Genomic DNA, 72,089 nt, shown 5'->3' with positions numbered 1-72,089 from the left:
AACCAAATTGTGTGGATTCATTTGTGATTTACTTAAGGGGTCGAGTGACAAACAGAACCGGGAACTTGAGTTGTTTTGGTCTTAAAACATTGTCTATAACGTTTGCCTATAGCTCATGCTCATGTGTGATTACATTTTGTATTGTATTGTATCGTATATAAACCTGTGCGCCACGGAGTTAAGTGGCAGTCTCTTTTGAACCTCGTTGTACTGACGACTTCTAAGACCACTGTACTAGCTGCAGCTAATAAATACCATCTTCTTCGCCAGACGAAGAGTCCGTGTCTCTGTTTTGACAAGGCAGGTGAATCCCGGGGATTTCAGGCGTACCCTGCACCGCCGGGCCTTAAGGCTGCGGTTCTTCAACTGGCGCCCAACGTGGGGTGACTTCAGCGGGAGCAGTTGAGCCCGAGGGTCGTGAGGAGCCCCACAAGGAAATTCCAGAGGAAGCGCACCACGTGATCGAACCCTGTATGTCGGAAGTGGACCGAAGGTCTTTGACAGCGCGGCTACTCCTCTCCGACGACTGCTGACGACTGCTGCCCTGACTGTCGCCCTGCCTTGGACCTTACTGATGACGTTTGGTAAAGCGAGACGATAGACGGACCTTCACTGGTGTAGAGGACGATCCTTAGTTAAGTATTTGGTGGGTCGCTCCCACAGACCTTTGTTTTGTTTTATTTTTGGTTTTTTTATTCAGGTATTGCAAAAGCTGAATCCAAGGGGTAAGTCCAATTGTACTATTTTACTGATCTATACCCCTTGTTGATTGTGATCAGTCTAGAGAAGTGACGATGCCTGGGCTGAGTAAGTTTAAAAAATGTTGTTGTTTAGGTTGTACGAGGGATTCCCAGTTGGAGGAATCAGCTAATAAATACCATCTTCTACGCCAGACGAAGAGTCAGTGTCTCTGTTTTGACAAGGCTGGTGAATCCCGGGGATTTCATGCGTACCCTGCGCATCCGGGCCTTAAGGCTGCGGTTCTCCAGGATGTGGCGCGCTGGAAGGCGCCTCCACTCTCACTTCTGGGTTGGGCGATGCTTTTTAAGATGATGGCCCTTCCCTGTTTTTTATACGCTCTCCAGAACGCAATGGACTCGGTACTCGCATCCTTCTGTAGGGAGATAGAGGCCCTCCAGAGGCAGCTTCTCTGGGACGGCAGGCTCTGCATAGCGTTCTATAAACTCACTTTTGACTAGTATGACGGGGATAGGCCTGCCGGACTTATGAAAATATTACTGGGCCTCCCAGCTGGCTGGGATGAACCATGCTTTATACGGCCCCCCCCGGGGACCCGGGGTATGCTATGGACCGTTGGCAGGTTCCGGGCGGCGACTTCACTAGAGCGCTTTATGTTGGACCTCGTTGGTTTCCCCTCAAGGGACCAACGGCACATGCCGTTCAGGTGTGGCATGCGGCAAATAAACACCTCAAGCGGGAGGGGAGGCTCACACTAGCCACCCCCTTATGGAGCTCGGAGAAGTTGGGGAGCCTATGGAAATCTAAGGGGTTTGACAAGTGGGACCTCTTCGGGATTACACAGATCAAAGATGTCTGGGGAAAGGCACAGTCCACACATTCAGTTCACTTAAGCAACAATACCATCTTCACAATCACGAACATTACCGTTACCTTCAGATCAGACATGCCCTACTTGTGAACATCCCCAAGGACACTTCGCTTCCCGACGCCTCCCCTCTCGAAGACCGAGTGCTGGACGGCCACATCCCTGAGAAGATTATTTCATTATTATATAAGAAGCTTCTTAATCATATGGAGGATCTGCTGGTACTTTTAAAAACGCACTGGGGTGAGGATGGGATAGAGTTGGATGATGAGGACTGGCGGGAGGCGGTCTCCTCTCCACAGGTGGTAGTGATACAGATGAGGCTTTGGTTAGTACAACTAAAGATTCTTTATAGGTCGTGTGTTACGGGGCCCCGTCTGGTCCGATTGGGTCGCTCGGAGGGCGGGGAGTGTAGGAGGGGGTGCAGGGAGCTCGGAACGTTCAAGCATATATTGTGGCATTGTTCTGGGGTGCAGGCGTACTGGGAGAAGAATCACGATATGCTACGAGACGTCCTGGGTGTGAAGATATGGCCAGAGGCACGCAGGTGTATTTTGAACGTTTGGAAACCCACGGATCTGACTGCATATAGGAAGGAATGGGTAACGTTGGCCTGCATGATAGCTAAGCAGAATATTGCCCAGATATGGGGTACCAGCCAGCCGCCCAGATCGAAAAGTGGGAGGAGGACCTAGATTGGTGCATGTTCAGGGAGAGGTCGGTATATGTGGCTAGGGGGTGTCCGGCGAAATGGGGGAGGGTCTGGGAGGCTTGGAATCACTACCGCTGAGATGTTAGTGTGCCCCCGATGTGTTCCGAGGAAGTGGAGGCGCAAGTGTCCCCTTGATCCATTACCTACATTTTGTATCTATTATTTTGAATGTATGGAAATGTAACTATGTAACTTGCAAGAGCTGCTAATGTCACCTGATGTTTTTCTTTGTCGTTTTTATTAATAAAAAGAATTTTTAAAAAAAGAGTTTTTCACTACCAGGACATGTAAAGCTTAAAAGTATGTGTACAACTTTTTAAATACACTGCACTCTGTCCTATGGCTGTTTAGAGCCTACCCTAGGGGTGATGTATATGTATTTAAAAGGAAGGGTTTGGCCAGGCAAAAGGTTTATTTTGCCAGGTCGAAATGTCAGTATAAAACTGCACACAGAGGATGCAATGGCAGGCCTGAAACATGTTTAAAGGGATACTTAAGGGGCTGTCACAATAAGTACTGCAGGCCCACTAGTAGCATTGAATGTACAAACCCTGGGTACATTTAGTGCCACTTTACTAGGGACTTAAGTAAATTAAATGTGCCAATTGGGTGTAAGCCAATTTCATCATGTTTAAATGAGAGAGGACAAGAACTTTAGCACTGTTTAGCAGTAGTAAAGTGTGCAGATTCCTAGAAATCCAAAAAAACGAGTTTAGAAAATAGGAGGGTGAAGGCAAAAAGTTTGGGGATGACCCTGCTGAAAGAGTTCCTTACAGACCTCCCTGAAATGCATCCAATCAAAGGGACATCTTGCTGAACACAAGTCTTTTTTTTTTATAAAGCAGCACGTTCCTTTAACGGACATGGACTAATTTAAAAAATACAATGTTTCTTGTTTGGGAATGCAGTCCTTGAAGGCCACCCTGCAATGCATCCAAACACAGGTGGTCACAGATTGTAACCTGGCTAATTAATATTTATTAGGCAAGTTGTCTTGTGAGTGCCATTTTTTGATGCAATACATTGCTATATAGGTCTCATGAAAAAAGACAGGTCACAACATATCAGTATAAAAATATTTGCACCTCCTCTTTGTGATCCACCTGTGAAAAAGCAGCTTTGAGTACCAAGACTTTCGATGCCGCTTGGTGCAAACCACCTCTAATTCACATAAGAATAGCGATCAAAATAACGAGGCAGGCGCTGGCATTGGAAGGCGAAGAACAAGTTTATTTCTCCGTAGGAGAACACATCACATCAGACACCGGGGCTATCGTCAGGAGGTGCTCTAACTGCATCTCATTTTGGCTCTTCCTTTTGTACAGATTTTACACAACGCATTGTTGTCATGTCAGCCCACCTTTGTTATATCAACATGTTTATACAAGATTTGAGTCCCCGCTCCGAGCGTGTTGTCATACATGCCCCACTGTTATTCTCCTCCCACACGGGTCAAACAGACAATATTATGGTATAACAGGGCCTTGCTTCATGGTCTAAAACATGTGAGACCGGCCAGATCTAAGAGTCTGTTCCGTTGATAAAACAGGTCCCATTGTTGGTGAAAACAAGTCTTGCTGTATGCGGTGCAATAAACCATGTCTGCAAGGGTCATCTTAGTATCTAAAATCTTTGGTTAGTACACAAGTGTGGGGAGGGGAGAAGAATGCAAAAGTTCATAAGTTCATTAGTTATCGAGGACAGGAAGAGGTGGTGGTTTAGCCAAAGGGCGCTAAGGGTTGTTGTGGCAATAGAATGTCTCTGAAGATACCATCAAAGGCATGCCTGTTGGTTATGGCCTCAGTACACATACCAGGTTTGGTCAGAGGGTCAGATGGGTGCTAGTGAGGGCAGGGTAAGAAAAAGATTACCATCAGAATACAAAATGGCTGTGGTTGATCAAAATGACTGCGGCTTATGTGAACAATCTTTTCGCAGCGATAATAATAGTGATCATGTAATAATTGTCCTGTCTCCATGATTCTGTTTTGTTCTGTGATTTTCCCAAATCCTATTCTTTTCCATCATCTACTACTTTCCCATCCCTTTCTCACCCACAATGTTTACTTTCCGACACCTTACAGGCCATATTATTACAGAATATAACACACAGGGTCAGCTTTAGGGTAGTGCGACCGGTGCAGCCACACCTGGTGCTGAGCTTGGGAGTGCTGGGGGGAGAGGCAAGGGGGGAGAGCTGTTTTTAGAAATATGTAAGGGTTTAAAGGCACCTGCTGAATAATTCTTTGTGTGTCCATGTGACGGGGCGGGCCGAACGACCGAGGGACAAAACCCTGAGTCGGACTGGTGGACAGTGGCCCCGCTTTTACCTGCTTCTGTCCCTTCTCTGCAGCAGCCCGATCCATACCTCCGGGAGGACTGGCCAGAGAAAGATGACACTAACCATTGGCAGAACGAGGAGTTGGAACCTGGGGCCTTTAACTGGGAGGATACCTATGGCGAGGACCCGCCCCTAGCCCGCGTCACTACCCGAACCACGTCAAAAGGAGGAGGGACCCCGGAAGCGACGGACAGCGTTTCCCAGGAGGAGAGAGTGCTACATTGTGAAGGGAGAAGTCGGAGAAGATTGAAAGAGGAGGAGGAGAAGTGCGAGACGGACCCGAAGTGGAACACCAGAGGGGACCCCGAGAAGCCAGGAGGCCACCGACTTCATGAGTCGCCCCGCCACGCTCCCACGGGAGGAGCGTGGCTCCAACAGGTCCGGGGCAAAGTAGCGGGTTGGGTGGGACGGCGTGTCCAACCTACGGAGTAACCTGTACATAATTGTAAAGCCCCTTGTATAGTCTTGCAACCCCCTCCCTTACTTCCTCACGAGCACTAGTGAATCACACATACCGAGGGTTGAATGCACTTGCGCACTTGGTTTCCCTCACTCCCGGCCCCGAACTCTCCAGAGCCCGAAACCTTACCTAACCCAACCCTATTTCTTTCCCTTCTCTCCCGGTTGACGTGCCTGACGGAGGACGGATTTACCCATCTAAAGACATCCTTGATCCTCTACGGAAGCCCGCAACAGACCCGGCAGCCTTTGCTCGAGAGAGACTAACCAGCAGAAAAAGAAGATCCTACATAAAAATAAAGCCCTCTCTGAAATCCCTACTTAAAGTCTCCGACTCAGTCTCTTCGGCCCGACCACCCCTGTACAGTCCAGATTTCAGACAACAGTAAAAATCTTAAGATAACTCTGGTGATTAATGTTCCTGCTGGAGAGAGATACATTTTTTTCTAATTGCACTTTTGACTCATCATAAAGTAGCTTAGAGGGTTAATATGCCTGCTGCCAATAATGTGTACCCTGCAGATGACAATAGCTCAGTGAGTTATTGCTTTTATCACAGAGATCCTTTTGTTACTTGCACTTCATAATTAATAATCCTACAACAGCACAGTCACCTATGAAGTCCCATCAAAGAGCTGCACGCAAACTGCATGGTATAGGGGTCTCCAACCAGTTGAGTGTGAGCTGCGAGTAGCTCACAGGCACCTTCAGAGTAGCTCAGAGCCTTGAGTTCATTTTTAAATAAGCACATGATCATCTTTTCCATTAAAAGTTAAGTTAAGGGAAGGGTGTGTTTAATTTACATTAATATCATCAGGCTGCAGATAGCATGGCCTGATAATGACCAGAGGTCAGTCAGATTTATGACCCAGGCTTGGGTCAAATAGATATTTAACCCTTAAAGGAAAGTCCTTGTCAACTCAATATTGGAGCCTGAAGACAAAATTATGTTTCTGAATGCTTTTGAATGAGGTGAGAGAGCTGTGGCAGACTTGGATGAATACGCACAGGATTCTGGGCACTAATGCCTAGTTGCATCCTGATGCACCATTATGGCTGAGTGCTTACCTCCAAATTGGACACGAGTCTATACACAGGCTACAATGGGAGAGGGCAGAGATTCAGACGATTGGTGACCTTTATAATGCCGACGGCTCCAATAAATCCTTTGAGTCGCACTGCGCTGACCATGCTGTCCCGGCCCTCAATATCGGTTTTATATTCAATTTTGTCACTTTCTGACAGATGACCATGAATTGAACTCTGGCCTGCCCTCTAGCTCCCCAATTCAGAAATATTAGGGCAAGTCTGGCCGTGTGATCACTAAGTATACCAAATTTTCATTGACATTCATTACTCTGTGCTACCTGAGTAGAAACGAAGACATACTGGCAGACTGCGCTAGCCTTGCAATACACAGATGAGGGCTGGGCTACTGTCATGAAGGCAACTTGACAGTACTCTTTGGGAAGCAAGACTTAAACTCGGCTACTTTGAAATATTGGATAACTGGCACTGGTCTCCCTACAAGTTGAAAAAAGCCAGGCTGGCACTGGATGATCTTTGCTGGTGATTTGTAATTCTGAAATGCTGCCTGGTGCACATTCTTTGGCCCTGCCCTCATATGCACGTCTACTGGCAGAACGCTTGGTGCACAGTCCCTTTCATTTTGGGGAATCAGCCAATTGGCTCTTCTGCATGAAATATCTGGCACAGATGACACATCCGCGCACTGGTGCAGGTGATTCACAACAGCTCCTATAGTGGTGACATTTTTTATCCTCAAGCATTGGAGGCCACCTGCCATGGCTACATATGAGGAATGGATGGCAGAACTTTTCAGTCTAGCCACATGCGTGAAGCACAGCTATAAACTTCACGATCACTTACTAGTGTTTGATGTACAACGCCCCCAGATGGTGATTGAAGTCCAACGGGGGTGGACAGGATAAATAGCATTGATACGTGAGGAACGAGTCGCTCCAATGGTGATACACCCCCCTATATCAATATATCCTCGATTCCTGAAGCGAGATTTCCTAACTGAATCTTTGTTATACTTGTCTGCCTGTATGGCAACACTGGTGGGTGATATCCCAATCCCTATTCTGACTATTAACTATAAGGCTGACTGGTGTTGGCTTGGAGGGTATGCAGGGTGTTACCTGGAAGTAATTGTATTTGTACTTGCGAACTTTGTTAGAGGTGATAACGGAGGGGGCTAATGAGAGAGGAGGATTATGTCCGGTTGTAAACTGTTACTATTGTTACAAACATGTACATCATGCTATGTCCTGAGTGTAGGGCTGCATTATGGGATGTTCATTCTCATCTGTGCGGGTTTGTTGCCTGGCCCTATACAGAGGTGCTATGTATGTTATGGGTGCTGGAACTCAATAAAGTTTTATAAAAAAAACAACGAAAATATATTGAAAATCCTGGTGTCTGCTGCCGACCCCTTCCCTGACTGAGATCACAAATTGTTCATATGATTACAAATGGGTACCTCATTTTCCTAAGTATGTGACTATCACCTCCTTGCAATAGAAGTTCAAGCTCCCACTTGAAAACCAGCTTACAAATATTAGGACAATTTTCAATCTAAACATTATGAGAAAACTTACGGAAAGTATTGTCTGCAGTCTCCTTTTGAGGAATTTGAACCTCTAACCTCCAGGATACTAGTCACAGACAGTAAGAAAACCACTCTGGTAGAAGTCAGAGAAAACTCTTTAACAGCAGCTGGCATTCTTGCTGCTCTAGAATGAGACACAGGCCTTTGACTTTTGGCGGATATCTGTATAGTCTGACTGGACTATTGTAGGAGTGGATAGACTTAGTGGTATCCTTCATGAAACATCTCAACGTTATATCATTTTGTTCCAAAGAGATAATGCTTGATTGTGGTTTCTCACAAGGCTTCACCATCTCCTATCTTCTCTTTAATATCCACCTGGGACCTCTGGCTGGGCTCACAACAGTGCAAATGTTCAGATACATGGAATCAACACCCAACCGAGGTAATTCTGTCTGAGATGAAGGTAGATCAGTCACTTGGGCAGGGGTCCGCCACCCTTTCTGACAATTACTTTTACATGGAGGATCAGATAGAGGAACTGGATAAGTTGCCACTGCTCAAATAACGATTTGTCAGACACAAAACTGACTTCTATCCAACCAACAGGGATTTATGGAACAATCATATTTTTTGTCGCTGATGGATGAGTATTACCCTCTTCTAAATGACACACATGAACCATTTCAAATGTATATGTTCATCAACTATGTTTTATTTGAGATTTTCATTGAATCCTTGTAAAACATTTCCTACATTATCATAAAATTAATATTACTTGTGTTATTGTTCTTACAAAATAACATGAACATTTGAATAAAAAGATAATTGACCACTTTTGCACATCTTCCTTGCTCAGCAACCCCCAAGCTAATTCCTTCACATGTAATCTCACACATTATTAGATAGATAAAAGTTCATATTTGAAATGGGTCAGGAGCAGTGCTTAATTTGAGCTGGTGGTTGCTGGTGGGTGTCAGCGGCACTTATTTTTATGGACCAGCCCTTATTTTTCCCCATCAGACATTTCTCAAGAGCAAGAGAGGGAAAAACAAACAAAATAGGAACACAGATGAAGAGAAAGAATGGAAAACTGTAACAAAGAGAGAAAGCAGGAACCTTTAAGAGTGAGATAAAGGGGCAGGAAGTGCCTGGTAGTTGTTTAAAAGGGCCAGAGGTGAATTGAAGACTACACTTTGCTATTTTATGGGCTGGCAATAATTGCACCAGCCGCAGAATTCTTAGCAGAGCTTTGGGCACCAGCACTCATTCATTTACAAATTATGTACTGGTAAGAAGGAAATGGTTGACAATTAAATTATTACCCTCAGCTTCTGCCTTTGTTTAAATAATATTTTATTATCTTAGACAAAGGATCTAATGCTGAATCAGAAATGTACTCAGACTTTCAAGCTGATTCAGCATATCGTAAATTATCACTAGAAATTCAGTAGAAAGGCATAAATAAATGCCTCCAGGGACCTGATAGTAGTATAATCTCTGTTTAATGGTAAAGGCCATCTGCTTCTAGCAACCCTAAATAATGGACAGAACAGCAAGAAGTGCATAGGTATTACAATCTTTTGCTTTCTTCATAGGTACAGTCTTAATGGTTCACTTTGCAATTCTGTTTCCTAGTACCTGCCCCTAAATTAAATACTTTCAATCTAAAACAGTCATAGAAACTTCTCAAATGAGATGAATACATGTTGTCACTATGACAAACTTCAAAGTTTGATTATTACCTCAGCCCCAAATATGGAACTCACAATTTGAACATGTGATTATTCTATACGCTTGTGTGGGATATAGCTGTGCAGCTCGGAGTTTAATATGTACTTTATAGAAAGAGAAAATTATGGATACCCATTTCAGAGGTACCAAATAATCGAAAACTCATAGAGTGGAAACACTGAAACGTGGAGAAACAATTTAGTCAAAAATAATAGAAAAATCCCAACAACAATTTGCAAAAATAATATTGTTGTACTTAAAAAAAAAAACATGAAAGTCACAGTTTTGAAAAAAAACAACCAAAGTGTGTGTCCTCTAGTGAATCCTTTCTAGGTAATATAATTTTAAAGTGATAGTGTTATCAAAAGGGAAAAGATGAGGGAGGCATGGTTGGGGAAAGGGGAAAAGGAAGACTGAGGGTCTCTAGGGGAGAGGGAGGAACCGCAGGGCTAGTTCACTTCCCCTGAAATATATGTATTATCAATGGGAACTAGCCTCAAAGGGCATAGGGACATTGTGTTTGTACGGAAGAAAGAAATATTATTTCTTTTGAAAGCCCAGTCCACCAACCTAGTTGGTGGCATGCTTCATATCCGGCATTGGGGTCGGCTTAGAAACGCCTTTTGGGTGAAGTTCGGTCCCCGCCTCAACATGGGGAACAGCGTTTACAACGCAACTTTTACAACGCAGTACCTTTACGACGCAACCGTTACAAAGAAAGTCATTACAACGACTTGCGCTGGGGGGCGCTCTAGGATAGGGAATAGTTTTAATTTACTATCCAACACCTTCCCTACTATCCACGGGGACTGGAGTTGGAATAGTAAATTAAACTATTTACTATCCAGCACCCCCCAACGCAAGTCGTTGTAACGACTTGCGTTGTAAAAGTTGCGTCGTAAAGGCATGCGTTGTAAAAGCATGCGTTGTAATGACGTACATCCCCTCAGCATCTACTTGGTATGCATCAATTCTGATGCCGGATACTCATGAAGCTTTGCTCTGATAATCTCAAGAGTACAAAGCACAGAGGGAAGCACCCTCTTATCCATATTACACCTTAGTGAGTGCAACACATATAGCGGGTCACTTACACTCAATTCCTGACCCTGCCTTTTTTTAAATCACTTCACGAGAACTTCACACATTCATAGGTCCTGAAGAAAGCCAGCTCATTACCAAGGCCTGGCTGAAACATGTTGATCACACAGGATGTGGGAGACCATAGATAACTCCACAACACATCCATTGCTTGGTTTTTAACACTGCCAAAGGCTCGCTAATAAAATTACCCAGTATAGGAATTGAGACACGAGGACAGTTTTTAATTCACACTCACATGCTATCACTGCACACTCATTCACCACGAAACCAGCTCTGCTGTAAACAGGCGTTGAAGCACACCCAGGACACATTCGGTGCCACCGGGTGGAGCCGGATGATGAAGCATGCCACCAATTAGGTTGGTGGGTGAGGGCTTTCAAAAGAAATAATATTTCTCTACGAGGATTCCCAGAACATGAGAAACAAGCATTTGCAATGCAATCGGTCTCGCATTTGGGACCTTATTTGTATTTAGCTATGCAGCACATTAGCCTGGGTGCTGAAACATCTACTGTTCTTTAACATGGAGGGAAAGTAAGCACCAAACTGCGTGACACTCCAGGTATGGGAACACATGGAGAGAAATATTGCCTTTCAGCTGGAAATGGTACAGTCAAAGCTCTGTTTTTAATATAAAATCAGGGCCTTCGGTGGCCATATCACTGAAAATCGGCACAAAAGGGGGTGGTGATGGACGGAGCATCCGAATCAATCAAACACTCACACCCAGTCAAAAGATCTGGGTCCAATCCATCACCCCTTTTGTACCGCTTTTGGCTGCCATAAGTGTGGCAGGGTATGCTCAGACGTGAGCCCATTGCTCACTTTGCCCCTGGATTCAAGCAGGCCGGGCTGTAGATGGCTGGAATGCCAGAAACTGGTCCTCGGAAGCTTGTTTCCGGTCCAGGGAAGACATGGCTTGGCAGTTCGGGCTGGACTGTTCCCATGAGGCACAGGGTCAGACTGATTTGCATATAGCCATGTCTGAACTGGGGTGGCAGAGTGGGCTAAAGAACGGTGATGGATTAAACCCAGATCTTTTGACTGGGTGTGAGTGTTTGATTGATTCAGATGCTCCGTCCATCACCACCCCCTTTTGTACCGCTTTTGGCCGCCATAAGTGTGGCAGGGTATGCTCAGACGTGAGTCCCTTGCTCACTTTGTCACTGGATTCAAGCAAGCCGGGCTGAAGACGGCTGGAATGCCAGAAACCGGTCCTCGGAAGCTTGTTTCCGGTCCAGGGAAGACATGGCTTGGCAGTTCGGGCTGGACTGTTCCCATGAGGCACAGGACCAGACTGATTTGCATATAGCCATGTCTGAACTGGGGTGGCAGAGTGTGCTAAAGAACGGTGATGGATTAAACCCAGATCTTTTGACTGGGTGTGAGTGTTTGATTAATTCAGATGCTCCGTCCATCACCACCCCCTTTTGTACCGCATATCACTGAAAATACAAGATTTGAAACAAATATTATTGTCTACGGGTGCTCGTGGAAGACAGTTTTCATGGACTGGAATCTAGAGATGCTAAAGTGATTCTGGTATTTTACTGACCTATGCTGGTCATTTTCTATCAAGACAGTTAAATAGAGGCAGTTGAGCAGAAAAAAAGTCCCTAAGCGGAAGCAGACGAGTCCTAGGGCTGATCTCCAGAGCCTACAAAGTGCATGCACATATAAGTATATGCTAAAGTATATACAAGAGGTCTTGAATGCTTGACCTAAAAAGGAGAAGCAAGGGAGCGGAGGCGGGAAACATGCTAATTATGTGAAAAAAAGATGTGTTGCAGTGCCCTTGTAGAAAAAAAGGAGGAATGAAGGGGAGGAGAAGAGGGGGAAAAAGAACGTGGGGGAAATAAGAAATGGGTAAGGGTGGTGGGCGGTAACTCATTGAGCACCTTTTTATTTTATTTTTAAAGTTAAATCCTGTCCAGTGACTGGATATGCGATCTTTAAAGTGCTTGTACAAATTCTTGAAGAGGCCACTCTTAAGTCCATTCAACGTACAGAGATAAACAGTGGGTCACTGGTCATCTCTAAATTTAATGGAGGAAAGTCTGTCAGGATGGCAGCGGTAATGTCCTCCGCTGCCCTGATGACCAGAGTATCATCTGCCAAACTCCCACTCAGTCTATTAGGGCCACACACATCAACCTAAAAACCGGTCGCAAACAGGCAGATACACTGAATCTACCCCTTTGTGACCAGTATTTTTGCATTTGGGATGCATCATCCTTAAATGCAATGCAATAACCTAAAAAAAAGTGCCTTTTCGCAAATAGGAATTGCAAATGACTGTCAATCTCAAGTTGATGGTAATTTGCGATTTCTTTGAAAAATGCACTAAAGTACATTTTTCAGACTCATGTAACACACACACATGCCCAGGGTGTCATTTTGGTACCCTTGAAATTGCATGCGCAATTTACGAGTACCTATTGGGTACTCGCAAATTGTGCATGCAATTCCCATTCATTCCTATGGGCCACCCTGACCTTATTTGACTGTGGTTCAAGAGACTGCAGAGTGGATGCCAGTCGATCAGTTTTGGAAATCTTGGAGCGCAGGGAGACCAACTTATCTTTATTCCCTAGAATTTCTGCAAAAGACGAAGTTTCAGATACACATCAGAATGCAGTTAATACTCAACTGTGATGAATTCTGCCTTTTCATATAAAAAGACTTTGGTAGGAAAATAGAAACTGACCAGACGACTCTAGTGATGACATGGTACCGTGAAGGTGTTGTCTGGTTTAAACACCTGGCAGCATACTGTTTGAATTTGTGTTTCTAACCCACTTGTCTCAGAGGGTATTTGGTGCTACAGAAAATCTAAGACTTGGAAGAAAATGTATTTAAACTGTATCAGACCCAGAACTTCGTAATGAACTCCATCTGTTTTCCTGGAGCTATGTGTACAGTTTGAACTTCACAGCTTAGTGTCCACGTGCCTTTTAAGGTACAGGGCTGTGAGCCACAGTTTCCATAGACGTTATCTTCTTTCATCCCTGTCCAAGGTATGTCTAGGTAACAATATCAGCAATCAGCACTGTCAGACAATGCCCAGCCTTCGTGCTCGCAATTATATAAACCGAAACACAAAATATTACGAAATAGAACAGTTCTCCATTTATCTTTAGGTCTCGCCTGAGCCAATGCGCTTGCGCATTGCTCCGGCGTGATTATAGTAAGAGGAAAAGAAAAGTCTACCAAAACGGCTGCGGATCGCATACAGTTCATGTGATCTATGCGCATGCACACCATCGCCAGCCACATAACACACCACCATTTGTCTGTGCCTCGGCATCAGACTTCAAAGGCTGCTGCTCCCCTGCCCCCCCGCCACAACAATGTCGAGAGCTTGTTTCTGGACGAAAGTGAAAGCCTACTGTGCTTGTTTACAGCAGCCTTTCTCCTCAAATGCTGTTGCTGTGTTGCCATCTCTCTAGGGACACTCAGCTTGAAAATACTCGACTTGCTAGCTGCAATGCTACATCTGCTATGCTTTGACTCTAGACACGTTGATCCCTCGCAGACTGTGATGACTCAGCCCCTCCTGATTCTGAAACTGACCAACACAGTCACCACGCAGTCTCTTCTCTCTGTCTTATGATGTCTGCCCTGCCACCATTTACTTCGGACGCTCACACATCCTCACCCTCACACCCCCTCACCCTCACACACCCTCGCCCTCACACACCCTCACCCCCATCACCCTCACCCTCACACCCCCTCACCCTCACACACCCTCACTCACCCTCACACCCTCACCCACCCTCACACACCCTCACTCACCCTCACAACCTCACACCCCCACACAACCTCACCCTCACACACCACATCACTGAGGAACACCACCACATCACTCAGGGACACCACCACATCACTCAGAGGCACCACTCAGGGGCACCACCACATCACTCAGGGACACCGTCACATCACTCAGGGACACCACCACATCACTCAGGAGCACCACCACATCACTCAGGGACACCACCACATCACTCGGGGACACCACCACATCACTCAGGGCCACCACCACATCACTCAAGGGCACCACCACATCACTCAGGGACACCACTACATCACTCAGGGGCACCAAACAATCACTCAGGAACACCACCACATCACTCTGGGACACCACCACATCTCTCTAATACACCACCATATCACTCTAAAACACCACCACATCACTCAGCACAACCACATCATCACTCAGCACCACCACAGCACTGTCCTTGCTTGCTATCAACAAGCATTGCCACAGCCAATAGGACTCGCATTAGGAAAGTGTAAGCTATTGGCTTTGTGAATAACAATGCTAATAATGTATATATTTTTAAAGCCAACACATATTAAAAAAAAATTTCATTTACTATACCAATAGCTCACACTTTCTTAATGCGAGACCTATTGTATTGCAAATGCTTGTTTTCTCTGTTACTGGTCGAGAACCACTTTATTTATTAATTTACTTATTTGATAGTTTTAAATATTGCTCCACCACTATGGGGTATTATTGTTATTTTCAAAAAACGTGGAAGAAGATACAAATACAACAGCAAGACATTTAATTAGCAGTTTTATACAACTGAGTAAAGCAGATGCAGGGTTCACTGGAAGAAGATACAACATGGAGATCAATCAGGAAACTATTGATGGTTTCATACAACCAAGAGTAGCTATAGAGCTGTGGAGTAGGTATTTTATGCTTTAAACAATTATCTTTTCAATTTGTTCTAATGTGATTGGACGGTTCAGCAGCTCATAATTTTGCACTTGTAATGAATTAGTCCTATCAGTGTTAGTATTGTATTCATATTACAAAATCACTCCTGTGCCTCATCCATTTACAGTATACAATTAGGAGTCCTTTGTGGTTTAGTGTAAAGTAAGTCCTGGAGTCTCTGCTCACTGAATAATAATGGGTATTTCCTTGCTCCACTACTTTTACTTCCATATTAGGCTTCTCAGGTTGGAATCTGTGCCTCTGAAAGAGACAGGGAGAGGGAGAGAGAGAGTGCAGGTGCATGCGTGTGTGTGTGTGTCTATAAGATGCACAGGTCACTGGATAGGGACTGATTATTGCATGCGCCTCATGTGACCCTGAAAGCAGTATGGTGGTTGCTTCCTACTCAGCTAAAACAACACACTGTTTGCGATGACAACTACTTTATGCACCTTACATTTTGGTTGCCATTGTACACATCTCCGAAAGGCATCATTACTGCTTCCTCCTGTACTAGTCAATAGACCTGTGATGTAGAAGTCGCTTTCAGTGTACTAGTTCTACTTAAATTGCATCATTGCAGTCCCTTCATGTGTCTAACCTTACCACATACACTCAGAGGATGCCTAATAGTTGCTTATGAGTTTCCATTACTAATCAGCTATTGACCAGTACCTAAGTGTGGCTTATGTGTGTGTGTGTGTGTGTGTGTGTGTGTGGAAATGCATACTTGCATGTATGTTTGTCAATGAATGTGATTGATTTAACATTTTAAAGTGCGAATTATGCCCGAAGGCGTCTTGGCGCTGCACATCTCCTACGAATCCTCTATACCTTGCATAGCCAGAAATGAAAATGAGAGAGTAGAAAGAAATGTTTTCAACTGTTTCAAATGTTGAGTTTGTGTGTGTCAGTTAATGAGTGTATGACTGTGTGAGTCAGTCCATAGTTGATTGAGTGTTTCAGTACATTGGCATGTGTATCAGTGCATGGTTTTGAGTAGGAATGGGAGTGCATGCATAGGTCTGTGTGTCCTCTATCTCTGTGTGTGTGTGCATGTCCCTCTATATATGTGGATATGTGTTTGTGTGTGTGTGCATCTTTTTATGAGAATTCATACTCAAAAAATGAATATAAGAGTGAGCTTAAATGCAGGTGTTTACTAAAGCAGGCCTGTTAACTTGCCATTTTTCCTGCTCATGAAGTGAAGGACGATTTGGGCAATAGATCTTAGGAGGGGGGGCCGATCAACTTTCTCAAATAATTAACACTTAGAATTCCATTCAGCCTGAAAGATCTAAAATATGCTCTGGTTCAAAATGCTTGAAACAGGCTTTGCTAAATTCAAAAGATCTCTCCTTTGCGTGCCAGTGTGATGGTAAATTTTTTAAAAACATATTCGAAGCACAAGCCGCAAATAAGAATTGAATAAAAGAACTTGATCTCAAAGTGCCACCAATATGCTTGCTGTAAGCAATTGGGTTGTTGTTTGATTAGGGTGTGAGCCCTGGTCTAGCAGCAACCACAAACTTTGTCAGCGTAGGGCACAAGCAAACCCCAAATTAACCTGTGCTCAATCCCCTGGTAGCTTGGCACAGAGAGTCAGGCTTAACTTAAGGGCAATGTGTTAAGTATTTGTGCAACACTTCAAATAGTAACAAATTGAAAAACATCACAAAAGGAGTCCATGATAGAGTTTATAAAATAGAGTATACTTTAATAAATAAAACAAGACCAAAATGCCAAAAATTCAAATCAGTAGGATCGAAGTTATGAATTTTTAATGAATAAACTGCAATATAGCAGTCAAAAGCATAAAGCACCAATCACGGCTATCTGGTTGCACTGGACCTGGTCAAAGTCAAAAGTTCAAGATGGAGAGCGGGTCAGATACAGTCCCAAATAAGTTCCACTGAAGGTTTACCTTCTAAAGTTTTGTGCCAAGAGTCCAGTTTGTGTGGAAATAGGTCACTGGGAGCAAGAAAAGGGTTGCTGACAGTGATCGGTGTGGCGCGAGGAGCAGGCCGGTCTTTGCGGACAGGCGAGCTGGGACCTCGTGTTGGTAGTCCTCCATGGCGATGGATGCTTGTGGGCATAGAGACGGGCTGGCAGTGGCTCGTGTTGATTCTTGGTGTGAGCACCCTCATTCCGGTGCAAATGGGGCTGTTCCCAGATGCAAAGATCACAAAGCTTGAATTGAAGAGCTCAAGAGCCACATCAAGGGTTCAGGACCTAAGAGGCACTCCTTGAGAGTCAGAAACAATCTGAAGACCAGTCCAGGAGCTGTGGGGGAACCTGTTATGTCCCTGAGGCTCAGATCAGGAGGCCAGCAGATTAGCCCTTTGAGTCACTGTTGGGTCCTGGGTTCAAGATGGAGCTGCAGGACCAGTTCTTCTTCCCCAGGCAAGAGAGCAGCAAACAACAGGTCAGCACAGCAGGGCAGCAGTTCCTAGAAAGCAGTACTACAGCAGAGTGGCATTCCTTGTAGCAACACAGCAGTCCTTCGTCTTGGCAGAGCATCTCTGCGTCCAGAAAAAAATTTTTAAATTGATACTTGTATAGCGCACTACTCACCCACAAGGGTCTCAAGGCGCTTGTACGAATACCGCTGTGGAACCCATCCTGGCTTTCGCTGTGAGGCGTCCACTCCTGGGCACCCCCAAGGTGGAGGCCAGGCATCCTTTGCGTTGTGGGGGCCGTTGTGGAGAATAAGCAAGCTATTGCCCAGAGTTGCAGAGTGGGACTCCAAGATTGGAATAGGCACAGAGGCGAGAATTATCAGGTCTGTGGAATTTTGAGCCCAAGACCCGCCGAGGCAGGGAATTGAACCCTGGTCCCTGGCTAGACCTCTCTGGCTGAGGGACAGTCCAAACTCCTGCAGCTCCCTTGGTTCTTCTCCTTGGCAAAGGTTTGTCTTGTTTTCCCAGAAGTGATCTAACGTCCTGGGGTCTGGGCCTCAATATTTATACTAGCAAATCCGTTGTCCTCTGAAGGCAGAGGGTCCTGTACCCAGTCCAAACCAGTTCTGTGCAATTCTGGAGCACTTTGTTTACAGGACTCCTTCTTTCTGTCAGGTTTCACCTTGCCGCGCCTGCCTAAATTGTTAAGACTACATCTTCCATGAGCCTTTGCTACAGGAAGTATAAGGGCTGGTGGAACCGGGGGAAAGTGAGCATAATTCTGAGTCCGTTGTCAGTTGTGTTGTGGAATTCCAACCGCTGTTTGCTTCAGGAGCTGCTGCTCTTGGTTCGGAGCGATGCGGTTGTAGATCCAAGGTCCGTCTAAAGGTACTGTTTCATGTATACTCTGGGAGCCATTACTCGCGTATAATCCTGCTAGTTTTGTTTCCTGTATTCCAACCAGAGGAAGTGCATCGGCTGATGTGTGCCGGTTCTGGTAATTGGATTGTTCCGCGGAACGTAGTGGCAAGTCGCTGCGCGTTGCCGTGAATGGTGTTGTGCGTTACGAAGGAGTTTTCTGTATTTTCTGAGCAGCGGAGCGTAGTGGGGTTCTACACATTACCATGTGCTAGTGGTAATAATAGATCTGGAGCAGAGTGGTGGTCGAAACTACCCGCTGCCGGATTGGTGGTTCGTTACATTTACCTCACGAAGAAGCGGAGCATAGTAGTGGTCACAACCACATGTTACCGTTTCAACCATGTATACATTAGAAACTCACAGTATAAGGAGCTTAGAGTTGGTCACAACTTCAAGTTGCCTTACAATGTTGTGGTATTGAATTCCTTCCAGTCTGGGAGTGTAGATTGGATAATACATGATTAGAGTGCTCTCAGAGACTGTTCTCTCTAACTCTACCAAGGTCGTAAATTCTTCTGGGGAAGCGGACATTCAGGGGTCTCAATAAAAGGTTAATCCACAAGGGTCATTTACGAAGTTCACCTCCACATAATATGGTGTGTACTTACAGGGGTCTTGGTCTGTGAGTGTGGTATACTGAATACTGGTTATGATACTAACCCGTATGTTTGTTTGCAGGAGAATGGACTAGGACTTTCTTATTACTGCTGGAAGAATGATTACAGCTTGATAAGGTATTTAGAGATTCTAGCGAGAATTATTGAGAGTAGTGTTGAATACTGCTTAGTATTTATATCTGTTCTGTGCTTTGTCATTTCAGATCCCTTGTCCCTGCTGACCCTTTCCCTTCCCCGGTCTTTTCTTCTCCATTTATCCCTCGCCTGATGGTTCGAACACCCTGTGTTTATATTCAGGGTAGTGGTAACATCTGGAGGTGGAGCCATTTGTTCATCAGCCGGATCCTGCGAGGGGGGCCCTGACACTTTCCTTTGTCAGGGTGGGCCAGGGTCATCAGATGCACCACAGGAGGTGGAACCAGCATTGTGGAAGGCACGTACAGCCCTATTCAGGCCCAGGTGCTACTCCTCCCACCACTCTACATGCAAATAGGTCTACTCATCCCTGTGCTGACTCACTCTGTCTCCTGGAGACTACCCAGCCCCTGTCACTCACAAACCAGACATGCAATACACAAGCTAGCTGAGGCAGGCTGGATGGTTAGGTAAGAAAATACCCACTGTCTAAAAGTGGTATTTTCAAACACAGAATGTTAAAACCAACTTTACCAAAAGATGGATTTTATCATCCTGAGTTCAGGCATACTAAATTCGAATTTCTACCATGTTTCCTGGATCAGTTAGGATTATAAGAAGTTATAATCAAACTGCCCATTCTGGCCTATGGGGACATGTAGCCTTGCAGTAGTGAAAAACAAAAATGGCTGTAATTCACTATCAGGACATGCCACACACATCAGGGCAAAACCGACCTCTTACATGCAATGCACCCTGCCCTTGGGCCTACCTTAGGGGTGTCTGATATGTAGAAAAGGGAAGGTTTAGTGGGAGCACTTACCAAGTCGACATGGCAGAACTAGACTGCACACAGGCTCTGCAGTGGCAGGCCTGAGACACACTTTACAAGCTGCTTCTGTGGGTGGCACAATCAATGCTGCAAGTCCACCAGCAGCATTTGATTTACAGGCCCTGGGCACACGTGGTGCACTGTACTAGGGTCTGACAAGTAAATCAAATAAGCCAATAATGGAGTCACTAATTCCGTACATCAATTTAACATAGAGATCATATGCACTTTAGCACTGATCAGCAGTGGTAAAGTCCCCAGAGTCATAAAACAGCCAACAACAGGTCAGAAAAAATACAGGAGGAAAGCAAAAAAGTTCAGGGATGACCCTGCAAAAAGGGCCAAGTCCAACAACAATGATGTAATCAGTAGGACCGCAAAGTGACAATTTGCAGGGAATCATAAATACTACAGTCTTGTTAATATTCATAAGGCAAGAGCCTACTTCCAATTACCTGTGAATGACTGCAAATGCAGGGATGGAGGCATAGGAAGGACAACAGACATCCGTCGCTACATCTGTATTTACTGAACCCCTTAGAGGACTGAAGCTGCTTTAATTACAGGCTTTACAACTACAAAATGATTAGTAATATCATTGCTTTAATCTTTTTTGATAATCTGATCATCCTGTCTCACAGTGTCTACTATTACAAAAAAAACCACGAAATTATTTATGAATCACTTTCGCACCTCTTTGCAAGCTATATCAAAGCACAGATGTTAATTGGCAATTCCAACTATGTCCTGAGAGTTTAATTACCCATGTTCTGCTCCCTTTATGCCTCTTTTGCATTTGCTGCCTTCAATTGTTCCCTGGTTTTTCTGGGACTGTCTCACCGGATTATTGTTTGATTTCTCTGTTCCCTAATGTTTGTGTCATTAGTTTCCCCATACCTGTGATTTCTGTTGTCTGATTTCTCTGTATGCTCTCTGTTTACTGCCATTGTTGCCTGCTTGCTCCCCGCCATTTTCTCCCTCCTGCCAGTCCCGCACACCACCCAGAAATATTGATTCTCTTGTTATTTCCTTTCTTTTTTAGGTGACCTCCAGTTTCACCTTGTGATACCCGCTAACTCTGTCCCTGAAGTTACCAGTAATTCTGTTATTGTTATCTCCAAGGAGGTGACCTTATCAGGGCCAAATTCTAAACACTCAGAATGAGCCTCCTTGGTGGACAGGTACATCTCTATGTGGGATTGAAAGGCTATTTTATAGTGATTCCAGCTATTTTTTGTAAGTGGAGAAGTAGTTGAAGGAACAGAGTTAGAAAATGGATTTGACCAATGTCTACTTTAGCCACACACGAAGGAGATCTTCATTCAATGTGAGAGGTAGAGAGGGGTTGGAGGAAGGTTTGGAAAAGTTTGTTGAGGTCTGTAATATAGACGATCCTTGTCCATTTTATACTGCGGTGGGAGAAACATCTCCTATTTGATATGATTTGTTTATTTATAGTACTGTACTGACTGATGACCTTCTGGAGTTAGTTGGAAGCCATATAATAAACAGTCCGCATGCACTGGAATACATATATATGCACTTCTAGAAAATAGATACGTTTTTAGATGTTTATGGATTACAGAAATATTGAATGCTAATTTAATATGTTCTACAAAGAAATTCCATTGTATGGTGCAAATATTCAGAAGGCATGCCCCCTTTTTTTAAGTGTTCTGCGGTTTAACTAAGGGATACTAAGAGCTGGATCGAAGGGGTCTTAGTTGGATACAGATCTAGATTTGTTTTTACTACAAATGGTGGGCTAAAGACCTGCAGGCTTTAAGCATAATGCAAATAGTCTTAACTTTGATCCGCTTGACAAGTAATGAATTACGTTTTTTGGTGGGGGTGGCGGGCGGGGGTTGAGAGGGGAATATAAAAGATAAAAAATGTACCCTATCGCCACCACCTTTCTCCAGTCTCTCCTTCACTCCAGGACTCGGCCAGAACAGGAACCAGGAACCACCCAGTCTTCCCTGACCAATCACAACGCTGCAATGCAGCGTTGTGATTGGTCTTATTGCTGTGGTTCGGCGCTCAGCCAGGGAATGGGTGTGATGCGATGGTGCCTGGGCATATTCTCAATGCAGAATGTAATGCAGCTTGCGTGGAGAACATGCAAAGTGCGCATGACTGCTCTCGGGCCGGCCAAGCAGTCATGCGCACTTGGAGTGATGAAACCACTCCTCCCCTGCTCTGAGATCAGAGCAGCCAGCCCTGCCTGCCCCAGACGCAAAGCAGCAGGAACAAATAAAGTGTTAATAGCATTCAGTTATCATTTTATTTTTCCTTTAATTACACTGCTTAAAAGCAGTGGAGTGATGCTTCTCCCCCTTAGTAGAGTAGCCGCCACTGAAAATGTTGTAGTGCTGAGGGGCAGTTAGTCATATGTTTCCCTGGAGGCACCTTGCAAAGTACGATATGAGGCGTTAGATCTATCTTATTAGTAAACATCACCTCACTTGATGAAACTTTGAGCTAAACTTATACAGGGAAAAAAACTAAACAACAAGTCCCCTAAAGCAGAGTGGTGTTGGCTAAAAAGGCAAGCTTGGCTGCAGTTGTCATTCGTGGACTGGGGCATCTTGAAAGCAGTGCGGTCACCGTCAGAATCATCTCTGAAAGGCAAGCAGATTTGGAGCCGAGCCTACCACATGTCAGTATTGTCACCGGCAGGCTGGAAATATCACCAGATGACAGGATCACCTATAAAAAGCCAGAAGGGCTTGGCAGTGGAAGGACACACAAGAAATTTGTTTTTTGAAAGGGTGGTGAGGCTGGTTGAGATTCAGACAGAAGCCCCTCAAAGGCTAGCATTGCTGGGCACAGTCAGTAATGTCAGGATCACCTCTGGCCCAGGGGCAGTAGAATCAGTCATAAAACAGTCCAGCCTCCTGCAGGGCAAAACAGATGAGGAAGAGTTAGTCACGTGTCAAGTACCAACTAAATTCGACTGACTTGGCCCCTGGTAGTGATGCATCACATGATGAAAAATTAAAATAGGTGAACATAATAAAAACATACCAGTTGTGGCTGTGGGATTCATGTCCACCCCCAAGGCTTTCTTGGCACTGCTGCCTGATAGCAAAGGTCACACAACAGAATGGTACTCATTTTTTCATTCTCAGAAAGGATGAAAGGCTGTATGGACCCCTGAGATTTGACCACGTTAGTCCATTGAAACACCAACCTACAGCTTAATGTGTTTTTTTTCAAAAGTGAACAAAAAAACTGTTACCTGATACATATAAATATACATTTGATTTATTTTGTTATTTGAGACCTCGTTCTGCCCTCCTTTCCATGGTGCGGGCCTGGTACCCATTTTTGGGTTCACCTCCATGGGGTCTTTTGCCATCCAAATGCATATCAGTCAACTTGGAATCCACTAGATGGTGATGTAACTCTGAAGAACAATTACTCAAGACATGCTCTGTCAAATTGTATAGTCCATCATAAGTATCCACTGTATTGCCCTTCACCAAGCCCTCTAGCACTTTCAATGAGGTATCTACAAAATCTGTTCAAGTTTGGTGTGAGTGCATCCCACCCCAGTTTTGGTACCAACTCCCACAATAAGGCTCCGCAGTGCTGCTTGTCTACCCCGCACATTCTCAATGACCTTTCATAGGAGGCGAACCATTTGTCAATGTTTTAGTTGTTTTTTTATGCTGCTGTGTTTTTGTGCAGTATTTTAACAATTTGATTGCTATTGCAGTTGTTCTGGTACACTCTTTTTTGATTGTTTTTCTGTGCCATGTTATGCTTTAAATATGTTGTTATGTTGGGATGTGGCCTAATGGCCAGAGACATCGACCTCGAAGCTGGGAAACTGTGTTCGAGTAGTGGCAGGGATGCTCAACATCCTGTGATTCTGGGCAAAATCATTTAATCTCCCCGTGCCTAACAAAATGAATTTGACAGTCCGTAACGCAACTGGTGCTTATGTAAAGCGCTCTGATACCTTCAGATCGAGTTCGCGCTATATAACTCCCCCCAAAAAATGGCTGTGTTATTTTGTTTTCTCTAGATATGTAAACAAGTGCAGCTAAATTTTCAGCCAAAAGCGGCACATGCCTTAAACGTTCCAGTGAAAAGTAAACATCACAACTGTGAAGGGAGGGAAAATAATGCTACTACAGCTGTTAAACTACTGAAGATACCACTTACCCAAAACCACTGCAGCAACAGAGTCTAAATTTGGTGCTCACTTTATATGATGCAGCCCCAATACTTTATTTGTTCAAATGGTTCTCTTAAATATAATCAGAACCACTGGAGTTATGTGTTAGGGGAGCACCAAAGTATGTGGCAGGGTTGACTAAATTATGCTGCATTAAAGAGTAAATTATGTGGCATAATGCAGCACTTTTTTGGTAGTATTACTTCATTATTTTTGTAATTTGTTTGCATGGTAATACTGTCTAGGTAAGGATTTCACCTCATTAGTGAATGTTTAACAACCAAAAACGGAAATAAGAAACTTAAAGATGACCAGTTAACCTTTGCTAAGGGCCTTCCACTGCATGCGAACACATGCTACGACGTTTTTAGTAATTTTTCATTTGTTTTTCGATAGGATACAATTTGTTGGTTAAAATCTGCAGATTATGCAGCAGATGATGGATTACGCGGTAAATGCGGCAAATCCGTAATGATGCGAACAAAGCCGCGCCGTCATTCCACTGGTCCTGAAAAAAGTCGCCAAATTCTAATGATACTACCATTGATATTTGGTTTAGTTTTATATAGAGCTTAGTCACCCACAATATTGGCGGGCTTTACATGAGCATTAGTTACATTTCACAACGTCATCTTAATTTTTTTTTAGGGACGGGGAAATTAAATGAGTTGCCCAGAATCACAGAATGTCGAGCGGACGCCGAGATTCAAACCTGGTTTCTCTGTTCCAAAATCGTCAGCTCTGGCCGCAACGTCACATCCTCTCCCCAAGTTTTATTTTGGAACTGAACTAATTATAGCACACAGGTAAGTTACTTGTCCAGTTCTCGTATTTTTTTTATTTTGGCAGAATGCTGCACACTTTAAGGTGGCTCATACAGCGCCTTGATGCCTACGGGTTAAGTTGCGCTTTATAAATCCCTATTATTAATAATAATAATAATAATAATAATAATAATACTTCCACTCTTTTTAAATGGTATCACCAATTGAATGCCATTGTGCTATGAGAAGGTATACAGATAACGAGGTGATGGTGGGGTCCTGCACGGGATGGGTTTGGTTATAACTAAACCATAGAATAAACACTAGCAAAATTATTAAGTTAACTAAGAAGGAGGAATAACTTAACAAACAGTGAAATTGTTTTAAAACTCTAGTATTGATTATCTCTGTTACTTGAAAGCTGGTATGCATCAAGAGTTTAATTTTTAAAAAAGCATTCCAAATCTGCATAAAAATAAGTGAAAATCTACAGGATTTTCACCTAAAATGGGGAGAAAATATTCTGTTGCTAAAAAGTAAACATGTACTGAAATATAACAAAAAAAAATAAACAAGAAGAAACGACCTACGTTCAAGTGCAATTGCTGTGTTTACTGCATTTGATGAAATAGCCGAATATTTGGAAAGTCGGGTAGCTACGAATATTTGTCGACAACTCTTGTCAGCCTTCTTTTTGTGATCTTAAGAGCACCATTGCTCCTTCACGAAACCCAGGCGGTGTAAAACATTCCACTCTAGACTAGAGTTAAAGAGGACAATGATGAATTGACTACCTTAGGGCTGAATATTGCTCCCTTGGATATGGTAACTAAATAACCAACATATATTGACAGAAATGTGCGTTCAAATATCCTGTACAAACATAGCGCCTTAATAATATTCTGCCACATAACTGATAGGTTATGTTGATAGATTCAACTGCAACCCTCCCTATGTGGCCAAAGCCAAACCTTACTTTCTGATTATTCTCTATGCATTACTGCATGCTTACCATCTACCTGATACTGAATTAAGGCAGAGAGTGGAAATATGTGGGTGACTGCAAAAAAAGTGTGTAAATCAAAGGAGAGAGTAAGGGAGATTGCACAGACTATGTGTAGTGGGAACTCCTGGTCCCCAGGGATAGATTTTTACAACAATGGAGGAGTACCCCCTAGACGCAAAATATACAATGAAGGAATTTCCTCTGTATCTGGAGCTTAAGGCTCAGGTTAGCATTAGTTGCCCCAACCCTTAACCGGACAGTAGTTGTCCCTTTGAGAAGACCCCTCACTCACCAACCTGGTTGGTGATATGCTTCATCATTGGGGTCCCACCCCATAGGCCGAGTGCCCATAGGGTGTGCTACGACACCTGGTTACAGTGGAGCAGGTTTCTTGTTTTTTTTATAAGTGCAAAAAGTAATAGTGTTAAGTGTATTAAAAAGGGCCAAGACTACTCACATCAAGACTTTATTCTTGAGTGCTTGATCCCTGTTAAAAATTATATGTGGGACCAGTGCCTATTTAGGAAGGCTTTGGTGTCTCGAGAAGTATGGTGAATCTAAAAATAGCGTAGTGTGCTATGTGAATTTAAAAGTAGGTCTACATGTTTCAACCATGTTCAAAATTATTTGGTTTTCGTCAGGACCGTGTGTTTTGAGCGGGGTGGTACGCACACGCTAAGGCGCGCCCTGCCCTCGTTCAAATGAAGACCACAAATTGTGGTCTAATGTAAAAGTGTGTTTTATCCTGGTTCAGGAGAAAAAACCTGTAAGAGAAAAATATATAGGGTTGGGTTTACGTACTGGGGAAGACAAAACAAGGGTACACATTTAATAGATAGTGCACTTGGTGAGTTCACCAGGACTAAGGTGGTAATTTAACACCTCATTATCAGGTTGTACCCGTGGTCTGTCTATAGTACAAGACAGCGGTGCTCAGGCGGTATTTACCGCAGCGTGGATGTGCTAAACGAAACTGGTTCGTATGCTAGTTGTAGATGTGCTAAACGAAACTGGTTCGTATGCTAGTTGTTGAGATAGGTGAAAAGGAGAGGGAGGTGTGGGAGAGCGATCGCCACTAGTCACGCGGCGTCACAAAACATGCCCAGGTACTACTGGAAGTGATCGGTAAATATGAGCTAGTGCCTCAAAAAAGCGGGTCGCTTTTGTGAAAAATACAGTGTATAGAGTTACAACATTGCTTACACTCGAAGCGGTAAATTAGTGCTTCATGGGCATCGAGTGCTCCAAGACGGCAACTACTGTCCGGTTAAGGGTTGGGGCAACTAATGCTAACCTGACTGCAAAAAAACACAGAGTGGTTGATGTAAAAAAAAAAATGTGCCTGTAAAATGCAATTGTATTGAACACAATTCATGCTCGAGTCACACATAAGCATGGCTATGCATGCTTTTGAAGGAAAATTCTTATTTTAGAGTAAATGTACAAATATTTCCCGGAGTAGACTTTGAAGGTCCTCCTGAAAATATTTATGACGCTCTATTTAGTCGCATTGGAATACAATTCTACATGGATAGATGTATATAGGGTGCATTTATGCATGAGTAAATGGCTTGCAATTGCACCCCTGGAGGGAAACCCATTCCTCTACACTTCCCACTAGTTTTGGAGTGTTCTATTTTTACGCTGTAAATAGATTTACTTCTGTTCTCTGACCATTCCATGGTGGGAATGAACAAGTATAAAGTTTGTGAATATCCAAGTGCCTTTTTAGGTGTTGCCAAAATTCCAGGGCATTTGCTCCCTGGAACATCCACTCCCGGTCCAAGGGGAAAATGTACTCACCAAAAAGTGTATGTAAATAAATCTTATTACAGTGGTAAAACCATGTTTTGTGAAACACAATACAAATCTTTCCTACCTACACCTTCATACAACTGATAGTTGTGTCCCATTAGGCTAGTGGTGGTTCACAACTTGCTTATCACATGTTAAAATATTGGAAAATAACAAATCTTAATATATATGCTCCACTTGATTATCCAAGCAATTTAGCCTCCTCGAGGTGTGCTATAGATATTTCAGAGAACAATTAAAGTCGAAGCATATATTGTTTTAAAGGCATTCATTTCAGGTCATTTAACAACGTTTTAATTCACAAGCTTGTTTATTTAGTGTCCAAAATTATAGAAGAACTTTCAGAAATCATAGCACTTTTAGTTCTTTGAACAATAAAGCATCACTGAAATAACTTGAGATTCTGATGTGACTGGAGAGATGCTGCTCATATTAATGTGTGCTTTAGTGCACCAATAGCCCAGCACACATCTGAGATATTGAAAAATAAATGACATCAATTCTTTCCCGGAAGGCTTGTTAAGGTAGCTGATCAAATTACTTGCTGGTGTTTCATATCGACTTTTACTTAGAGGATGTGAAGCTTCAAAAATGATTGGACGAGGAAGGTACCTTTCAAAAATTGCAATGCAACTGCATCACGTGGCAATCTCCGTGGAAATCCTTGACATAACAGACACGGGTCTGAGTGTTTTCTCTGTGGTAGACTATTATTTTGTTATTGCACAAAAATAGATATTGGACGAGGATACATAGGAGCTTTTAATTAAAAAGCATCCTTTAGAAAATTGCTTTTAAGAGGTTTTTCTTTTGGCAAAGCTTTGCTATTGAAAACCTCACAATTAATTACACAGCAAGCCAGAAAAAAATAAAATTGTATTTGGCATAATCAATAAGGTACAAACTATTGAGTCTTTCTGTGGTCACTGCTTGCCGCTCCTCTGGGTTTTAAGTAACTTGATTGCGGACATTGCGGTAATACACGTATGTGTATTCTGATCGCAGTACAGTGATGATTTTTAAACAGTCCGTAAACTGCATTACAAACCTGCTCCCAATAAGGACAGGCACAGTCTCAGTTTATCTCATTTCTTGATTTGAGAATTACAGAGACTTTATGATAAAAGTACTGTCATACAGGTACTATCTGTAGAGGTATCCCTTTGTAGATGTTGCCCATCCAGAAAGTAAGGTAATCCCTTTCCAGGAGTTAAGTACCACGCAGACCTTCCGGACACAGTAAATGTAAATGTGGGTGTACTTGTAAAGCGCACTGCGACTCCATGGAGTATCCTGGGGCTGAAGACCGCTGGGGAACCTGTCCTGGTTTTCCCTGTGAGATGGTCCCTTTCTGGGTACCTCCAAGGTGAAACCAGGCATCCCCGGCGTCTGTGGGGGGCCGTTGTAGAGATGAGGCAAGCTTAATGCCCAGAGTTGCAGAGTGTGTTCCATGGTTAGAGTAGGCACCGAGGCGAGAATTATCGAGTCAGTATTTGACCCTGGTCCACAACCCTGCCACGTCGGGTAATTGAACCCTGGTCCCGGGCCGTTCTCTGCTTACGGGTCTGCCGCCTCTAACCAGTGAGCCACACCACTCCACTCACCAAGCATTCACTCTCATATAGGGACATTGTATACATTCTAGTTCAGCTGCCCCTTACACACATACTCAAGAGAGAGTAATGGGACAGAACAACTCCTGGATTCGTAGAGTCATACACCAGCCACTACTCGCACTTGGTCGCTCTGGCTTCCACTAGATCTTTGGAGGGCAGAGATTGGGTTATTATTTGGGAGGGGGAACCCCTGCCAACTCAATATGCCCACTCGGGTTAGGTCAAAATACAATTCTAGCAGAATCAATGCTTAACCGCCGGTAGTTGTGGCACAAGCAGAAGGTAATCCGCAGAGGCATATGTGCTGCGTTCAAGCAGTTCCAGCAATTTTTAAGTAAAAAAAAATACAACACAATACAATTCTTAAAATAATTTAATAAAGTAGAAATTATCTTTAGAAACAAAAGGACGTCAAGATCATCAAAATCTGTTAAGGGGAATCACAGACATGAATTTTTAAAGTTTTAAGGCACAAAATGCACAGAAAAAGAAATCATGCACAGAGGAAATATAACAATTTGAAGTGGACCGTGACTTAGGCAAAATGTTTGGCTGAAAGCTGAGGGGCAGAAGTCGGATTCACCAAGCCGGTTGTCCCACTGAAAGTATTTACCTTCAGAGTTAGGTGCAGCTGCTGGGAAAGTGTTTCTTGGCCAGACCTGGTTCCCATAGCTCCTCAAGAGGACAGCCTTTTAGGCTCCAGGGCTCTCTCAAGCAGGGTCTAGTTCTCTTTAGTCGCCTGGACTCTCTTGGAGTCTTACCTTTTGTGCCCCTGAATAGGTACAGAAGAGGCCAACCACTTGATTCTTGGAGAGCAGCTCCACTCACTGCGTGCCAGCAGGAATCTGGAGTCCTTGAGTCATTGTGTGAGCCCTCTTCTTCCATCAGGAATCAAAAGTTAAGAATATTTTACCAGGAGGGCCTTTTTTCCTCAGATTGGGTTCCTGAGGACCAGTAATTTTCTGAAGAGATGGTGGTTGAGGTGCCAGATTTATCAAGCGCAATAGCTAGCGATTGGATAACATCTACCACCAAATCCTACCTTATTTTCTCAAGTCCTTCCACCTCCTTTTACAGCTTTCCTCTTTGAGGTACTGTAAAATAACCAAGGATTCCATATTTCAAAATGGTGAGACCCTGCTGCTACCAGACAGGCCTATTATCGGTTTCTTGGCCACTCCCCCACCAGGCACGGTGAAAACTGCTTTTTCGTCCTGCTGTGGCCCAGGCCTAACTTTCTAGCAGTGTCCTGGTGATGAAGAGGAGAAGCCCTCCTTGACAACTCCAAGTCAAAAGAGTTAGTGCTAAAGCTGTCCTTTGTTCTGCCATCGGTTATTGTCCACTCCCAGGGAGTTAATACCCACTATGCGGTCATCAGTTAACACCCATTAACCTTTCTTTGGGCTCAAATGAAAGCTAATCTCCTCTGAGCAGCCTTAAATTACCAAAAATCAGATTTTCCCGTTATTAGACTATTAAAAACTATGCCGGAAATGGCTTGAAGTATTTTTCTAGGTCTGTTTTTTGTTAGCGAACTTTGAAAATAAAGATTTTAATTCAGCCTAGGCCTAATGTGGGGAGACATCTAGCCAGGCTTACAGCGTTTGTGTTTTTATTTTCACTGTGAGGACACACTAACCCCAATATGTAGTGTGCCTATTTTTTATATAATAGCACTGTGCATTTAGGATTAGAAGGCACACTTTAGGGGTGACTTGCATATATAAAAAAAGGGTTTTCCTGCATAGCAAAGGCATTTTCCCCTGCCATGTTTGACTGCCGCCCGGCCAGCGCACAGTGGTGCTGCTGGCTGAAATATATTTGTGACAGATGTGGGTGGTGTAAATATATGCAGCTTCCAATATATGGAATTTAACTTTTAATCCAACGGCTTCATCCAAAAAAGGTCTCCGCTAAAGAACCCCTTTGCGGGTGCCCGTTGGGCACTGCAGCACGGGCCCGACTAGGAGCAGGCCCAATGATGAAGCATGACATCCTCTGGGGTGTGTGAGGGTACCTCATAACAGACCTGAACACTCCCAAACACTTAGGAACTGCACATCAGCTTATTTTTCATTTCACTTTCAATACCATAGATGTAGTTTAGGCACTGTTTACGATGGACTTATTAGGAAGTTAAATATGCTGGAGTTCCAATTTACAGCACATGTTTTAGAGGGGAAGCACAGACAATTTACTACTGTTTAGCAGTGGCAAAGAGCACAGAGTCCTAAAGACAGCAAAATAGGTTCTAGATTAAGGAGAAAAATCTGGTAAGATCAAGCAGAAAAGGCGATTTGCTACAACCACCATATTCTTTCTCTCAGGGAACATACAGAGAAATGGGCTGCAAGAATTCCTAAACCAGCATCCTATCCGTACATGAGTAGGATGCAGACCCACTCCCAGTTTTTGTGGCCATGTGTGGTGAGACTAACCTACCTCCACGTACTGCTATTCTCCTGGAGTCAAACCTGCTGTGTTGCCTACCGGTCCAGGGGCACCCTATCCCTGTGAATGGTTGGGGTGTCATACTGCCACAGCTGAGCACCATCTGCTCACTATGGCCCCTCTACCAGATACCCCTTGATCCTGTTCATGGCCCAAGGGGATCCTCCCAGGCGGGGAGGAGCACCAATTGGGATGTGCCTCACCTGACCCAAAAGAGGCTTCCTCCTATGTCAGGATCACCGCTCTTCCAAACCATTCAAGCCCAGGCTTACTTCAAGCACACATCCATACATGTAGCTTACAACACAATGACTCTGTCCTCACTAATAGCCAAGCCATGCCTATGCAGCCCATTAGCCTGCCATCCTGTTATTAAGAGACAATTACTAACATCCCAGCCTCATTAATGTGTGTTACCACTGTCACCTAAGTGACCAACAAGCCCATGCACCCAGACCATCCACCCTCATCATTATGCCTTTTTAGGTCTCGCTTACGCAGCGTGCATGCGCTGCTCTAGGAGATGACTTTTAGAAATATCTCCTTTTCAAGCACACTCGTGCTTGTGGTGGTATCCACCTGGCGGGAGCGAGCAGCGGCACTCCGACCATCTGTTTTAAATTAGCATGGCCGTGGGCTGGTGCTCCCGCTCCCGCTAGGGGCAAGCTACCACAAGCACGAGTGCTTAAAAACAGCTGTTTTCATTTAAAACATTTTCCCTTTTTAACTGCATAGCTTGCACATTTGTTCCGTCTTAAACTTCCCCGCTGTAACACTTATAGCCCCTCTTCATCCCCACTGCATAGTACCACATCACAAGCAGCCCCATCTTACCTGAGGCCCGCCCCCTCCCGACAGAGCCGGCTCAGAAAGGAGCGCGGTTCCTGAACGATTAAGGCTTTCTCTGCTGGTAATGAAGCACTCACTACCCACGTTCAGCCTCACCCACTGAGAGCGGGCGGCAGCGGGTGGGGTTCGGCCATTTCGTTCAAAACGGGAGTTGAATCCTCCCAGCAACACTATGGGACCAACTTCCGCGGGAGGAACAGTCAATGGACTTTCATTAACTACAATGGAAGTACCACTATAATTGAGTTTCAACTCCTTTGCCAATCTCTGTGATGAGGAAAAGAAAATGGCAGTAGGAAAAGCCAGCAAGCCCGAGGAGGAGGAGAACTGCTCCAACCGAGTAGCCACAGAACGCGAGGACTTGGCCAGCATTGACAGGTGGGTCCAGGATTACCATAGCTGGCAAGTGGTGGTCTGGCAGTTCTCTTTAGCACTGCACAAACATTGTTTGCTCCTTCCTCTAGGAAGCTGAACATGATGCTCCCTGCGCTGTGCTGCAGCCTGATCCACCTCTAACGGCGTCTCCTATACACACATCTCTTCCTTGTTTGTCTTGTGACTAGCCCTGAGCAAAGAGTGCCTTTTTGGATTATGCCTGTTTCCATTGTTCTCTCATACTGCCCCTTCTGTCCATGTCTGCTCCACTCATGCCTTCTGACTGACCCTTCTATTTTTTCTATTTTTGCTTTGACCCTTCTGTTTATGCCTGTTCCCTAAATGCCCATTGCATGCCTTATCTCTCCATGCTTGCTTCCTTCATGCCCTCAGACTGTCCTTTCTGTCTGTGTCTATTCCCTTCATGCTTTGACTGTCCTCTCTGTTGCCTGCTCCCGTGGTGCCCTCAGCCTGTTGCTACTGTCTATGCCTGTTGCCTACCTCCCCCTAACCATCCTATACTCACCCACATCTCCTACTGCCCATCTGCTTTGCTAACCTTGTCCCTAACATATTCCCTGACCGCTTTCTGATGACTCTGCCATTTTCCTCCTAGCTTGCCCTGGTCTGTTACTGCTCTGTCTCTCGGGTGTCCCTTTCTCTTTGTTCCTGCTCTTTGACTGTAGGTCGTGCTATGCCCCAACTTTGCCTTGTAATCTGCATGCTCAGTGTGGGCGCTCAGCCGGTCTGACCTCTGGCTGTCTCTAACTCTCTATTACCTCCCAGGACAGTTCCTCACCCCCATGGCTCGTACCCTGCCTGGCCTCTTGTTGCTTCAGCCTTCTCGTCTGTCTGTCCTCTGTCCGTTTGTTCGTCCTCTGTTGGGTTGTGACTACTCCTGCCTGCCCACTGATAGTCCCTGTATGCTCATTCCTGTCCCCTTCTTCTCCTGCCTATCCACTGCCTGCCATGGAAGTGATGAGGCAGCAGGGTGACTTCTACCACTGCTCCTATTGGTGCGGGGGAGCATGCCTTCCATTGCTCTCTCCTGCTGGGTAGAATGACTTGTTCTATTCTAGAGGTGGGCAAGTGAAGAAATTTGCATGTGAACCGAGACAAGCCAGTCTTTGGCTTGGCTCTTAGAGTCCGGATATGTAAATAATGCAATCATGCAGCAAACGGCGTATAAAAATATGCTAAAGTCACTTTAAATTCAAACAACTACATTTCAGTGACAAAGGCACGTTTCACCTTAGTACAACAGACTAAATAACAACATTATTGAAAGGCATCTATTGAAAGGAATGTATGATGTTACAACGCATACATTTACAATGCATGCCTTTACAACCGAGTTTTTACATCGTAACATCCTTTAAAACGTACTCCATTACATCGCATGACACTACATCGCATTTTTAGAAACTACCTTTACAACGCATTCCATTACATCGCATTATACCTTTACATTTAATTTAATTTAATTTGCGGGTTTCTAACTCGCTAGAATCGACTCCCGAAGGAGTATCTCTGAGCAATAGACCGCTGGGGAACCCGTCCTGGCTTTCCCTGTGAGATGGTCCCTACTGGGTATCTCCAAGGTGAAACCAGGCATCCCCGGCGTATGTAGGGGGCCGTTGTGGAGATGAGGCAAGCTAATGCCCAGAGTTGCCAATTGTGATCTCTGGTTAGAGTAGGCACAGAGGTGAGAATTATCGAGTCCGCTGACCCTGGTCCATTACATTGCATTTCAAGTAAGTGTTGGATAGTGTAGGGGTAAAAATTACTATTCTAACTCCACTGGGTGCAACAGTAGGGTAGGTTTTAGATAGTGTAGGGGTACTATGAGTTGTAATGGTATGCATTGTAATGATATGCGTTGTAATGCCTGAGTTGTAGTGACATGCGATGTAGTGTCATGCGATGTAGTGTCATGTGTTGTAATACCTGCGTTGTAGTGACATGCATTGTAAAGGATGTTGCGATGTAATGACTGCGTTGTAAGTGTAGTGCGATGTAATGGTTGCGTTGTAAAGGATGTTTCCCATTGAAAGTGATGGTTTATTAACATTTATGTTGTTATAGTACTATCCCCTACCCTGCTGATGATGATCATGTCATTGATGCACTAAGAGGAAAGTCATTTGTCATTTGCGCCATTCATATGGCCTCATCATGGAGAAACACTTTTGTACTCTGGCATAGGCACTCTTCTAGGTACAGACTGGGTAGGCAGTGAGTTTTGATCCTAACACCTTTTCTGGTCTCTTCAGTGTTCTATCTGTCCTCGGTACCTATTACCTGTTACATACACACACACTTTACTTTCCTTGCACTGCAATGTAGTCCACTTCAGTGCCAGGATTCGTAGTGAATCTCTGCTTTTGTTTAATATATTTTACTGATGTGTCAGTTTTTTGTTTTAATTTGATAAATATAAACATGCCACACAATATATGACTGCCCTACAGGCAATCGAAGGTACCATTAGTTGTCCATCAAATGAGGCCTTGTACCTTCACTCACAATATGAAAGGCACCGTTGGGCTGTACCCTCACATCCCAAACAACCACTTTGTGCTCACACTGACCCTCTCTCTTTGCAGCTCCACTGCGAGCTCACTGACTGCTCTGGGGCATGCCCACATGCACTGTTGTCCCTGCAGGCTGATAGAAGTCTGGCATAGGCACACTTCTAGGTACAGTAGGCTTGGCAGTGTGTTTTAATCCTACCAATGTGTCTGGTCTCTTCAGTGTTCTGTATGTCCTCGGTACCTGTTACACACACTTTACTGATAATAATAACAACATGAACGGGAAGTTCCCATTACTTTATAGGACAATATAAGTTCCAATATATACAATTGCCCACAGAAACTTCTTTTTGCTTGTTGGCTGAGAATGTGTTTGTAGTTTATTCTGATGTATGTGGCTGTTTGAATGTGTGTATGTTTGATGGTATGATTGGTATGATTGACTACTGTCTATAAATTGTTTTTATTGTCCGTCGCTGGTCTGGGCAGACACGACTTCAATTTAGAATGCTTATAGATTTCCTGAAGTAATGAAATGATAATATATTTTTGTACATGATAATAAAATGATTTAATATCAACTGCTGTTTCTGTGGGCAATTGTATATATTGGAACTTATATTGTCCTATAAAGTAATGGGAACTTCCAGTTCATGTTGTTATTATTACTGACTTCCCTGGTGGGTTGTTCCCCAGTATCCTTTAATTAGGGTCAGGGTTCCCTTTTTGTTCTTGATACACACACTTTACTGTACTTGCACTGCAATGTAGTCCACTTCAGTGCCAAGACTGTTAGGTCAATCTCTGTTTTCTTTTAAATTATTTCTGTAATGTGTCAATTTCTAGTTTTTTTTGGCAACCATATGCATCCAGCCTTAGATGGATGCATAATAATTTCTTGTCTTTAAAAGGTAAATTGCTATTACTTGTTTGTAAAAATCATGGATTAAATGAAATATGCAGGTTTGCTAATGCCGACTCTTCAATCCCTGGCAGCACAGCACCCAGGATAATGTGATGCATGGTTTACACTTATGAGGTCCGAAAGGCGAGACCTATTGGCTATGCCAATGCTTGTTTGCTAGTGATCTAAGCTCTGGACTTGCCACTACATTCACTTTTAGGGCTTGTTGCACTAGCTTAAAATTCATTGTTAACTTATTGGCTAACAACTATTATTAGTCAGCCAGTCAAACAAACTTTAAAGGCTATTGGACCTGTTACTGGCAGACATTAAAGACCAAAGCAGCTGCTCCATTAAGTGACAAAGCAGGTTCTAACTAAGCTAATCAGAACTAAAGTGGCGTATAATTAGGCCCGAGCAACCGAAGCAAAAATAGAACTTCAAAGCGGTATAACCTGCTGCGTTGCTTCAGGAAAAGTACAAACACTGCACACTTGTGCAAAGCCTGTTTTCTGATTTCCTAATGAAGTGAGAGGTATCCTGAGTCAACTAGAATAATTTCGGGAACAAGTTTATGCACATCTTCCGTGCTAATGTAGGACGGTGCTTTAAAATTGTTCGACTCCTTTCGTGATTTCTTTGGCAAAAGAGTAATCATTTTCCTGTATCTGCAATTTTTTTTTCTCATTAAATAAATTAAATGAAATGGGCTATACTCAACTGAAACAACGAGGAAGCATGTGAAGTGGGGGACAAGGGATTCAGAAGAAAACAAACCATGGATATTTTAGAATAACGTCAATAAAGTACACGCGGATGGCATATAGGTGGAGGTTTGCAGCAGGCAAAGTTTTATTCTACATTTTCTGAAACGTGAGCATCGCACACCATTGGGTTGCAGAAGTGATTTTCCCCCAAAAATGTTGTTCAAATATCTTTATTGTATTTAACAAAGAAATACATTGGTAATACAAAACAATACAACGGCACAGAATCAGATATATATTAAATTAGTTATCGAGAAAATTTAAAGGTAATAAGAGGATTTCATCACAAAAGTGGGTGGACTGAGATAAAAAGAAAAAGACAAGTTGTAAACATATCCTTACTTAACAGAGTAAGGAAATAGATATATGAGAAATAGTATATGTTATAAAATATATAACTCAGACCCATGGGTCAAGTTAAACAACTATATATATCATGACAAAAACACATACCGGTTGTATTGTATAGTAGATAAGAACGATCAGTATAGGATCCGGGGGAGAGTAAAAGAAAAAACTGGGAAAAAGACAGAAAGAAGAGAAGAAAGGAAACAAAGAGATGGGAGGGGACATCTGCTCCAAGGAAAGAAAATAACTTAAGAAATAGGATCAAAAGGATACTGAGCTACCAACCCCATTTTTAAAAGTGAGCTCCAGAAAAAATATATACAGATGACCCCTGAGATTCTGGCATCCCAAGACATGACTGCTCCACCATAAGCGTGCAAAACGAAAACTCCCTATTTTTTTGTGCAATATGATATATATAGTCTTGCTGTCTATGTCTTGGACCCACATTCTGCTATCATCTGTGCCCTGGGGAAGGACTGTGGCATGTACTTCTTTCAGTGTGTTGCTACTGAAACACCCCCACTGCACTACCAGTTGTGCCACAGAAGCTTCAGGGTCGTATTTTACAACCAGCACTCATGTTTTAGACTAAACAATTTTGAAGGGACCGTTTGGTGACAGGAGTTCTAGAGAGGAATACTTTACTGAGGAAATTAAAGAAGTGTATATTTTTCCAGCAATAGGTGGAAGTTCTAGCAGATTCTGAAGTGAAAGCCTTGTTGTGAATTATTTAATTAAACACCAGATTCTGTACTTAGGTTCCAATCCAGGAGCCTGTTCACAAAAGTAAATTTTGTTGTAAATGTATGCTTATGGCTTAATCTACCTTTCTTGGCATATGTAAGCCTAGTTACGTGGGCGGGGATCTCTCTCATGAATATGGAGTTTTCTGCACCCATAATTCCTACATGACTGTTTGTTGGCATTCTCACACTCATGTCCTTCCCGTTTCCACCATTGAAAGTGTGGGAGAATTAATCCAGCCAAGGGCTGGCGTAACTCCCTTTTCAAAGTGGGAAGTACAATGGATCACTCTCAGATTCGTTGAGGGTGTAGGTGAAAAATAGTTTCTCCACGTTGAAAATAAGGCAATGCAAAAGAAAAACATGTGAGTTTGCACAGGGGATTAAATTCTCCTGTGCAGTGTTTGCCACACACCAGACATGGGATCCGGGCTGATATCACATGACCTTCCAAGGAACACCTACGGAAATCTGTGCCTGCCGGAATTGTCCATGCATATCCCTGTAGATATGTTTGTGAATCCTAAAACTCAGTAAATGTTTACTCACCTGCTGGAGTTTTCCATGTTTATTCCTAGGAATTCTTGTGTGCTGATGAAAGACATAAAGCTACAATCTCGTGTAAGTGCAGATTTGTAGGTTTCTTTTTTAATCTTGCCTTATTGTTTACACAATCTGACATACTACTAAGTACTACTCAACAACTGGCACCAGCAACCTGTCCATATGTGGCAACATCAGAAGAAACTTTCTTGATATTCATGGGCGCTTGTGGAACTTTAAAACATTTTCCTCTGTGTTCGTGAGATAGTAGCTTTATGGATTTAGATATCATTATTGGTGTGGCCGTAATATCATAAGCACAAATAGGAATATAAATAACATTAGACAGACTTTTATCCCAGACAGTGAGAACTCATGTCCCTGTCAGTATTCCAATTCTCTTCAAAGTATCGGTGATAAGGAAGAGCAGGGTGGCAATGTTGTGTGTTACAGGACCATGAAAAAGTATTTAATCTTCTCAGTGTCGTATAAGGCCATATTGCCCCTTTAAGTAAATCATTGATTTGTTATTTATTCAGAATACCCAATTTAGATGTATTTATTTTACAAATTGCTCTTTATTGGAAGTTTTCAATATCACTATGATTTCAGGATATTTTTTTTATTTGTGTATTTTGTTGTGAATACAATGACATCAGCATATCATGCTATCTGGCGGTCTGTGTTTTTTAATCTGTGGTCCTTCAATAGTAACATAACTGTGCTTTGTTGTGAAGGCAACCCTGTTTTGTCCTTCTTCTTAGTTTTGTTTCTGGATCAGAGACATAGGACCTTCTTAGCCAAAGGACGAACTTGGAAGATTAATAAGTTCAACATTCAACTATAGTTCAGCTGGATATTCATTCACATTTTTCATCATGTACCTCAATGGTATGCATACATCTCAAATGAGGTACAGGTGGCTTCCTTCTCAACTAAATGAAAAATGAAAAACAGACAAATGTAGGCTGTACTTTCAAAACTGTCATTAGGGTCTTGAAAATTGCATGCTATGCCATTCTGTGTCGCCACATGCACTTTCACGCTCTGCTACACATTCATGCTTTTTTCATACTCCGATTCTTTTAAATCGATAGTCAACATTTGTAATGGTTATGGCGCTAGATGAACATCATGAAATCACAGAGAAAACTTTTAAGATTCTCTTTCATCTCCAGGTGGCTGGGGTTGGCAAATTGGGGGGGAGGTTTGGGGGCTCAGAAGTACTTTCATACAGGGAGTCTTCCCCTCAGCAAGTTGAAATCTTTGTGTACAAAGGCCTAGAATGTGGAATGTTGACTACCAACACAGTGTGCAGATTAAAGGGTACATCACCACAACATCCCCTTTCCCTCCACTAAACAATAAATGCCCTTCAGAACAGAAACCACAGAGATAACACTAACAACTGAAAGATATCAAACGTATACAATGCAATGGTTTGAAAAACAAAACAAGAGAAAAACACATGGAATTAAACATTTTGACTAACCACAAGCTTAACTAAAAATTAAATTATTCCTGATCACTCTTTTACTCCTCCCATTACGACGTACAACCCGATTCTCTGATGCAATTAAAAATTCATTCTGTACTTTACTTTTCGGAACATCAGAAAACTCTGTTTTGTTGTTCAACTCAACCACCCCACTCATGGCCACAGTGGCGGCGGAAGGTTTTGAGGGAGAGGGCGGAAGGGATACACACACATACACAGAACCCTCACAGCAATGTATTCACACACACGCACACACACACAAACACATCCATTCACACCACTCTTCACCAAACATTCATACATACATACACGCATGCACCAAACATTCATTTAAGAGAAAAACATACTTACCTGCTGCCAGCTCTGCCTCGGAGGTTCCAGGAGGCTTGGGCAGCTGCCTTTCCTCATTGGCTGACCTAAGGTCAGCTAATGAAGGAAGTCAGCAGTCCCAACATCATCACAGAGTGGTATGGGGTCAGTGAGACTGCAGACCCCACCCCACTCTGTGATTGATACCCAACCCTATGCGTTTCAGGGTTTAAAACTGAAGCACCCAGGTGCGAGGCAATCAGTGATGCTACACCTCATCACTGAGGGGAGGGTCTCAAGGACCTTTACTGAGCTGAGGATGTCACACCCACAGAAGCCGTGACTGCCTCAGCTCAGCAAAGTTCAGCTTAGGCAACCAGGAGCTTGCATATTAGTGCATGTCTGGCTCCTGGCTGCCTGACCTGAAAATGAAGTGTCTGTCAGGGTGACCTTTGTTCAGCCTGACAGACACTGTTCGTGAGGGGCAAAAAGTGAAGGGGCGTGGCCCCTCAGCCCCTAAGGACAGACCGCGGCTGCATGGCCATTCACTTTGATAGCATTCCCACTCACTGCTTCCTCCACAACTGGGTCTCTAAACTTCGACTTTCCTTTCAACACAAAATAAGGCTCTTTGATGCTTACCCAATCACCAACCACTACTTCATCCTTGCAATTCCTTACACCATGCTTTTCATCAAAAGTCTGCTTCATCTTGAATTGATAATCTTCCACCATGGGAAGAATGTACTTGTCGATTGATTGTGCATTTTCAGTATGAGCACGCCATTTCTTCAACCAAGCCAGGGACATTTTAAATACAGGGACACAAACTCTCGTAACTTCGAATGGCAACTTACCAGGCATACCATTAGGACTCGTACATAGGACCATGACATATTCTGAACAGCATCGCTCACCTCCTCCGTGTTCCTAATTGGCTATTGTATCCATTCCACCAAAGTACGATTCATTTTCTTGACCAGACCATTAGCTTGAGGGTGATACAATGCAATCCAATTATGAGTAATACTGCACTTACTCAAACATCCCTTCATCTCCTTGGGCACAAACTGAACACCGTTGTCAGAGACCAACTCCGTCTGGAAGCCTAAGCATTTTGATTTATTATGTGGCAAATAGGACTGCTCAATTGCTGTCAAAACCCGGACCAAAAAATACTGCAATGCACAAGTTATGTTTAAGAAAACTAACAAGTCATGCCCACTTCTTGCAGTGCTCACAACTTCACACATGATATCACCTGTGACATGTTTAATGGCATTTTTGATAACATCATGAATGACACCTCACATTTTATATTTGATGACATCACTGATGAGATCATCCATGATTCTGTTGAACACATTACTTTTGATTACAGTATTGATGTAAATTGTTATTTTACTATTAACATCCTCCTATCAAATTGCTTTTTGTAATGAACTATTTTGGAAGTAATGTTTTTGTTACAGTATCTTTTAAATAGTACTGAAAGCATTTGCATTTGATGTGCATATTGTTTTGTAAAGTTATGATATTCTTCAGCGATAACTATTGCATATTTATGTATTGGCTATTTAGTTATGTGAGGTATTTGATTATTTATTCAGGTGGGTGCATGGGTTTCTGACACTACTTTAATTCCTGTATGGCGATGTATAAGTTACTATAAGCTCGTCAATGACTGGATGGGGCAATGTCTGTTGAGCCCCCCTTTTGACTGCCTGAGAAAAGGATGGCTCTTCACAGGAGGCATGGTGCCATCCTATGAAGTATAATACATGTGAGACATGTCAAGTGTCTCCTTAAGAGTGTCTCAGTTATGAGGGGGAAAACAAAGGGTAAAAACCTTCTTGGCTATCTTATAGCTTTTGATTGAAGACAAAGATTAATATTGAATTAATAACAAGGCTTTAAACTCCTCCTGACATCAGTTTTCAGCTCAACTGTAACAATGATAGAGGCTGATAGGATGTATTACTTTTTGTATTTTAACTCCCACAGGGATCTTTGCATCCTTGCTCCCTGCTACAGAAAAAAACGCTGAATTGAATATGGAATTACACAGGGCTTGGCATGAACCTAGAACTGTACTTAATGAAGTGCCTTTGATGTATTACCATTCTGTCATTTTTGAGACATTAGAGTTAAGATTATGTCTTGGGGGCTTCAAAGAGATATCATAACCATTAGTTCATGAACATTTACCAAACCTGGAGTTTGAGCACACTCTAGACCCAAATAAAAAAAAAAAAACTCCCTTGGGTATTTTAGCTTTTTTTCACAGACCTGAAGGCTCTGATTGGCAGGCTATGAGATATAGGATCCTCATCGAGGATGCCACTATAAGACATGCAGAATGATTACCACATCCTGAAGAACAAAAAACTTAAAGACCACAATAGTTAGCAGATGTGTCCATCCTCAACCCAGATGTAAGAGGGGACACCACAAAGGCCCCCATCCAAATTTTAAAAATAAAAAAAATTGGATTGAGTATGCGAATGCTGATAGGCAGAGGCACTCCATATCCAGGGTTCAATGTCTGTGGTCTTGTTACAAAGACTGCAGACTATGGGCTTGTGGACCCATGTTGGGTCTGATTCAATATAGTATCAAGATTGCAGAATTTTGTAACTAAAGGACTCATGCTGTGTGCCTTTGGTTGTCCATGGCCTCTGTACTGAGTTTGAGAACTAGGGGTGCAGTTTTGAGTGTGTTGAATCCACTGCCTCTGACTCAAGATTGTCTACCTAACACACCTGGCAGAGAAGGATGGATTGTCTGCGGACTTTTGATAGAGGCCTTAGGCTTGAATGTGGGCATTAGAGTATTTTGAGGTTTTCAATGAAAATTGAGCTAACCTTCCAGCACAGAAATCAAAGGCATGCCCACCATTTGGTGAAGAGCTGGAGACCTGAACAGGTGCTACTGTTGCTCACAGCTGCAACTGAAAAAGCCAGGTCTAAGAAAGCACAAGGAGAGATTCCTAGCCCATCATCTGCTTCTCTAAAGAAAGACAAAGTGGTTTATGTTGGAGAGTCTGAGGAAGTGAAGAAGCATAGCATGTCATTCTTTGCGTGGGAGTTCTTTGTTGCCCACCGGGAGGGAAGAAACTCAACATGAGGAGGTTCACCTGCAATTTATGTGACCAAAAGTTAAGGGGAGCGCAGACAATACCCTACTACTTTTGAACTTCGACAATGAGACAATATCTTAAGCTGAAACATGAGATGGAGTACTTCAGGTTCCTAGAAGACCAGAAAAAGAAGACACCCGCAAGTCAGGTACCTGAAAAACCCCAAAATTGTTCTCAAAAGGTCCTACAGGAAACTGAAGAAAAATATCCTCACCAGCATCTTTGAATATAATACCATTCTACCACCAACACAGAAACTACTCAGCAGGAGAATATCTCAGAAAGGATGGTCTAATTTCACGGCTATGTAAGTTGGGCATCCTTAACATGCTGGGAACTATTTTACATGTAATGTAGAGTACATTTATGGGCACTGAAAATATACCTCAGTTTAGTGCTTACAATTACAGTGGAAGGTCAGCCAGTAGGCTCAGGCATTGATACATTTTTTGCTGGAGTTTCCTCCACCAAAAGGGTCCTCTAATGAAGGACTTGCCTACTTGGGTTGAAATATCGTAGCTGCTCTAGTGAATACTTCTAGATACGGTAGATATTTCTCTGCAAACGTTTGCGAGGAGGGAAATCTGCTGCAATGGTGAATAGAAATCCCACCATCCAAACCTCTGCCAGAATCCATTTTAAATTTGTATGGCAATATACCATTCTATTATTGTGGTAGATTTACCTCTTCTGCCAAGGGGAATGAAGAAAGTCTGCTAGCATTGCAGATGTTTCTAAGTAAAAGTGATTGAATCCGTCAGCACACAAGCCTGTTGGTGAAAAAACTACTGCCAGAAAATCTGCCAAACTCAAATTCAGCATTTTGCAGACTGGCATAGTGTAGTGTTAAATTCAAAGCTTTTGGTGTGTTAACTATTATCATGGTCCTATAAAGCAAACCCAGAGAGTAACACAGAACAAACGATTTGAATAAAGATTTACCCAAGAAGTAATTGTGCAATTCCTCTAAAATCACAACAGCAAAACAGGTGCTAACACAAGATCTAAAGCCCCAGGCAGATTTTGTTTTAAGGGAAAGGAAATCAGGTGAGCTACATTGCATTAAATATTGTTTTCTTAATTTAACCCAAGCACACTGGGAAACAATTTAAACAGCTTAAAGAAGAGGGAAGAGAAATACACAGTTGAATTAATAATATATTTCGACATTCAAATAAAAAAAATTACAAAATGGTTCTAAAAACCATATGTAAAAAGGTCTTTGAAAGTAATTTGCCTAATAAAAACTTTCTCTGACACAGTTTTGCGTGCGGACCCAGGTAGGAAGTGAGTCCAAGCTTTACTGATAAAACATTTTCAAGCTGAGAGGCTAAGTGTGAAAGCTCGGAAATCAAATGTTGGGAGTTATTTACATTTGAACCCCAGGGTTTTTCCAACTGGCTCTCTGTGCAATACAAATGGGAGCCTGGGAGCGTTCCCTATTATTTAGATTTAGAGCTGGCACAGTGAAATATTCTTTATGTTTCCCGCTTGGGTATCAGCAGAAATGTGATTCTAGAATATGTCCTTACAATAATGTGTCTAGGAAATCAAGGGTTTCTCTTTTTCTGTGACTACTATAGCCTTATAGCCCACCGTAGCAGGCTACACCGGACATTAAAGGCCTGCTCCAGTGTTTGAGGCCCGAGCCGAAGGCAAGGGACTTTACAAGAGAGCAGGACTTTAATGCCGGTATAGCCCAGCTATGGAGGGCTATAAAGTTATTAGAAAATTCTGCCAGTAGAGGGCAAAATGTTCTAACAAATAAAACAAAGGCCAGCGGAGCCCGAGGGGATTGAAATCCCCTCAGGATCTGTGAGGCCTTTGTTCACACCAACACCTGTGAAAAACTACATTGGAATGTTGCAGCTCCTGGCTTCTGCCAGCCATTAGAAGTCCGGACTGCAATGTTCTAATATGAATTTATACAAAAACATTTTTGGCACCCCTTATGAGGGTCAGAAATTTTTGGAAATGTCTTGAGGTTTATTTACAAGAACTGTTGGATAATGAAATTTGCCACTGTGCAAGTCTGTTTTTTCGGGCAGCAGTACGCTCAAAGAGCACTATGCATTTTGATTGAATACAGGGATTCTGATCTTTTTAAAGAATCACTCATTTTATTTGTGGTTTTATGGATTTTATCTGTGTTTTATGAATAATCTGGTTTTAATTAACGTATTTGATCCTTGCATGTATTTTTTCAGCCAAATAAAGTTAATCCTGAATCTGAATCTGAAAAGTGGCAATCTCATTACACTGACCTCATACCAAAAACATATAAAGGTCTTACTAGAAAAAAAAAGGTCTGGCAAAGTGAATAGGTCTGGCATGGGCAGACAGCCTTTTTGCTTTGTTGATACTTGTGTTACTTCTCATGGGTTGTACCTCGCATCAACAAAACAACCATGGGAGGCAGATCCTTCTCCTACCTGGCAGCTAAAACTTGGAACTCCCTTCCCACTCACCTTCGCCTTACTCAGAACCACCTAGCATTCAGAAAGCAACTTAAAACTTGGATATTCGACAAGTAATTCCCCACCCCTCCGTAAGCGCCTTGAGACCCTATGGGTATGTAGCGCGCTATATAAATCTTTTTGACTTGACTTGACTAAAATGTTATTGTTGATTGAGCTACCAGGCTCTTACGAATATTAGAAAAAAATTGGTAAAAACAAGACAACGTTTTGGTCTCAAACACATTGCCAAGATAGACCCATGTACGGAATGGAACTACTTTGTGTTCGGATGAGTCCATGTGAAAGTGCAGAATGCTGTCAGTCACACTGAAGTAAACCAATGGGGGAAGTAAACTGACCCACTGCTCCATGCTGTATGTTGTAATGGGTGGAACAAAAATGTGAATGCTAAAGCAAGAGACCAATGGATAAAGAGTGCTGGTTGAAAATCATATAGGAAAGTAGACTATATATACATTATCATTAAATCTTTTTTATCTAATTCATATTCAATTTATTTTTATCTGCTGTATTCTATTGTGATTTATTGCTGCTGCTCAAAGAGATGAACTCTTTCAGGTTTTATTGCTGCTGAATGAGATGTACAATTTTATGATTTAACAAAATAATCAAATAAAAGTTCATGAACTGAATGGAGAACTAGTTTTGAAAATGTTGTGAAGATTTGTCAAATAGCACAAACGTATTAGCAAAACAAAAAATGATTTTACTTTGTAAAAATGATTTCTCTATGTCCCTTTGGATGTTGTATACATCTTTTTGGCCAAATTCATAAAAATATTTTTTGATATAGTGTAGCCGTGGGATTTGAGCAATGTCTTCTAAGAGCAGACTGTCCAGAATTATGAGCATGTTAAAGTGTAAATCATCCTTCTGCCTTACAGAACACCACACTAAATGCGGACAAGCCAGAATAAAATCTGCAATATAGGGCATGCCAAGTTCTTCAGGAGTAATTTCAGTGGGGTTTCCTTGACCAACGGGCAGTATATTTCTCAGGAACTTATTTTCTATCAACTGAACACAATCAATATTGACATACCATCCTATTTCGCTACCAACAGCGGCCATCGGTACACATTTAGCCTTGTACATGCCTAATAAAAGTTTAGGGGGCTTATGCCCAATGTGCCCGGCAAAATTGTGTAACCCAGAGATGGCATTTTGTAGGATCCCTCCATTTTTAATGAGTAGAGGTTTCCAACTAATTCTTGAATTAAGTAACAGATCCAGATAAGAGAAATGCTCCACTCTGGTTAAGACTTGGCCCAGAGATTACAACATTTAGGGCCTAATTATGAGTCTGGCAGTCCATGGACTGCCAGACCCATGGTGGCGTAGTGGTGGTGGTCGAGCCCCCTCTGCACTGGTGGTCCGAAGGCCCTATTACGACCTGGGCAGTCAGAATGCACTTGGACCACCATCTCCGCCAGGGAACAGCCGCTCCATGGCGGTTGCGAGGCGATCAGGTGTTATGTAATATGCAGGTGGTACCGCTGTGGCACGGCCATACATATTAGAAGTTTCAGGACAGCCAGCAGTTTCATGGAGGTCAAACAAAGGGGGCTCAACAGGCCCCCCTGTGCCCTCTCAGCCTGGGGATGCATGCAGAGGGGCACAACATGTGCTCCCCTGTTTGCCTGCACACAGGTTGCTGCACGGCATGAACTTTCCAGTCCATACCATGCAGGAACCACACGTGGCATTCCCATTGTGGTGCCTCTTTCAAAGGCACCGCTGCCTTTGAAAGACGCACTGCAGTGGGACCCCCAGGCCACCTGCCAAAGGAATATTGGTCATAATCTGGCAGGTGGGCGGCAGCGACCTTCAGCGGAGCGGTGGTGTGGCCGTTGATACTGCTGTACCACCACTCCACCAAAAGTCATAATTAGGCCCATAGTATTGTTGGTCTTTTTTTAAATTTGTGTAAGTCTACACTATTTCTAAAATCGACAAGTGTGTCTAAAAGCCATTGCAGGCTCCTTGCTGTGTGGCAATTAAAACCGCATCGTCGGCATATAATAATACTGGTATGGATCTTCCTTCAACTTTGGGGACATTAGCACAATTTCAATAAGCACCTCTTCTAATCGGTTAATATACGGTACATAAAAAATGAAAAAGGGGCAAGAATACACTCCTTGCAGACACCTTTTTTTAATTTAAAGGGCTGGGCACATTCCCCGTCAGGTCCATATTTAACCACCGCTCGCCTTCAGCTGCTGTATTGATTGTTTCAGGGTGATTAGTTGAGCGGGGGCCGAGACAAAGGGGGTCCCAAAACACGTCTTCCCCATGAAATTTCCATAGGGATTTTGAATATGACTACAGCCTAAACCGCTGAACGGAATTACACCAAATTTGGAAGCAAGCTAGCTGATGGTCCAGAAAGAGTCCATTTTGTAATTTGGTGTAAATACCTTTGGTAGTTTTGGAGCTATTTAAGAAAAAAGAAATATAGACATCTAGGGATGGGAATCCTCAGTGGATCAGACAGAGCTCATGCTGAGATCTAATTGGCTGCCAACATTTCATTCAGGAAGTAGTGGCTGCCATCTTGGGACTGAGACTCAGCTGAGTTCCAAGAAAAGTAAAAACATAAACAGAAGGGGTAGGAATACCCTGACCCCAAGGCCTCGTGCTGGGGTCCCTGTGGGACCCCCACTGGGGTCCAGGATTTCGTTTTTTAATGTTTGCCGCGAAAAATAAAGCGGATCCGAGAATCTAGGTATAATTTTTTTACAAAAAACAAGTGTGGTCTCCTGCACTTGTTTAAACTTCAGCCCCTGGGTGGTCCATGTCCCGGGGACATGCTTGATTTCTGCCCCGGGGCCCACCATCTCCCTAGGGCAAAGCCAGTGTTTAGAAGGGGACGGGGACCGTTCAGGCTCCCTTCCCAGATCCTTTTTGGTCCTGAGATCAACAGCCTGTCCAATTTGAATGGAAGGGGGCCACATTGCCCCCGACCTGGAGCCATAATTGGCCATGGGGACCGCCACCTCCTTGGTCTGGCTCCCTATGTCCTGAGGTGCCCACCCTCGGGACATAGATGTTTACTTTAGTTTGGCGGGAGCTTTGACAGCTCCCACCAAGCAAGAGTAAACAGTAAGTTCGCTCCCAGCGGGCAGGAGCAGGAAAACTGCTCCCACCCACTGGGTGGGGACTTTTTAACTGTTTTCCTGTCCCTCTATCAAGCGGGCATGAAAACATATGAAAATAATGCTCCTGCATTCAGGAAACATCATTTTTTACTACTCCCTCCGTGCGGGGCAAGGCTGGCTGCCGCTTGAGACAGGGAGCCAGCCGGGACCATGGGAGCACTCAGGCTCCCATTGCTGCCCCCAACAGTGCACACTAGGGTCCCTGGGTGGGCCCAGGACACCAGCCATAAAGTGGCTGGGTGCCAGGGGATAGCATCGCCAAGTCCGAAATTGTGACTCGTGCACTAAGGTAACTATAACTCACTTACTCGCCATGCACTGCTACTTACCCCACGTATTACATCAGTAATGACATCTTCTATGACATCATTCATAATATACCTGCAACATTTGCAATACAATTAGTAATGAGAAAACTGAGCATGGCGAGGGCGTGAGTTATAGTTACCTCAGGGCATTAGTTAGATAAGTATAAGGATAACTGTTGAATGTCTATGGTTTTGTGGGTGTAAAATCTGACAGTTAACTATTACAATCCTGTAATCTTTGTTTTTTTGGTGAATTTCTAAGGTTTTTTAAATTATATTTCCCAACTATAACATCCTTATAACCTTTGTTTTCTTCAGTGAATATATATGTATATGTATGTAAGGATAACTGTCGAATGTCTATGCTTTTGTGCATGTAAAATCTGACCGTTAACAAAACAGCCCTGTAATCTTTGTTTTTTTGCTGAATTTCTAAGGTTTTGTTAATTCTATGTCCCAACTATAACATCCCTGTAATCTTTGTTTTCTTCAGTGAATATCTATGTATATATATATATATATATTTATAGTTAGTTCCTTGAAAACACCAGACCTAAATACATGAAGTCAAATAATCATCTTTTGAACAATGCTTGAAAGCATGGTACTCTATTTGCATTCCTCTAAAAAAAAAAAAAATACCAATTCTCCTTAGAGTGTGGTTGCATCAAGCGTACAGTGGCTTGCTTAGAAATTCTCAAATCATAAGCTACAAATAACTTTCTTAAGTTATTATTACTCATTTTTAAAAAGTAGGGATAAGTTGAAAACACATCTTCCATCGTTTTTTTAAAACAATTTTTGCATCTACATCTTTGATCCTTTTTGAGAATACCAGATCATGCTCATATAAGTGAAAGCACCTGTATGTGTATGTGAAGCACTTAGTGTATACCTAAACCATCCAAAATATTGTGGTAATGGGTCCTGTAGATAATGCAAATATTGAATAAGTGGAGCCACATTAGACAATGTTGGTGAATTACTATCCTCAAAGTTCTGCTCTTTAATGATTAGTTTTGCCATTTGAATGCTCATTAAATTCCAAAAATGATATTTAATACCAACCTGAGTAATCAAGGCATAACTTTTATGAATCACAAAGTTACAAGTTCTGGTTTATTTTAAATCTGTTGCCATACACCATGTAATAAAGAGCCAGATTCTGTGGAATAGTTAACCAGCTAAACCATTTGAATGTTCCCTGCAATCCTGCAAAGAAGGGCAATATTCCAATCTTGTGCTGAAGCACTAGAAATATTGTCAATGATCTAGTTCCTAATATTGGCTTTAGACACATGCTCTATAGCTTCACTATGGGCTTTACGTTTTTCATTCTCAAGTTGCTGCTCTATTTGTCAATGTGAATACGTTTTGCTTTAAAAGCCATAGATAAAGGAAGGCTGCATAATCACCAAAGCGATAGTTAAAGGTTAAGAAATCCCCAGTTATTTTCAAAACTTGAAAAGCTGCAAGTTCACAGTGTTGGATCCAATACTGATAAAGTTCAACCTAACTTTAGAAGATGAAAATTCATTTTTGCATTTGCAGTCAGATAGTTGCCAAATATAAGTAAAAAACAATGGGAATAGCACACTTCCCTGTTCTTGACTTTGTGCAGATTTGCTTTGAAAATTAACTTGTGACTTAATATAAAGTCGATTCTTGTGTCGGTACCTGATCATTGCCAGCAGGCTCAAATTGATTTTCCAGGCAGACAACTTGGCCCAGAGAGTTGACTGCTCTACTCAAGTCGAATTAAGTGTGCAAATTGTTTTATTAATTAGGTCCATAATGTTGCATGAAGTAATGATTCTATTCTATTCAGAGTAAGTAGTGAATGGCTTGTGAAATGACTTACCAGAAAGGATATGCCACTTAAATGTAAAGGACATTATATAAGAATTGCACAAGGGGATTCACAGGATAAAGTAACAAAAGACATGTACAAATTCAGCTCACACAAGAAAGATAAGAATTTGAGGCACACATATTTAATTGAAATAAATACCAAGGGCATCCTAAACATCTTAATTGTAAATCTTAGTGGGCTGAGAAAGTCCATGAAAAGGAAAGTTCTTTTTTTTCAGAGGTGTTCTGTTCCTTTATAAATATCCCACTAAACAAAGTAGGAAATCATAAATGGGTTTAGACTCCTTTCATAGGAAATACAACTGTTTGACGCAGCATACCAACATAAGCGAAACAATAATAACTACAAAGCAAGGCAAGGTGAAGTTAAAGTTAGTGAAAAGAAATCTTCATGGATGATATGTAGTGACGATGACAAAGACTATGGAGACCACGGAGCAGGCATTCAAGAGTTTGGTCGATGGGATAGGATCACGTTTGTGATGGGGCAGCCTTCAAACTCTAAATCAGACCCTAAGTACAGTAGATCATATTAACAGGCAAGATGGAAAAGTGTGGGATAATCTCCAATTTGATCTGAATGATTACTTTATCCCTCATATAATAGTAGGAATTATAATCTACAATTCTCTAGTGGGAATGACACAACATCTAAATAGGTATTCTTTCAACTTAATGGTGTTAGAACATCAAAAACTAATATGATAAAATCCATGAACTTGATAAACATCTGGAGAAGCAGATTTAATTGATGTCTTTCAGAGCAGAGTATTATCTGCTGGACCAGTCTCAGGTTTCAGAGATATGAAAGATGAAAACCAACCCAGAATTTTCAGTGACCATTCAGTAAATAAAAATGGATATGGTTATAACATAAAATAAAGATACTCAGAGATGACCTTTTGGTGAAAGTCTTCCATTGGGTACTCATATTGTGACATGTATAAGGAAGAATGAGTGCAATTTTTTTAGCAATTCAATTTTCAGAAGCTCCTTAAGTTATATGAGACACTGACAAAACTTGGGGGAGAGATACATTAATTGATCATTGAGCAGTAGGAAAAGAAAACTAAGAAGAGAGTTAGCAAACTAAACTGCCAATGAAAGTTAATAAAAATTTAGCTTCTAAACATAGTTTTTTGATAGTTAACCAATGGATAGAAAGTTGGAATGACTTCAGAGCTTGACATCATCCAGTTTGCATTCTTCTGTAGAAAAAATACATTTTGAGAATATTCATTGCAGTAGAAAGTGTGAGGCAATATCGGTATGAAAGAAGACAGAATATCATTAAAACAGTCTATGATGTAATGCTCGATGAGATGTCTTTAAGGGGATAACAAGTGCTATCATGTCTTACAATGGAAAACTATATGAAGGTGATTTAGACATAGTAGAAGGTGATATGTAATGATACTTTAAGGCTTTGGTAATAAACATCTACATGGGAACTCAAGATGACCACTGGAGGCCTTAGTATAAAAAACTGCTATTTTGAATGTAAAATAAAATAGGAAGAATGGGAGTGCCTTGAAACCTCAAAGCAGAATATTTTAAACAATTCAAACAAAAAATACCATGTCAGATTTATAAGGCTGTTAAATGATATATTACAAATTCCATTCTTCTAAATTTCCTGCACAAGTGATAATAATAATAATAAAAGCAATTTATAACGCCGACTTTGCCCAACGGGCGTCAAGGCGCCTAACCAAACATTATACCAAATAAAAGAATCAGAAAGACATGCTACTGATAGGCCTCAATGAAAAGCCGTGTTTTTAATGCTTTCTTAAAGAGGGCCAGAGAGGGTTGTGCTTTTAACTCGGAAGGGAGTTCATTCTACAGTTTGGGGGTCATAGAGGAGAAGGTCCTTCCACCCCATCTGACTCTATTTGTTCGAGGAACGGCTACGAGATTTTTAGAGGCAGAACGGAGGCTTCTGCAATGGATGTAGGGGACCAGGAGGGAGCCAATGGCTTCTGAACCTACACCTGCTAGGGCACTGAAGACCAGGCATAAGATTTTGAAAGTGGTCCTAAGATGAATCGGGAGCCAGTGCAGACTCTTCCTAGCAGGAGTAGCAGAGGAGGTATTAGAGACGCCCAGGACAAATTTGGCAGCCGCATTCTGACCGGTCTGCAGGCGTAGAATCAGGCTCTTATTGATTCCCGCGTACAGTGTATTACAGTAATCTAACTGTGATGCCAAAAGGGCCACCACGGTCTGTTTACGAGCTTGGGGGGAAAGATAATGGGCTATTTTTCTAAGAATCTTGATGACTCCCTGTGGGAGGTGAGGTCGGATATACAGACGCGGAGGCTGAATATATTGGCGAACTGCACTTTTATTGTCAGGAAACAAGGCTTTAGGTTTCACTACAGGGTCTGAACTTCCACACGCGGCACCGAGCTCTCCAAGGTTGAAGGGGTCTGCCGTGGTAGTCGATGTTTCTTCCTCTTCTTCCAAGGGTCGTTGGTCCTGGGGCGACCGCGTCTCCGTGGTGTTGGTTAACCGGAGGTACCGAGAGGGAAGAAGAGAAAGGGACCGTCAGTGAACTGGTTGGTTCGAAACCCTTGCTCCTACACCGTAAAGTAGTGCACGAAAATCGGGTATAGTGAAGGGGAGTGCGTAAAGGTATTGGAAGTGATGGGTAAGGGAATAGGGAGTGAGCGGGTATGGAATAAGGATAAGAAGGTAGGGATGGTTGAGTCATAGACCAATGCCCTAATCCCAGTCCAGTAGCTTTAGTGAAACAGTAGGTATTACTCGTTTACCAATGCCCGTTTCGTAGTCCCCTTTACAAAATCCACCCACCACCCACAATGTCCTCCCTACCTCCCACCTCCCGTAACACACAACAGTTTCCCCAAAGGGCTTCGGTTCAAAGTCACTCACCGGCCCCGCCGTAACTCTCCTGAGTCACGGCACGCTCTCCAGCCTCCTCCGGGGGACACCACCACTCCTCCGTCCAGCGGTCTTCGGTTTCCCCCGCCTCCTCCTCTAGGTCAGCAACGCTGTCTTGACTCTCGGCGTTCAGCTCCGGCTCCCGGCTCCGAGATTCAGCGTCCTCCTCCTGGTTCGTCTCTGGTCCCGCCTCCTCGACGTTCTGCGACGACCCCGCTTCCTGTGAGGCGTCTGTTTTTATTCGTCCAATGTTTGTAGCACCTCCTCTAGCCGTTACCTCACGCTGTGGAAAGAGAGGAGAGATATCGGTCTTCGTCCAAGTTTCAGGTGATACGGAATGCCGCCAGGGTCGAGCAAGGGTGTCTGGGCTTTGTAGTTCCGCCTTAACAGGGGTTCCGACCCGATCTTTCTCACACTCCCCAACAGGTGGACACAGTCCGGTTAACCTGCTGCGTCATGTCCAGTGAAGTATCAAAAATCACTCCCAGATTACGGGCTGATTTAACAGGCATAGGACATGTTCCCAAGGAGGGGGGTCACCAATCACTGGACCATATGTTTTGTTCTTTGCCGAAGATCAAGACCTCGGTTTTCTCTCCGTTCAGCTTCAATGAATTTAAAATCATCCATTCGGAAACTGCCTGCATGCAGTTCCTGAAGCTGAACGCGGAGGTACTCACCGAGTGGGAGAGGGACACCATGATCTGCGTGTCATCGCCGTATGACACCACCTCCATCCCGTGCGATCTTACTAACCTAGCAAGTGGGACCATATAGATGTTAAAAAGGGTCGGACTCAAGGCCGACCCCTGTGGGACCCCACATTGCACAGGCTTAGCAGGGGAGAGGAACTCTCCAAGCTTGACCCTCTGCTCTCTATTGCTGAGAAAAGAGGACAGGAGGCTCAGTGCTGGGCCCTCCACCCCTATCTCCGTTAACCGATCTGTTAAAGTCAAAGGAGATAGGGTGTCAAAAGCTGCAGTCAGGTTGAGTAAGACCAGTAGAGTGGTCTGGCCTCGGTTGACCTTTGATCTAATATTGTCGACTACCACCGTGAGAGCCGACTCAGTACTATGGAACTTTCTAAAGCCGTGCTGTGATTGGTCCTGAAACACCGAGACCTCCAGAAAAGAAGTCAGATGCTGATTGAGATGGCATTCAAGCATTTTAGCTGGGGCAGGCAGCAATGATATAGGTAGAACATTTTTAATGATTTCCGGGTCCAAAGTCGGCTTTTTAAGCAGTGGCTTGTCTATGGCCTTTTTCCAAACAGTAGGGAAGATGCCCTGGGACATGGCACAGTTCATTATCTCCAACAGAGGGGGCAGCAGAGTTTCCCTGCATTCTTTGAAGATCTTCAGAGGGCAGGGATCCAGAGGGAAGCCTGACTTGGTTCTATTTAGGAGAGAGTCTAGCTGCTCCAGTGTAAGGGGAGGGAAATCGGACAAAACGTTCGTGGGAACTTTACCCCAGCAATCTAAGGGGGGTTGGGTCGAGAGAGAAAGGGGACTCAGTTGGGCTCTCTGAGTTTCCAGAATATGATAGATGTCCGCAATTTTAGTATGAAAGAACTGCGTGATCCTGTCGCACAGCTCTTGGGAACTTGTGATGGAATCAGGGGTTTGTAAGGAACATAGAGAGTCAACGATTTTAAATAGATCCCTCGAGGAGGTAAGGGACGTAGTAAGCTTAGAGAAATAAGCCTGTTTTTCTTTGATGACCCTTATCTTATAGTCCACCAGCAACAACTTATGTCTTTCTCGATCCTTAGGGTTCCAGGACGTTCGCCATAACCTCTCTTGCCTCCTACAACTCTGCCTTAAGAGCCTAAGAGGCTCAGTAAACCAGGGGGCTGATGGTTTCCGCCTTGCTGAATAGCGATAGGAGGCAGGAGCCAGAAGATCAACTGCTCGGGAGATAGAGTTGGCTAGCTCCGTCGCAGCATCGCTGGCATCCTTAACAGCTAGAGTGGTGTTCTGAGCTACAAGGGAGGTGAGCGAGTTGTTCGTAATACCCCTATAGTTTCTTTTAAGTTTCCTATTCATGAGCCCATGACACAAGGAAGAGGAGGGGGGGGAATTTGAGTTCAAGAGGCACCGCCAAATGGTCAGACCATACCAGGGTAATGGGAGAGCCCGTAGAGAGTCTGGGGTCGTTGGAGAACACCCCATCTAAGATGTGGCCGGCCAGATGGGTGGAACAGTTTACCTGCTGGAGAAGGCCGCAGGCAGTCATAATGTCCACTAAGGAGAGGGTATCTTTTGAACAGAGATCATCTAAATGAAAATTTCGATCCCCCATAACTGTAAGATGGGATTTACCAAAATAGGGTTCTAAGATTTCAAGGAGTTTGTGGGTGAAACTGGATCTTGGCCCAGGGGGCCTATAGATAAGGAGGCCGGAGAAAGATACAGAGGGAGAATAAGAAATCGAGAAATGAATGGCCTGAAAAAGATCTGCCGGAGAGAGAGTCGTAGTACGACAAACAGCCGAGGTTTTATAAAGAATCGCCAACCCTCCTCCCCTGCGACCCACTCTATCCAGTCTATTTAACCCGTAGCCCTCAGGGATGGCGTACAAAAGATCCGGACCGGAGGATGGCCTCACTTATATTGAAACTAGATTAGATTTCAGACAGAAACTCTTCTAATTTCCCTATCGTTTTCCTAAAAATATTAGAATGATCATTGCACAGTGATTAAACCTTTTCCTCTGTTCTTTAAGTGAAAAGTGTCTGTGTTATTATATTTTTTCAGCCATAAATTATGTAGTCCTTGATGTTAGCACAATATTACATATCATATATTTGTTTTTATGGCCATCACGGTAAATCAATGTCTGCCAAAATCTTTTCATTTCAACAAATACAAATACTGCTATCACAAGCCATACTAAGTGATAAGACCAATGCGACCGACAAACTAGTACAGCCAGAACAGAGTCGCCTCCCTTTCCAGCAGCGTAAAGAAAATAAAACTAAAACGATAATAAACTTTGCTTTATCATCATTTTATTTTGTCTCCCAGGTTCTTGGGGGCAGGGCCAGGGGTTAACAGGCACCCAAGGGGAGAGGTATGCAGTGTTATTAGTGCGCATGACAATTTGTCCGGCTGTCTCAGGCTGGCCAACCATCATGCGTATTTTGCATGTTCTCCACGCAGGCTGCATTACAGCCTGGGTGGAGAACATACCCAAGCTCCCAGTTCCTGGCTGAGTGCTCAGACCAATCACAATGCTGCTTTGCAGTGTTGTGATTGGCTCAGGGGAGCGTGGGTGCTTCCATCTTCCGGCTGGGGCAGATCGGCAACAAGAAGAGATGCAGCAGTGGCAGCAAGGAGGTAAGTTACTACCCCGGCCCCCACCCACACCAGCCGCCACTAAAACATTAGTTATATGTTAAGGAGTGAACTAAAAACGGTGGCTCCAAATAAAATCTATCACATGAGATGTATAGGAATTCATATTGTGGAGAAACAAAATGATAAGAAAAATTATCTGGGTAATAAACATTACCAAAGACAATAGGTCTGGCTTTAAGGTGCTAAAGCAGGCAACATGAATTTGTACAGGCGCATGGTTCCACGAGTTACTACATAAAAGTAAGACCAATTGGCTTTGCCAATGCTTGTTTTGTTTTAAAAAGCCGGATTGTGTGCTCTTATCTATGTGTGTGGGACCAAGTGTAACTAAAAAGCCTGCTGCAGTAGAAAAAAATCAAAGAAGGCCTTTGTGTAAAGAATGCATCTAAGGTATAAAGAATTTAAGGTGTAATGTATCAGTGTACATTTGAGATGTAAAACAGTTTCTCATGCATTGCAATTTAAGCAGTCCATAGGATGATATAACAAACAGCTAATAGCATGACGTGAGAGAAAACTTTTAATCTGGGATGCTCCAAAGCATGTCTGCATGTTTTAAAGAATTGGTAAAAAAAGCTCATGCAGATAGCGGGGCTGCCAAGCCAAACCTAAATACACCCAATCACAAGAGTAAGATGTATAAAGATGATCAGGGCTAAAGGTCACTACTATATGTTGAATCAAGATTGGAAATTGACTTTGTTTTACCATTTTTATTGACTTTATTTTTATTTTGAAACATGAACAGCATATGCTCTTAAAGAAATCATATCTATAACTCAAAGGGCCTTGAATTATTCCAGGTGGAAAAATAAGTTGTGAAGATAAGTCGGAATCAACGTACAAGAAATGCACAGCTATATTGATGTTCTACAAAGGTAAATCAAAGCTTAGGCAAATTGGGCTTGGAGAAATCAAGAAATTGCCAGTATGTACTTAAAAGTGACTGGTTCCTCCTCAATTCTGAATCTAGTAACAACTTTGCACACCATAAATTCGTTAAAAAATGTAAACATAAAACATTAAAACATTTGTATGTTGATGTTCTTATAATTTCCGATTTTTGACACTTGTGCTTATTACTCAAACTATAGCACATTCCTCAATAACAAAAAATGTGGTAAACAACAAATTACAGAGTAATCAGCTACCTTCAATTAATTCAAAACCTCTCCTGGAGAAGATGAAATAAACGTTGAAGCAGTATAAGATTTGGGGGAGATATATTATCTTGGTTTCAATATCTTAAAAGTAAGCTTGGGCTGGAACCTACAAAGGTCAAAATAGTAAGTTCTCTATAATCATGAACTGTGGATCACATCAACATAGTTTCAATAGGTAAGGAAACATATTTTCAGTATTGGAGACTAATGTCCAAAACTGAAAAAGAAAGATTAATACATTTGAGCAAAACATTGTTGGACACAACTGCTAAATTAGCAAATTCACGATTGTGGTTGTTGAGTTTATTATCCTTATGTAAATATCAAAGCATTTCCTAATACCTGCATGAGAATAAATTTTTTTCTGTAGTATAACTGTCCCTCCTGCAGCCATCTGTTCATGCTAGCCATGCTTTCGTATTCTGACCTCCGATGACTTGTAAAGCCTTATTTCAATGCTTGGCATTCAAAGCGTCAAATTTCTGATTAACTTGCTCAGCCGAAAAAGTTTATACTTAGTAGATGAAGATCATCTACATAATTTATCATGACTTCAGAATCCTGGCCAATGGAACTCATTGTTTTACTCTCCTCGCACAACTTCCCTTTGTGCTCTGATTATGAAAACCTATGATTTATGTCATGCCTCTTCTTGTGCAGTTTATACTCATTTGGGGTGCCAAGGGATCCCCTTATCACCCAATTCTGCGACTTACAGATAGGATTCTCTTTTGTTACTAAACATTTACAGACATCAAGAGAGCAGTTTTTCTTTAACACCTTTGAATTAAGTTATGCAAGAAGTGGGTCAGGAGAGACTGACAGTCATTGTCACACGTTGCATGGCACTGCAACGTTTTGGGAAAATGACTATGCCTGGCCTGTTCTTAAGGACATAAAAAATTTAAGGAGAACTGTACACAAGTGAAACTATACACAAGTGTTTCATGTTGTGCCTCGTACCTCAGAAAACAGATATTACTGTGTTTGCTTTGAATGCCATAATCTCCTTTTTAAACTGCATCTCTTAGGTAGTAGCTAAAATGAGCAGTCAATCCTGGGAAATTGATCAATGTCCTTCTGAGGTTAGTACTGCGTGCACCATCTGTCCTTTCTGGTGTGTTGTTTCTATCATTAACTGTTTAGCTTTAAGGCTTTAAGGCTGAAAGGTATCTATCACTATGTTTCTCTAAGGTTTTTACCAGATTCAGCACCGAAGGATTACGATATCCCATCACAACAAATATGCTGCAGAATATAACAATCGGAAATAAAAGCTCCTCTAGGGCTACAACTGAGTCAATGCAAGGTTAAGCTCAGAAAAAACTCACTGATATCACTTAGGAGGTTTTCCCGGGAAAAAATGGCCACATGGTTGTTTAGGTTTTTTGAAGGTCTATCTTAGGTCACATATGGAATGAGCCTTTTTACCGTTTTTTCCTTTCTGTTTTGTACAGTGTTTGTGAAACGAGAAGGACATTAGATGGTGAGTAGTGGCTGAATATTAAGAATATTTCAGTACTAGACCTTCTGAAAATCAAATTGAGCGTGCATCCTTTAATACAGGTTGAAGATTAAGGGCCAGATGTAGGTAGGCGTTTACCGGGTGGTAACGGCCGAATTCGGCCGTTACCGACCGGTAAAAGCAATTTGACATGTAGGTCCCTGTATTTTACAGACTCGGTAAATTTACCGATAGGTATATTTTCCGAGTCTGTAAAATACCGAGTCGGTATTTTAACGGAATAGGGAAAATTGACATGTAGGTGGGACTCTTCTGAGTCCCACAAGCATTAAAAAATCGGTATTTTACCATCAAATACTACTTGATGGTAAAATACCGTTTCAGGTGTGCATGCACATGTGTGCATGCACACCTATGCCATATGACAGGCAGACCTGCCCTTAGGGCAGGTATGCCTGCCACATGGCACCCGAGCCTCTTTTGGGGGTGCCAGAGGGTGTCAAAGTGACACCCCCTGCACCCTTGTGGCTATCGGTATTTACCGATGTGGTAAATACCGACCGGTAAATGCCCGTTCATTCCTATGGGCTTCAAAGCCCATAGGAATGCATGGGCATTAACTGGTCGGTATTTACCGCATCGGTAAATACCGACTGTTTCCGATTCGGTAATTGCACATCTGCATTTACCTACATCTCGGTACTTTTATTTTCCGACCTCTGAAATACCGAGTCGGTATGACTCGGTATTTAAGAGGTCGGAAAATAAAATTTACCTACATCTGGCCCTAAATGAGGGAGGGTTTTGAACAGTCTATAGCAATTTCGTCCTCTGGGTCATCAAAATGTAAATTCAAGTCTATCCTAATGAAAACATTGGGAGAGCGTATAAAGAGGCAAAACAACTTCAGCAATCTGCATAACAGACTTAATTCCTCCTTCCAGGAGTCAGAAACACATCAGGAAGGTAGTTGAGATTAATTGTGATGGACAGAAACTAGTACTGATTCCAAACGTTGTCTAGAGACAGTAGAGTAGTCAATGCCGAGACGCCCACGGGTATTCGCCGCGCTCTACAAATGTCAATAAATAAATAAATAAATAAATAAAATGTGTCATGGGCCTCCTGGCTGCTGTTCGAATTATACAACACAGCAATAACCTGGTTTTAGTGGTCCCCTCAGGCCTTTGGGATCCGTTGCCACTGCACCTGCTGTGCCAATGAAAGCCACGCAACTGTGTTGGGAGCAGGAAAATTGGTCTTTAAAATCACAGTGACCCTCTCCACATTCTCCATATGATATATATATTAATGATTCTATTCCTTGATGGAATGGTTTTGGTTAATTAGACATGCTGGTTTAAACAGAAATCATTTTACTTGGGATGGTACTACTGTAATGTGGTCAAGTATAAGAGTAAGGTCAGGAAAGAAGGCGTGTGCTTGTTACTTTATTCCTGATGTTAAGCCAGTCAGTAATCTATACAGTGGTGTAGAATGTTTGCCGCTGGGAGAGCACAAGCAAAGTCATTCAGGTAACAGTATTGGGGAGCCGGTGATAGTTCCAACCCGGTCCTCATCGGGGAATTAGGTTTGCGAAAAGCCAACTTGAGGCCAATACGTAACGAGTGTTGAGGCGTGGGGAGATGTCAAGGGATGACGGGCGAGTTCTGCCGTCAAAAATTTCCACAAGTCAAAGCTGAGAAGCAGTGAGGAGTCGAGAGCACAACGCTGTATTCGGATACGGAAGGTTTTTCCGTATCCGGATACATCGTCATCCCTTGACATCTACCCACGCCTCAACCGGCTCCCCAATACTGCTCCCTTGAGACTTTTTCAGCCCTGAGGAGTCGCGGGTAACTATCCGTCCGACGAAACACGCGTCGGCTGGTTTTCTCTTTGGATCTCCTCTTGAAGGGGTACCACTATCACATATAAAACCAAAAACATTAATTATCGAGTGTCGATCTTGTTTTCTTATTTGTGATATTACTATTCAAAAGACTCTACACGTGTGCTCTGGACTTTGTGTTTTTAATTAATAGGGTGGGTCCTGGCCCACTATTTTTCAGGGGTTTTTTGGGTTCCCCCTGACCAAGTAGCACCGTTCTTATTTTTGCACCATTCCACTTTCACCGCTACCTGATGTGCGCCAATCATTTCTGAATACTAAAACCCTTCGCAGAACTTAAAGTCATTCAGGTAGTTAGTCTGTGAGTGGGGTGGTAATCTTAGAGGACCCAGCACCAGTGGCAACATCCCTTTCAGGCAGTGCGTCCTTGCCACTGCTGTAGCATGGAAGAGTGCAGACATGCTTGACCTGAGTGCCCCACTGCAAGCGCCGGCACTGTGGAATGTTGAGTTTTGTAAGCACTGAGTGGTCTGGACATAACCAGAGAGGTATGAAAAGTTAGAACCCTGACATTTACTTGTGATAACAGGGGAAGTGAGCTCTAACTAAAGGAAGGCAAAGAGATCATCCCAACAAGTAATAAAACAAGGGCCAGTTCCAGACAGCATAAAGCAGTTGTATTTATGAATGTTGGGAAAAGTTGATCATACCCGATACCCCCTCCCCCCACCGTTTCTAAACTAAACCACAATTTTAGGAAGGATGCGAAGAGTACATTGTGTGAACAGTTCAGACAGAAACCCAGTGACCAGTTTATTACTAAATGCTGTGCATTTCTTCTGCCAGTCTCTGAAATAGTACCTCATTCACAGCTTGGGCAGTGGACGTGCACTAATTAAAATGAATGACTCTGTATTTGGTCCATACTCCACACCAACAAAAAGAAGCGATGTAGGAAGTGAGGCCTCACGCATGCTGCCGAATCAGTAAGCATCAAAGAATAGTGATAATGGTGCCAACGAATGGTAAGTAATGGGTTGGCTTAAGACCCTTTGTAGATTATTTATTTTTTAGACACAATAGGTTATTGCCAAAGCAACAGCACGCTGCCTGCAACCTTTACTGAAAAAGTACATCAAGTACATGACCAGTAGCACAAACTGTAAAGCCCGTTCTGATGCTACCGGGGCAATTCCCCCTTCATCTCAAAGACTTAAAAACAGAACCCAATATAAATGCCTTGATACGAGTGAGGTGAAGCAGAATTCCAACATGGAATTCTGCTCTGTATGATCATGAGTGGGTTGGTGTTGCAGCTCAAGTTTTCCCATTTTTGAACAACGGACCTTTGGCTGAAGGAGCATCTAACTGGAGCTGCTCCTCCGTTAGAGCAGAGGAGCATCACCCCACTTAAATATCCCCAAAAGATGAAAAATAAAATGGTAAATAATTACCATTTATTTTTCATTCTCCATCCTGAGCCAAGCGTCAGGACGGGGGCGGGCCGCTGGTGAGTGACAGAAGCATGTCACTGCAGGGAGGATGGTGGGCAGGTATGGCACTGTTTAAAGTGTACATGTCTTTTTGGCCAGTCGTCCTGAGATGGCCAGCCACACATGCGCGCTTTAAACCTCTCAACCCAGCGGTCACCACACAGTAGTGGTACATTTGCATGCAACTTTACCATTTCTTCAGTACCATCTAGTTTGTAATCAGGGCCATCGTGTGCTATAAGACTCCTTTTCAATTTTCATTTTCAATCCTTAGTAGTCTACAAGAGTACAAATTGGTGAAATGACTGAAAAATATGCTCATCTTGTTCTGTAAACAAATTCGAAAATTATATAAAGTGCAAACAAACTGGAACATTTGGTAAAGTGGCAAAATACTTTGTCTTCCTCCATAACCAAAGAGAAGAGGGCCTATCTAATAATGATAAGTACTCCAAAGTTATCAAGATCTGGTCAACACTAAACAAAACCTTCATATAAATAGTAGACTCCTTGCTGGGGACTCATGAGTGCTACAATTACACAGGGGCCGATCCTCCACTATGGCAGAGGAGCGTCGCCCCACTGCTTTCTTGCAGTGCGAGAAAGCCAAAACATAAAATGGTAATCATTTTTAGTTATTATCATTTTATGTTTGCGTTGCGCATTGCTGGTGGGCTTTACTCTTTGAGCAGGGAAGGGGAGGAGTGGTTTGACCACTGCTAAGTGTGCAAAGACTGTTTGGTCGGCCCTCTCGGGCCAACCAAACCAGTCATGCACACTCTGCCCTTCTCCATGCAGGCTGCATTGCAGCCTAAATGGAGAACATGCCCACCCTACTAGCCACTGGCTGGGTGCCATCCCGACCAATGTGATTGACTTAGGGGAGGGAGCCAGGCTGCCTGCTTCCTGTTCCTGTCAGAGGCAGGAGAGCAGGAGCAGAGAAGACGCGGGACCCGGCAGAAAGGTATGTTTAATTAAATGTTTTTTTTTCCCTGCGACAACCCTGCGATCGATCCCTCCCGTGACACCCCCGTGAATATCACCCCGTTACCCATTGCGCCCGCCCCCACCCACGAGCAATGTCAGCAATATTGCAATTACAGATATGTATCTGATGCATATGTACCTTATTTAAATGTTTGGTCTTGGCGCGCAGGTAAGGAAAATCATCCAAGTATTCCCCTTCTTGAGCAGTGAAGCGAATGTGTTTGTATGGCCTCGCCAGAAAGCTAAGAGAAAGAGAAATAATGGACAAAAGAAATGAAAATTCTTTACTGCCCTAAAGCCATGAACCTCCACTCACTCATGCTGAAGTCCTTTACAGGTAGAATAACTTACTACACTGCATCCTCAGCCGTGAAGGGAATGTGTTTTGTAAGGTATCATTCGAAAGATGTAGGAAAGAGAAATGATGGATAGACGGATAAAGCGCCAGGTAGTAATTACAGTATTTGGATGGGGCTAATGATGTGTAAATAATGGTCAGTTATATGGCGGGTATTAAGTACACCTTTGCCTAATTGCTTTACGATTAAATACAAATTGATCTGTTGGTTTCAATTAGTATAATTATAGTGAGTTAATAATTATAGACTAGTGTAAGATTCATGCTGTCAGCAATTATCTCACAATCTTGGTTTTGACTGAAGTCCAATTCTCTAAAGATGTTGACCTAAAACGAAACATTTTCATTCAGGCAAGCAGTATCATGTTTAAAAACAAACTTTAGTGTTTGATAGCTTTGGAAAGGATGTAATTAGTTATAATCCTCCACAAACGCTCTACTGTGAATATGATTTCATACAAACGTAACTTTCATTTCCTCTGAAAGCTTTTCAGTCAGAAGGGTAGAGGCAAAATAAACCCATTTAAGTTTGTATAACATATGCCCATACTCGATTTGATGCTCAGCCTGTGGCCATGTCCTGCGCTCAACTCATTGTGGCCAAACCGAGTAGGGTGATGCCTTTTGTTTAAACAGCTTCTTCTTCTTTTTCTTTTACCTTTTCTTCTTCTTCTTCTTCTTCTTCTTCTTCTTCTCCTCCTCCTTCTACTCCTTTTTCTTTTACCTTTTCTTCTTCTTCTTCTTCTTCTTCTTCTTCTTCTCCTCCTCCTTCTACTCCTTTTTCTTTAACCTTTTCTTCTTTTTGTTTTCTTCTTTTTCTACTTCTTCTTCTTCTTATCCTTCTCTTTCTCCTTCTTCTTCTTCTTTTTTATCTTCTCAATATTATTTTTATTCTGCTCTTTCTTATATGTAGTAGTAGCATTAGTAGTAGTATTACATCTATTATTGTGTTTTTATGTTTTTTAATTTCTAAGGGGTTGAATCCCCTTCAGTGGAGTTTGGGAAACTCTTACAGACGCTTTGACCCTTATTGGGACAACCATGGGTTTTGAAAATTAAAATACTGCCAGAGGGAGCGCCAGCACATACCTAGGCTTGGTTGCTACTGTTACATAGAATGGCCTGAAAGTACAGAAAGCAAAGGGAAAACTTGTGAAAAGGACCCACAGTCAAAATACCCGACAATATCCTACTCCGACCAGTACAATGTCCATCCCATAAACCAATCAAGCACTGAGTACCTCAAGATCAATACCATAAGAATGAACAGCACTCAAATAAGAAAAAAGTGAAAGCAACCAATAGTGCACACTATGAGTAACCAAAAGCACCCTAAATTGACCCAATACTTGTGAAACTCAGTAAAGTGAATGTGAATAAAATACGCAAAAATAGTTTTGAGTAAGAATGCAAACTGCACATTTGAACTAAGGAATAAAGGCTAATAAACGTAAATCTGCACGAGTAAATTCAGTCTGAAGTGCAAGAGCAATCCTTGACTCAAATATTGAAGATTCAAGATAGGTGAAAAAAGAAAAATTAAATTTTGGCTCTGCGAATTTTATTCTTTTAGAGGCGACAAGTCTGTTCTGTTATCCAACTTTTTAAGAAGGTGGAATTCACTTGTTTACGTTTAAGCGCACATTTGCACAGTTGTATCACAATTCTGTGTCTCCGTGGTACAATTTTATATTGACGTTTGCACTGGAAGGTGTAAAAAAAACATTTCCACTGTTCTATCAGTGCAAAAGGACTTGCTGGGCTCAGGGATCAATGCAACTATGGTGCAAAAGCATCTCCCAGAGTTAACCAGATTTCTTCCCCCTATAAAGAGCATTTACAGCTTTTATCTTCTTTGTAAAGGCCTACTTTAGCCAGCACTGGTCCTGGTCATAATGAGCCGCTGATGAAAATGGCGTATTTCCTTAAGAGCAAATTCTCTCTGACCAGGAACCAACGACCAAGAACATGAGAAGCTTCTCCATACTCTGAGAAAACTTCCTGAAAGTTCACCTTTCACCATGCGCTAAAAACCAAAGCTGGGCTGACCTCAATCGCAATTCCTTCTGAAATTAGACATTAATGATGTGTGCTTTGCTACTGTATTCATGTGTGTTGTGCTTTCTTAGTCCTCACTCCTCACAAGGGCCCAAAGCACCTTTGTGGGCTATATCGTTGTGAATTGGTTGAATGTTATATTTTGACTGGTCTATGTGAGATTTATTTTGGTGGTGTGTGTGAGGTTTGGGGTGTGCTCCTGACTTATTTATTTTGAAAGTTTTATAGAGCGCGAACAAAACCCTTGCGGATATCAGAGCGCTTTACAGTAAATAAAGTTATTTATACATCAGTTAAATGCAAGTCAAAGCATGTATACATAACATCTTGTAAAAACAAAGTAGTAAGGTACAACAAAAACTATCCCAGTGAGACAGGTAAAGGGTAGACATAATGTCTAGGTTGCCTAGATGGTCCCTTGTCATAATAAAGGTTAGTTGGGAGGGTACGTTTGGTCTCGAAATTTCTTTAGACCATGCTCAGGTGAATTTGGCCATAAGAATAGATTTTACTTCATTTTTGAAAGATGCAGTAGAGGAGTTAAGTCTGGTTTCTGGGGGTAAGGCAGTCCAGATTCTGGGCGCAATCCCTGAAAAGGTTTGGTTATTTGTTTTCTTCTTGTTGAATCTTTGTGGTTTCAGTAGTAGGTTTTCCGCACTTCTTGAAGATCTGATCCCACCAGAGATGGTCAGTTTCTGAACCAGATAGCTGGGTGCCTTGTGATGCATGGCTTTATGCGTCATACACGCTATTTTCACATGAATTCTGGCTTCCAGGGGTAGCCAATTCTAGGATTTTAGGTCCGGGAAGATGTGGGAACTTCTTTTAGAACCAGTGATGAGTCTCGCTGCAGCATTGATTGAAGCTCTTAGAGGTGCCTTTGTGATAGTGAACATTTAGCTGAAGCATGGGATGAGGCGTGGAGATCTATAACGGAAGGATTCACTTTAGAATACATATACTTCTATTGCAGCTACTGTATCAAATTACCACCCTTTTTGTGAGTTGCTCCAACCAGAAAGTTTGGAAGGTGCAATCTAGGAAATCAGTGGGCAGTGCCTATGTCTAGGACGGAAGAGCTGTTTATGGCCTGCATTCATTCACTTTGTTACCATAGTAAAAAAAAAAGTCCAGTATCAAAAGCTGATAAGTCTGAGAAAAAAGAAACCCAAATATTACATTCTATTTACCATCTATCACGTTATTAGAGTGAAATATGAATACTTTATTGAAAGACATAATATCCTTAAAAATACAAATAAAATATTTTAACTTACAGAAATTGTTCTTTATGTTGTTTGATCGCCACAGTACCACTGCACCAACTGGGCCCTTTGGCGGATTTTACAGTGAAACAAAAGACCAATGCAGGGGCTTCTGAGCTGGGTGGGGGCGGGGTGGAACGGGCATTGTTTTCGTGTTGGCATGGGCCTTCACTCTGCCTGCTAGACGGGGCTCTTGAACATGAAAGGACCCGGCTTGCAATCTTAAATGGCTTTATGGCGCTCATAAACATTCAGCCCAGGAGCGCTTTTCTCACCAGCAGGTGTTCACATTTCAGTAAAAACACTGTCTGTTTAAACAACCGTCCACGGGACTTTCAGTTCCTGTCAACTTCTCTCGAGACAAAAACCCGTTTTACAGTATTACAATTCTGAACTGTGGAAGTCTAAAAACCAGAATAGGTTTAAATTGTGCAAAGCACCGGAATAGCTTGAAAGGGGTGATATGCCTCCTGCAAGCATAAAATAATAATAGTGCATATTTTACTTTATAGCACTGTTCTTGATCAACACTTACCCATATTTTGTTTCCGTCTGTAAACAATTAGGTGCCTGGTCCTTGCCCCCGTGAAATGGTCGCAACGTCACACCTGCCATGCCAGATTTTTAGAAGGACGTTTTCAATTTAAGCGCAATTTCTCATCCCAGAAGCTCTCTGTTGAGTAACCACGCACTAATGGTTATTGAAAAACTTCACCATGGGGATTATTATGAGTACTATGCTCAGGGCCAGACTGGGAACAGAAACCAGCCCAGGCAAACTGCTCAGCCGGCCCCCCCTGGGGCGAGAGGGGTGCAGCTGAGCAGTTTGCGAGGGCCGGTTTCTGTCGATTTTGTTACAGGGGGCCGATATTGCCGAACCCCAGAAACAAAAAAGGCCCCCAGGGGCCCATAACCGGCCCCCACCCTAGCAGTCTACCGGGTAACGCCTGGTGCCCGCTATGGCCAGTCCGGCCCTGACTATGGTGCAGTGTTCGGACCGCCAGGAGCCCACTACACACCGCCGGCACTGCCAGGATCCTGGATCCTGCGATTCCGGCGGCTTTGGAAATGAGGAGGAATGGAGGCGGTGCAGATCCTGGCACTGGCGTCCTTATTACGACTTGCCCTTCCGCAAGCCTTTTTATGGTGATGCTCCTGCCATGAAAAATCTGGTGGATGGGCAAGTTAGGGTCCCCCAATAGGGCCCCCGGACAAATCTGCCCATGGGGTTGGGTGCAGGGGGCACCTGATGTGCCTCCCCTCACAAGTGCATGGTAGTGTGTGCACTGTATGGCATGCACAACACGGTGCATGACACACCATGCTCAGACTAGCATTTGGTGCTGTCTAGGAGGCGGTATGCTGTATATGCTCACCTATGACTTTAACATACCACTGCTGGGAGACTGCTGCAGCACCGCCAGCCCATGGTTATGCTCGTAATCTGGTGGGCAGACTCGCCACGGCCTTGGTGGTCTTCCTGGGATTGCTGCGGTTCCAGTCGAAGGCCCCAAAGTCGAAATAGGGTCCCAAATGTCTAGCAGTACATACATGAGCAATTTGTGTTGTTTTTTGCGACTTTACCAAATGTTTAACAAAAAGTTATCCAGTTTAGTGAAGAAATAATAAATGTGGAAGGGGATTTACAATGAATTAATATTTGTACAGCACAGCATGTAGATCTCTCCTGCATGGAGTGGGATTCCTCTAATGGATGCCTGCTGCTTGAACTCGCCATACACGGTTAGCTTATAAATTCAAAGAAGGGACTGGCAGAACACGGCAGACGTTTTTATGTTAAAGGCAGAATTCCTGGGAGTGTTTTTTTTTTGCGAACACTGTGTTTTGTGGAATTTCGAATCCTCCAAAACAGTAGTCTCGACTGGCGTCTGTACCCTGATAATGAATAGGTGTGAAAAAAAGAACTGCTTCCAGAACAGCATATATATCTATATCATCTATATAAATAAAAATGTAAATGTTCGTTTTTTCAAAATCGCAAATCTCCGAAAGTACTTCACAGATTACTTTGAAATTTTTACACAATGTTGGATTCGAATACGGGAGTGTTTTTATATACACAGCGTGGGATTCCAATATGCGCGTGTCAAATATGCACGTGTTTTTAATTGAAAGCCCGAACACACACATAAAAATGTCAATGTTTGTTTGTTCAAAATCTTAAATCTCCGAAAGTACTTCACCGATTGATTTGAAATTTTGGCACAACATTGGATTTGATTAAGCACGTGTTTATGTATACACAAGGTGTGATTAGAATACGCGCGTGTCCAATAAGCGCATGTTTTTAATCGAAAGGCCGAACAGACCCTATCGATTTGGTTCCTGCGCAAAAACTACAAGGGACGCATAGAGACAATAGTCTACATATATTAGGATGGACAGTTGGTGTCATGATGGCAGACTGGGAAGTGGGTGGAGGGGGGGGAGCAGTTGGTTCACTTTGCAACATTAAGAAAGGAAGCATAGAGACAATAGACTACATGTATGCAGATTGACAGTTAGTGTCAGGATGGCAGACCGGGAAGTGGGTTGAGGGAGGGGGGAGGAGTTGGTTCACTTTGCAAAATTAGCGCATGTTTATATATACACAACGTTGGATTCGAATACTCGAGTGTCCAATACACTAGTGTTTTAATCGCAAGGCCGAACAGACCCTATCGATTTGGTTGCTGCGCAACAACTACAAGGGACGCATAGAGCCAATAGTCTACATATATTAGGATGGACAGTTGGTGTCAGGATGGCAGACTGGGAAGTGGGTGGAGGTAGGGGGAAGGAGTTGGTTCACTTTGCAATATTAAGAAAGGACGCATAGAGACAATAGTCTACATATATTAGGATGGACAATTGGTGTCAGGATGGCACACCGGAAAGTGGGTGGAGGGAGGGGGAGCAGTTAGTTCACTTTGCAACATTAGCGCGTGTTTATATATACACAACGTTGGATTCGAATACGCGCATGTCCAATACGCACGTGTTTTTAATTGAAAGGCCGAACAGACCCTTTCGATTTGGTTGCTGCGCAACAACTACAAGGGATGCATAGAGACAATAGTCTACATATATTAGGATGGACAGTTGGCGTCAGGATGGCAGACCGGGAAGTGGGTGGAGGGAGGGGGGATGAGTTGGTTCACTTTGTAACAATAAGAAAGAACGCATAGAGACAATAGTCTACATATATTAGGATGGACAGTTGGTGTCAGGATGGCAGACCAGGAAGTGGGTGGAGGGAGCGGGAGTTGGTTCACTTTGCAACATTAGCGCGTGTTTATATATACACAACGTGATAATAGTCACAAAAACATATTGTGTGCCCACAAGCATTGTCAAATTAAACATATAAGAAACGTGCGCTTACT

The sequence above is a fragment of the Lissotriton vulgaris genome, chromosome 9 (assembly GCF_964263255.1).
Source record: "Lissotriton vulgaris chromosome 9, aLisVul1.2, whole genome shotgun sequence".
Classification (NCBI taxonomy): Eukaryota; Metazoa; Chordata; class Amphibia; order Caudata; family Salamandridae; genus Lissotriton; species Lissotriton vulgaris.
The sequence above is the reverse complement of the archived record's forward strand: the minus strand, read 5'-3'. Positions refer to the sequence as shown.